The following is a 71,535-nucleotide window of genomic DNA, read 5'->3' as shown; positions in this document are numbered from 1 at the left end:
ATTTAGACTAGAGATGACAATTAAAATACGGCCTTCAGAAATACGGAGAAAGGAAAACATGAAAATCTTCAAGTTCTGCCATCATTAACAGTCATTGAAAATCATCTTCATGAGCATGCCTTCAAAATCGATTTTAGGGAAAATATTCTTAATTTCTCAGGACCACATTCTGCCATTTTGCAAATATTTTTATGAATGCATAATGGATAAAAAAATATTCCACTCATCACCACAGAATTGTCACCATTATTCTGGACTTGTCCCTGATATCCACGCCTTCCAAGATATTTAACTCTACAAGGAGCACAGTCTCCGGTACATATCAAGCTTATCATAGTAATAATCTTTTGAAAGCTTGAAAAGCATTAAACTACAAATATTCTTGAAATTAGTGTCGTTTGTTATGTAATCCATTCATGATTTCTTTATCCTTAGTCTTTGCTTTCGGTGAATTAATCAATTCAAATATCATGATTCAAAAACCAAATTGGTACATATCATTATAGAAATACAAGTTTCACGTTCATGTAATGCATTCACAATTGTGGCTTTATTATGATTAAAAAAAGTCTTCTTCTTCTTCTTGTGGAAAGCTATGGTGAATAGTTTCGTTAATATTGGGAATCAAAAAGTCAGAGCAGAATGAGAAACTACTTACTTCTGAATAAATGATTCTCCAAACTTCCTTTCTGCATGAACTCATAAACTAGAAGCCTGTTTTTACCATCTGAGCAATAACCAATAAGTTTGACCAAATTTTCATGGTGAAGTTGGCCTAGATAATTGACTTCTGCCTGCCCAAAAAAAAATGGCAAGTCAGTCAACACCTAGCAAGAGACAGTGAAATTAGCAAGTAGCTTGATTCAAAGGTCTTTGTTACATACAAGCCATTCCTTGTGGCCTTGGAAGCTTTCTGGCTTAAGTTTCTTAATGGCCACCATGATTCCACTCCCTGGTCTTGCAGGAGCAAATGAGTTCTCATTAATCCATCCCTTGTAAACATACCCAAAGCCCCCCTCCCCAATTAAATTTTCCATTCTGAAATTTTTTGTGGCTTCTTTAGATCATTGAAGCTGAAGGATTTGAGACTGGAAGAGATGGATCTGTTGATGGTTGGTTCTAAAGTTTGTAATGCAACTTTTCGTTCTGAAGAATTTGACTTCTTACTTATCTCACTTTGAGACTTCGCCTTTCCTGATAATAAATGAGAAACAGGTTAAAAGCAACCATGAGATTAATCTATCAAATCATAACCACTTCGCTGTGTCACTCCACAAAGTCAATAGTACCAAAATAGAGTGCAATCATATGTAATGATTCAGAGCCCCAATGTGATTCTGTCCTAGTCGATATCCAATATTTGCATGTTTGTGAGTATCTTGAATCATTGTGATTTCCTTGGCTTGTGATCATGGAAAATAAAAGAGCAGTTGAAGTTTGCATCATGATTTACTTGTTAAACTATAACTTCTGATGTTCTATGGCATAACGGATCTGGCTTGGTTGGTAGATTTATGCATGCGCTTATTTGAGTATGTATGCAAGGATCTTTGACCCAGACAACTCAAATGAGACGATAAAAAGCATTCAAAAAAATATAAGTTTAAGGTTTCCTCAGAAGAAAAGGTAGAAAAATTATTTTTGGGCAAAAAAAAAAAACAATTATGTGGACCAAAACAACCAAACTCCATGCAAAGCCAGGAAACCAAGGAAGATACATGTAAATACGCCTTCAGAGGAATGTGATCATCAAAATTCAAAGCAGCATCAGCAAAATAGAACAACAGAAGAAAAATAAATCAACGAAGGGCAAATAAGGCACCAAAAGAGGAAGATAATGCATTCAGAAATCATAACTAATGGCAGATACTGACCAGAAATGTTAGAGGAAGACACATGAACAACGGGTTTCCTACAGGAATTTCCCATAGCGAAGAAAAGATTCTCTCGTTAGACCAAAGCGTGAGTGAAGAAGGAAAGTTACAGAAGGAAGCGAGTAGGTTGTGGGGTTTTAAGGAGGACAAGGATGCTGAAGGAAGGGCCATTGATGTGGATTGCTATGAAACAGCAAAGGAAGAAGTAAAACAGCGTAGTCAATGGGGCAAATAAGCACAGGTTGAAACTTGAAGAGGGAAATTTCAAATTTACGGATTTTTTTAAAGAAAGATCATACCTTTCTTTTTCGGTCGGTCACTCCAAGACACCAGCCAAGGGCTAAACTTTATACACACAAAAACGAAAGAGGCTATGCATGGTCCTACCAGACTCGGTTTAATTTGTGGGTCATCCATTGACCCTGCTTCAGGCCGTTTCATATGATTATTCTATTTCGATTTTTGGAAGGGGCAAAGTCACAGAGAGAGAGATAGAGCTTTTATTTTTGGCAGATATTGGAAAGAGTCTACTCTACCTTGTTTAGTACTTTCTATTTAGATTTTATTCACCGACTCGCCATCAATAGGAGCAACAGGGTAGGCAAGCAAATATATTAGACTCCCTACATCATACCTTTAAGAATGATTCTTTATTCTTTATAAAATATAAGAAAAAGTATTTATTATTATTTTTTTATTTTATCTTTATTATTTATGACTCATGATATATTGTATATCTCTTTTTTCTTAGGATAAAGCTAGAAATTTTTTTTTATTTTAAGATACATCTAATTTTTTATTATAATAAAATAGTTAAAAGTGTCTTATAATAATAATCAATTACAACTCAAATATTTTACAATATAATTAAATATTACAATGTTTATAAACAACTTATAAGAGAAAAATGATAACTAAAAATAGCTACCGTTTTTCTTTGGGAGAATGCATAAAGGATAAGTAGAAGGAAAGGTTCCTTTCAAAGCACTAAATTTTCAGTGAGTAACAAGAGGAGTACATTCAACAACCATCACATTCCAAAAATATTTTCCATGCCATGGGCGTACCTCCTCTTTTCCTTATTGCATCACTTCTGATGAATTTTTTTTTCCCCCTAAATACAAAGAAAATTTAGGTAAGTCGAATCTCAAGAATTTATTAGGCTCAAGACATGCCTCTAAATTCAATGAAAATTTAATTTAGAAAATTTCGAGAGGTACTTATAAATAACTCATTAATAAAGCTTTTCATATCAACATCAAGATTTGATTTCATAAACTTTTAAGTTGTGAGATAAATTCTTATCAATTGGATCAAGCTTTGTTAATGTTTTATTGAAGTTATTCAAACCAAAAGAAAGTAAAGGCTTGCAAGTTTCAGAAATGCAGAAAGCTTGGTTTGGTTTCATCCAGATACAAAAAATCTAGAGTACGCGAACTTTCACTAGCTGCTTAAGACATTGAACTGCCGTAACTTTCCTAATATCATGGCAGTTTTAATATAAGGCTTTCATGGTTGAGAGGGAAGCTTTCCTTGGATCACTTCCTTAGCCTTTTTGACAGAAACTTGAGCTGAAGTGAAGAAAGAATTATCATACTTCCTTTTGGTTTTATGAGTCTAATTCCTAATTTTCTTTCGTTTGGGGGAGCTGGCAAAGAAATCGTTCTGAGTAAAAATGCTAATTATTATTTCTGTTTTATCCTAGTTGGAATTTTCCCTTAAGAACTCAGGCAGATCCCTTTTGCAAACTAATTTCATTATTTTACAATGTTTTTCAAGCTGAGAAATTTTCAAGATTGTGTTAATAACCTTCCTCTACATTATTGCTAGCATCTTTAGTTTTCTTAAATCCTTTTTGACACTTTTCTTCTTAGTTATTGTTAGAAAGATTTATGAGAAAATGATAATAAAATTTCTCTATTATATAAATGATAATTTAGTATATCAAAATATTATAATTCTACTAAAATTTTTAGATACTTTTAGTGAAAAGACTATTTTATCTTTATTAAAGATAACAAGTGCAATCACAACTTTTATTTAAAGAATAACAACTTTTGTTTTGTAAATCGTAAGAGTTGAACAAAAAATCATAACTTATCAAATGTAATTTATGTTATTGAAAAACAAGTCTCAATCATAACTTTTGCTTGAGAAATAATAACTTTTGTTCTGTGAATTGCAAAAGTTAAATAAAAAATCACAACTTATTAAGTGTAATTTCTGTTATTGAACATTAAGTTCTCAAAATAACAAACCCTAATCACAACTTTTGTTTAAAAATAATAATTTTTATTTAAAGAATTACAAAAATTAAACAAGAAATCACAAACTTATCAATGAGAGTAAAATTATCTTTTCAATTTAAAATTTATTAATACAAAGGTTTATAATAACTCCAATGTAATTATGATATTTTAAATGATTATATTGTCATTTATATAATTAAAAAAATAATCATTTTCGTAAAACTTATTCTATCACAATAGTTCCCATTTGATTTAGGAATCGTGCAAGGCCTTGTGGAATGCTTCAAATTTGGTTTACGCTGGGAAAAAAAGATTCTTTAGACATAGTGTTGACAAATGAATCTCCAAACCTTTGACTTTTTCTCAATCACAGACACAATAAGCATCCAATATTCCAATGTTACTTACAATCCCATGTCTTTTCTAAGAAGCATATTGTCCTAATTACTTATGTTAATAGCTCTTACCCCCTTTCCCTCCAATAATGCACCAAAACCCCTTTGAACAAGCATTTTAAAAGAGACAGTTAAAACACTATCATTACGCATCTACGAAAAAATTCTAAAGGCCTACAGGATCTCTTGACATACATAACTTATATCTTGGAATTCACAATTTTCAACGCTTCTCCATATGATTTCAAAATCTCACAAAATTGCTACAAGAATTCTTAAGGAAAGACCGAAGCTGTAACATTTTAAATTTTAATCTAGAGATGATGAAATAATTTTATATCATTTTTTAGGTACGGAAAGGAAATTAAGAGTATAGCAAATTACTAAGCGTTTATTGATGATTAGGAGTTTAGAAAATAAATAAAATAATTCTAAAAGGAGAATTTATCAAAATAAAATAAATAATAAAAATTTAATTTCAGGTGAAAAAATATAATAATAATGATAATAATAAGATATAAAAGAGAGAGCATGAATGAATAGATAATAAATAAATAAATAATACATATATGTACTTGTTTATGTATGACCATTTGTTTACGATGTGTAATACATGTTAGAAAAAAAATTTAAAAAAAAGATGGAAATCATTTTGGGTGTGGGCCCAAAGCCCACTCTTATTCCGATTTAATGTACCCCAACACACGCACACACAGCACACTGAGAGTAATTCAACGCGGCAGACACAAGAGGAGGTGTCAGTGCTAGCATCGCGTGCAAAGGCTATAAGTGATAGTCAGATATTTAAAGGGTGATTTTAAATTTTTTAAGGCTAGACTCTTATCGTGAGTTTTTATTGTTTGAATTTTTATTGTGTAATTTTTTATAAGCTCAAGAAAAATAGATAGCTTGAGATTTTTTTATATGTATGGCAATTATATCTGTTGTGGTAATTTATACAAACATGCTCCTATATATTTTATCTAATGAAATATGATACATATATATATATATATATAGACTCTATGGCAAACTGTTAAAAAACTGTAAATGATGTAATTGGAGAATTTATTGAGTTACTTTAATTTGGTCAACAATGCATGTGACTTATTGCCACCATGATTATGTTAGATACTATATTTCTTTTAAAACTTGTTTGTATGCATGTGATTGTTGCATATGTCATGTATTGGGGATGGGTTGAAGAGATGATAAGATGATGATGATGATGATGACATTAATGGGGATGTTAATTTATATATGATTGTGATCACATAATTTGCCTTCATTGCAATGGCGAAGCCAACACTTGAGGAGGACATATACACCCCATCAACTTAGAGGAAATTATAAATGAGTAGTAGATAATTTTACCTTCTCTAATCACAAAATTTTAAACCCCTTGAAATCTAGGTTTTTTTTTTGTAAATGTTTTAACTTAAATCCAATTATGAATTTACTAAGTCCATAACTCTAATATAATTTTTAGAAAAGAATATAGTTATTTATTTAATTTTTTGAAATCTCTGGTTAATTATTATATATTTTTATATATAAATAATATTATAAATTAGTGACTTATATGGAAGGAAATATTTTTAATAGCATATGATAATAAGTATGGAACAATCATAAAATATATGATTATTTTAAAAAAAATTAAATAATTCTTTTTAAATCATTATTTTTAAAATTAATTTGCACCCCCTGATACAAGATCCTGGCTCCGCCATTGCTTCATTACATGTACAGTGGTTGGCTTTCTTTTTTTTTTAATCTTTTCAAAGCCCCATTCCTTAATACTTACCTGGCCAAGTTTGTAAATGAGGGATGTGGGGCAGTAACACCTTCTAGTTGGCTTCTTTAAGGAGGGAAGCCATCGTTTGGGGCTTAAACTCTGTACCTTTGGCAAGGTATATCTCAAGCTTTGGATATGCTTTAGTTAGTCCAATGAGTGAGCAAAATCATGGGTGAGCATATGGCTTGAATCAACGGTATAAGGTGGGAACGAAATAATAAGGGGTTTTTTTGCATATGATCATATATTACATATAACTATTATGAATAATAGCCTATAAATTGTTGTGCCATAATTTAATAACAATGTTGAAATTATATGTATACATATAGTGTTAATTGTGTGTAGTTGTTAGTTGTACATATATGATAGAACTCTGGGTTATTGAGACATTAGTGCCCACCCCTCTTTAACATTTTAGGTAAGCTTAACAAAACAAAAGGGAAGAGTCTAAAAGCTTGGGACTTAACTTGAGCAAGCTTTAAATCACATTTCAATTTATAAAATAATCATTTACCAGTATAAAATTCATTTGTCATTTGGGTTGATTTTTTTTAAAAATATTTATTATTTATTGATGACTGACGAGGGTATTATTAGTTGAGATCTAAGGACATAGGAGTTGTACAATGAATCTATTTAGAATAAATATTTATATATAGAATTTTAAGTGTCAAGCCATTTATTGAAATAATATTTGAGTAATTATAATATAGAGTGTCATTTATGTTTTAATTATTAAGGAAAACTTTTATAACATTGATAACCCTTTTAATTAGTATATTCTTCTCTACCATGTTTAGGTTTTAAATATCTATTTATTAGATGAATTTTTATAACTATGGTAGCTCTCTAAAATATAAATTAACTCTTTTCCATCATGCACCTTTTTAAAATAAAGTTGAGAATTGAATTTAAATCTTTATATAGTGATAATTATTTTTATTTGTTTAAATCTTTTTATTATTATAATATTTGTTTTAGTTTTTAGTTAGTAAAAGTCAGAATGTTACAGAAGCTCCTTTATACAAAGCTTGAATAAGTAACTTAGGTGATAAATTAGACATCTATGCCCAACACAAAGCTAGCTTATGGATAACTTAGGACACGTATGTTTCAACTTATTTTATAAAAAAACATTTAATTTTTTTTAAAAAATTTTTGTAAGTTTTTATGATATTTGTTTAAATTTTTAAAAATAATTAAAATCTAAAAAAAATAAATTTTTGATTATTTTAAAAAAGTACGCTTCAAAAAATAATCTGATTCAATAGATGGAAGAAAATGTTTTGAAAAGATGAGATGTGCAAAAATATTATAAAATTTTAAAATAATTAAATGATAAATCATTTTTATAAAATAAAAATAAAAAAGATATCATAAAATTTAAAAATAATTAATAAATAATTACCTTTTTATTATTGTAATTAAATATAACATAATGTCTGCTTTTTATAAAATCTTAATCTCATTGTATAAAATATCTAAATTATTTAAAAATTATTTTTTTAATCTTAGACAAGCATGCCGTTTTTAAATTAACTTATACTAAAATAAATAGGGAAAAAATCTCGTTAGTCCAAAGTGCCGATTTGGTCAATACTATAATAGCCTTAGTTCAATTTAATTTGACCTTTTGGCTTCCTCTGGTGGGTTGCTTGTGTAATTTGGTTAAAGACCAATACCAGCTCCTTCAACTTTCTTGGACGGCAAGAAATTTTTTTTTTTCCTAATATGCCTATATCCTTTAAATTTATTACTCCCTCCATTTAAAAATATAAAATATTTTTAATTAAATCTCACTTCTAATAAAATAATTACCTACTTTTAAATTAATTTTATCTTTATATTTACTCTGATTAAACACCCTATAATAAATATAAAATCATTATCAATAAGAGCACTTTAAAAAAAGATAATGATTGCACTTCAAAAGAATAAAAATATATTATATTTTTTAATATCTAATTTATTAAAAAATGCCTTACATTTTTTATCGGGGAGAGTATATTATTATGCATAATTTCTCTTTCAAGACATTTTTTTAAATAATGAAAACCATAGAGACTTACACGAAGCAAAGTTATATATATATATATATATATATATATTTTTCTTTATTTATTCTACTTTTCATCATTTGAAAAGAAAGATTCCATTATAACTAAACCTTATCTTTATCCGTTGGGCTTACGAAATTAAGGATTAACCCAAGTGATCAATCACAGGTCAAAAAAAAAAAAAAAGGTAATCCCGTGTTGACTTGTTAAATCAGCTGAGAAATTTGACTCAATAAACATGTTGAGAGAAAAAAAAAACATGTTGAGAAAGATTTTCTGTTTTTCACTTACAACAGAAAGTCCCACGAAATTAACGGAGAATTTGCTTGTAAGAAAATTAGTTTCATAAATTTAAAAGTCTACTATCAAGATAAATGTTGAAAAATTATCTAGACATAGCTCGATATTTTAGGCATGATTTCTAATTTAGTTTCGTGTAATTTACGAAAGATATACAAACTTCAAACTTGTGCAAATGTTCTTTCGAAAAAATAAAAGCAAGCATTTAAATTTAATTTAATATAATTATTTGTCTGACTCAAATTTGAGCATTGTCATTCTTACATAACATTTCCAATTTTTCACCATAATTAATTTCTCTGTCCATGATACAGACAAATTCTAACATGTATCACACATATTAAAACAATCAAATCTTTTTTTTTTCTAAATCTTATGAAAAATTGAATGTTGTTTTTCAGTTTTTATCTTTATCCAGCAACTAGCATGCTTGGCTCACATAAACCAGCACATGAGAAAAAATCAGAATATGCTCTTTTTAATTCTATTTAGGAAAAAATTTATATTCTTGAAGTACTTATCTTCAATTAAATTGAATCTTTTATAGATTATTTATCATTATTATTAATATATTAAAATTCATTTGATTGATTAAAAGTATATTGAGTATGTAAGACTAAATATTTAAGTCTCACCATTATAATTTAGATAGAGAATACTATTTTTAATGATTTTTTACCATAATTTTACCTTTAATGACAAATACATTTTCGTACCTATATTTGTAAATTACATAAAATTTTTACAAATAATTACCATTATAATACTATATTACCGTAATATGCATAAAATTCAATAAACTGCTAAATAATAATAAAAAATTTATCATATATGGAGTAAATTTAAAGAAGACTTAATGTATATGTTGACAACCTTAATCTATCTTAATTTTTTGATAATAGATTAATGATTATATTTTTATAATTTTTTATGCTTCGGTTTTGTGTGAAGATTAATAATGAAAATTATCATGATTCAAACAAACAAAGAAAATATAATGAATATATGGATTAATGTGGAGTATTGTTTACAGCTAGCATGTTTATTTTTTCCAGCTAGCTTGCTTGTACTGCTCGATGGTATATGGAGTTTACAATGTCAAACATATAACTTATGATTTGGTTTGTCAAGACTTTTGACATCCACACACACACACAACTACATACAACTTATTGATCTAGTAAAATAGATAATAAATACTCTCTTCGTTTAAAAATATAAGATAATTTTTGAAAAGTTGAATATTCAAAATATAAGACATTTTTAATCTTTTGAGGTGTAATAATTATCTTTTTTTTCAAAAGCGTCCCTATTAATAATGACTTTATATTTATTGTAGGGTGTTTAATAGAGGTAAATATAAAAAATAAAGTTAGTTGAAAAGTAAGTAACTACTTTATTAAAAGGTAAGATTCGATTAAAAATATCTTATATTTTTTAACGGAGAGAGTAAAATAATTTCAATAATATTTCATGTTTTTCTAGTCTTAGATGTAGGAACTACATAATTATACATACAAATTAAGAAAACCATTTAAATTAATTATTTGTAAAAATTATGTGTTGCTCTTCCCAAAATACCCATAATTTTTTTCAATTTACATTAACATGCAATAATCAATATATAAAAAAATAATAAAACTTTGAGTCTTTAAAATTTTTTTATTATCGATTTGATTCCTTAAATTTAATTTTTTTAATATGATCATTTTTATTTTTTTAAATTATTATATTAATTTTTTAAATTTTAAAATATAAATCAACTTTTAAATTAATTTAATGCGTAAAGCATTATATTAATTGTTGACTTGACATCCACATGGCAAAAGGTAAAAGCATTGGCATCATGTGGCATTTGATGGCTTGTAACTGAGACCAGAAGTCCTTGATTGCGTTTAGCGTTGACGAGTTCAAACCGCCCTATGCCCTGTTTGGATGTCCTCGTAAAGTCAATGTTAGGTTAAAGATTATAGTTTTGAAAAACTTTATCAGAATACCCCAATTTTTTTTAAATTCCATTTAATTTTTAAAACTTTATTTGAGATAAGCTAAAATTTATTTCATTTTAAAAAAATCAATTAGAACCATTGTTGACTTGCCACTTTGAAAGTTGAATGATAAAATTACCCACTTAAAATTAATTCTAAAAAAATTATCCAAACATTTTCCATTTTAATAAAAATTTATTTTTGAAAATTTATCCAAAAATTATCACGTTTTGATAATCAATTTTTTTCATAATTAATTTTTTTAATTAAAATCCAAACACTTCTACTTGTCAATGTTTAACCTTTAGCCAAACTAGATCATTACTTCACACTTATATACGCATAGTTTAATCTTTGAAACAAGCATAAACTTTTATCTTTATTAACAAAATAGTACAACATAAACAAAGGCACAGACACTGGCTTAGAGTTGATTTGGCCGATATTAAAAAAACAAAGAGTCAGGAAAATAAATATATTCAAGTCTTCAAAAATTAAAAAATAGAATATTGCCGTAAAGAACTACTCTACGAGTTGAAGAGATCAAACAAGACTTGGGAATAATGGGCTGGTGTGACACCATCACAAACCATATAACAAACAAACTCAACGCGTCAAAATTATCAATTGCTTTTCTACCAAAAACTACTTCGGGCCTATCAGGCAACTTATTGTAAAAATAGTTTTCTATTCTTTAAAATAAAAAAATAAAAAAAAATATTTGGTGACATATTTTTTAAAAAATATTTTTAAAAATATAATATTATTTAAAAAAAAACTTTTAGAGTTTTCAATTATAATTTTAAAAAATAAAAAAAATTATTTTTTTATTTTTAAAATATATTTTATAAAATATTAGTTCTTAAAATAATAAAAGAAAAATAATTTTAAATAACTCTTTTTATATTTTGTATTGGGTCGGTCAACTCAACTGATGTCAGCATGTGTAGTGGAGTTGCATGGGATAGATTGTTGGTTTCAGCAATACATCAGAACCCAGAGGTTAACGCTGTCACTTTTTGGGTTGGATCTTTGCTGAAAACAAGGTTTCAAAGATATTGCAGTTGTAATGGATTGTGCCTCAAGCTATCAACCTCGTCACACGTGACAGGATAAAATAACACCCGTTTTAGGATATTATTTAAGAAAATCATAATTTATTGTTTAAGCATTGGTTTGTAAACATTAACTTTAGGCAATGAGAATTTGTTAGCATAGCTGATGCTCTAATTAGACATGCCCATTATGCGGGGATCACAGTAATGTCCTTAATTTATCTTTGCAAGTTCAAGGATTTAAAAGTTATTCTACCTAAAATTTCGAAGAGGAGTTATAAATTATTTGTAATAAAGTTATAAAATTTGGTATGTCAGTTATAAATTACTGGAGTGTTGTCCTAAAATAATTTAATAGCTTTGTAAGTTCAAGAATTTAAAAATTATTCCACCTAAAATTTTGAGAAGGAGTTGCAAATTATTTGTAATGAAGTTGCAAATTTGGTATGTCAGTTGCAAATTACTGGAGTCATGTCTTAAAATAATTTGGTAGCTTTGCAAGTTCAAGAATTTAATAGTTCTTCCATCCAAAATTTCGAGAAGGAGTTGCAAATTATTCATAATAAAGTTGTAAAATTTGATATGTCAGTTACAATTATTGGAGCTTTGTCCTAAAATAATTTGATAGCTTTGTAAGTTCAAGAATTTAAAAGTTATTCTACTTAAAATTTTGAGAAGGAGTTGCAAAGTACTTGTAATGAAGTTGCAAAATTTGGTATGTCAGTTGCAATTATTGGAGTTATGTCCTAAAATAATTTGATAGCTTTGCAAGTTTAAGAATTCAATAGTTCTTCTACCCAAAATTTTGATAAGGAGTTGCAAATTATTTGTATGAAAGTTGTAAAATCTGGTGTCTCAATTGTAAATTACTGGAGCGTTGTCCTACAATAATAACTCTAAGAATTCAATTATTTTTCCACCCAAAATTTTGAAAAGAAGTTACAAATTATTCATAAGAAAATTGTAAAATTTGCTGTCTCAGTTGTAAATTATTGGAGCATTGTCCTGAAATAATAAATTTTTAAGAATTTTATAGTTCTTCCATCCAAAATTTCAAAAAGAGTTGCAAATTATTCATAAGAAAGTTGTAGAATTTGGTGTCTGAAGTACAAATTACTAGAGCGTTGTTCTAAAACAATAACTTTCTTAAGAATTCAATAGTTCTTCCACCCAAAATTTTGACAAGCAATGGCAAATTTGTCTCGAGATAGTTGCAAAACTAGGTACCTAAGTTGCTTGACAACTTGATTGATTGGGTATAAGGTATAAGTTGAACATTACAAATACATTTTTATATTAGAAGTTGGGAATAAAATTATGAAAACAAATTACAGAGTTACAGAGTTGCAAACTTGATTAATTGGGTACAAATGTATAACTTCAAACTTAAAATCCATTTGAGCATATCCTCACTTGTACAAACTACATAGTCCCCTTTTAGTTAAGACACTCAAAGAAAAAAATTGAAGAAGAAGCAATTTTTGCATAATTAAAATGGTGAATGTTGATGAGGATCAGACTCTTCAGCTAGGCAAATGCATCATACCATCAAAGATTAATGACCAAAACAGATTACAGATTAATGGGCTAAGCAATTGATCACTTAGGGTAGAGAAGAGACGTCAAACAGGACTAAAATAGAGATGATAGATAGCTTACTGGACAGCCCCAGGGAAGAGATGACAGAGAGCTTTACTCACTTGCAATGAGATAGGGAAGAGACAACGAACAGGGTAGGGAAGAGACAACGGACAAGTACTTGTAGAGCAGGGTAGAGCAGAGAAGGAGCAATCTCAAATTTTCATCAGCCAAATAAGAGTGTTTTGATCATTTCTCATTATATTAAAATGCTACTCCAGGACCTAGAGACTTAACTGGTATTTCAGAATGTCTTGAGACTTACCTTGAATAAAATTGATCCTTTGAGACTTAATTGTTATTTTTCCTAATTGATTATGCCTCAAGCCATCAACGTCGTCACATGTGATAGGATAAAATGACACCCGTTTTAGGATATTATTTAAGAAAATCAAATTTATTGTTTAAGCATTGATTTGTAAACATTAACTTTAGGCAATGAGAATTTGTTAGCATAGCTGATGCTCTAATTAGACATGCCCATTATGCGGGGATCACAGTAATGTCCTTAATTTATCTTCGCCTTGGTTAGTAGAGATGGATGATAGGGAAAGATATATGCTCAATAGCAAAAACCTTATGTGATCTTTTTTTATTTTGTTATCATCTTTTATCCCAAAAAAAAAACTTTTACATTTTAGTTAAGTTCAGCTGAAAAAATTATCTTATAATTTAGACTGAAAAGAGTACATTTATTTATGCTAGTTCATTAAATTTGTAAAATAGACTGCATAACTATAAGTTAAAGGAATATTAATATATTACATATTTATTATTTTTAATTTATCATTGGCCCCCCCCAAAAGAAAAAAAAAAGAGAAAATTTAGCATGCTTAGATGAATAATGTAGATTTTATTTTTTTGCCAACAAAAAAGAATGATGTAGATTAGATCTAGCCTCACACAATTATGGAACACAAAATAAGGTTTGTATTATTCAAATTCACGTTATAAATATGATAGCTTACTACAAATTTCATAGATATATAAACATATATAGATAATGTAACATGTGATACTGAGGACATGGTCTTTGTTTTTTTTTTTTAGGCCAAAAATTCTTAGGTCATGGTCTATTGCGTGACATTTGAGACCATTATAAACCAAACACCTCAACACCAGTTAAAATGATGGATATAATAATAAGATTATCAAGATAATGTTTGAATTTGACTAAGTAAGATAGTCATATAAAAAAATAACAAGATTAGGTAATTTTTTTTTGGGTAAATTTTGGTGATTAATTGATCGCCCATGTTTTGCCCTATTTACAATTGTTCTTGGGGCTTTATTTTTCATTTGGGTCACACTTTCTTTTTTTTAAAAGTTCCGAATTAAAAGACTTGGATATTATGTAATGGCTTTAAGCCCACGTCTAGTTTAGGCCGAAAAAACTCAAGTCTACTTTATTGAGCCATCTCTGAATTAAAAAAAAAAAAAACTTGCTCCTTGATTTTATTTATATAAAATGAAACAAGTTTCAATTTGAAACATTTATTTGGAAATTATTAATTTTTTATAATAATATGAACATCAAAATAATAGTGAAGTCAGTGAACAGTCAAAAAGGAAAGATAACAGTTTTAGTTGCATATTTTCCCTTCGTACAATATATTGAGATTGAACAAATATTTGTTAATAATATCAAAATTTTGTTTGGGTGGAGGGGAGTGAAGGATAAGTTTGATTTAAAAAAAATAGATCATAGGGGTTAAACGATTTTAATTAATTTTTATTACTCTTTTAATTTACAAATTACTTTTATTAAAAAATTATAAACCCACTTATCTATTTTTAAAATTAAATGCATTCGAGTATCCTATATCCTCCATTTCCCTCCAATCAAATAGGAATGAAGCAACACTCTCAAACGATTTTTCTATTCTTTTTTAATTCTAATTTTTTATGCTAGGAACCTAGATAAAATATATTTCTATCATATATATATCCATTGATATTTTCTGGTTATTTGATCAAGGCTATTTGACTCGATACCAAACTAGGAAAAACGGCTAGTGAATCGGTTAAATCGATGATAATTTTTTTAATAAAAATTAATTAATCTTTTAAAGTTATAATTTATGTAATTTTGTACCTACTGAGCATTGGAAAATAAAAATAATGAATAAATAGGTAGAAAGAATAATAGATTCTAAAATTGTAAACAATAATATAAAAGTAGAGATAATCTGCATGCCCCAATTTAAAAATTGAAGTAAATCGTTTTGGTGTTGAAGTTAGTTAGAACATTGAATAACATTGCAATTGGTGTCCGTGTCATTTTTAAGGATGATGGGAAAGACAAAAAGAAAAAAGAATAAGAAATGAAATGGAAGAGTGGGCACAGATCCGTGCAAAAATGATTGAAGGCTTGTGGGGACTTGTTTGCATTATTCTTGTTTTTTCATGTCTCAACTTCTAGCATGGTCATCTCCCTTTGATCCAAATTCTCTCTCTAAAATACACACATACAATCCAAATCCAAACTCTACATGTAGTGGTGTGTGTGTATATATATATACAATATAATACACAATCACACACACAATATACACTCCTCCACTTTTATTTATAAAATAGGGAGAAATTTTTTTTCTCCCTATTTTAAAGCATTTCATTTATTTTTAGCATAATTTTTTCTTTTTCTTTTTTTTTTTTGTCTTTCATTAAATGCTTATGAGAAAAAAGTATGTTATTAATATATATATTAATATGGATAAAATTTAAAAAAAATATAATAATCAGTCTCTATAGTTTCATCAACTTTTATTTTGGTCCTTACAATTTTTTCAATCTTATAGTTTCAAAAAAATTTAGGGACTGTTTAAAATTATTTTTATTTTATTATCTTGAAACCTGGTGTTCTGTAGAACATGTTTTGAAAATAAAAAAATAATAATAATAAGTATTTTTCTCATTCTTTCTTATTTTCTAAAATAATAATCACAGAACACCTAAAAGTTGGTTTTATTTTTCTGTTCTCTAGAGCAATATTTTTTTTCTCTAAAACACTTTTTAAAAACACATTACCAAACAGATTTTTTTTGCTCTCTTGTTCTGGAGAATAGAAAACTATTTCTAGAACAGATTTTCAAACAGGCTCTTAGTAACCTTGTTTTTTAAATCCCTATAATCTTAGTTTTTTATTACTTTTAGTCTCTATGAGGCTGAAAATATTAAAAAAATTATAAAGATTAAAAATAAAACTTGATAAAATTACAGACACCAAATATTATTTTTTTCTTTAAAAAAGTTAATAAATTTTAAAGCTTTTTTAACTAATAAAAAATGATTTATTGATATAATGGTAACGTTTGTGTGTAGGTATATATTATAATGCCTGAATTCATTGTTTGGTGCTGACTCACATCTTTGTTCCGTAGATTTTGAACTTGTGGTGGCAATACAATCTTGGTATATAGATTTATATACTCTTTGGACAATTTTTAGATGATTTGAGATATTGACACCCTTCACTCATCCCAAATTGCCGAAACTGGTCCCTATTTTGAGAAGATTGACAAATAGTTATTTGTCCATTTTGAGGAATTGCAGGCATATGAATTTGGGGTCCTCTTGCTTAAAATCATGTCATGTATATGTACGCATTGTTTTCAGACTAGACCAATCTGGATGATCGGATTGATTAAATCGTCATCCAAAAAAAAAAATGATCTCTGATTCAATCATTTGGCCTGTTTTAACTGTTAACTTAGGTTGATCGTATTAACTCTGAGTAAAAACTCGAGCCTTGAAGTGGTTGAACTTTTTTGACCTATTTTTATTGAATTATTATGCTATCGATTAACCCATGAGACCCATAATTTATTGATATTTTCGGTTCATTATTCGATTGGGTTTCTAAAACATTACATATATGAGAAAATGATAATAAAATCCTTCAAATTATATAAATGATAATCTAATATCTCAAAATACTAAAATTCATTGAAGTTTGTAGGAAATTTTGTATCAATAAATTTTAAAGTAAAAAAATTATTTTATTTCTATTGAAAATAACAAGTCTCAATCTCAATTTTTATTTAAGAAATAACAATTTTTATTTTGTAAATAGTAAATATTGAATAAGAAATCATAATTTATCAAGTGTAATTTTTATATCAAAATAACAAGCCTAATTATAACTTTGCTTAAGAAATAATTTTTTATTTTGTAAATTGTAAAAGTTGAATGAAAAATTATATATTGTTAAGTAGAATTTCTGCTATTGAAAAACATATTCTCAAAATAACAAGACTTAATCATAATTTTTATTTAATGAATAATAATTTTTATTTAAAAATTGCAAGAATTGAACAAAAAAAATCATAACTTGTTAATAAGGGTAAAATAATTTTTTAATTTAAAATTTATTGAAACAAAAGTATTTAAAAATTTTAATAAAATTATGATATTTTGAGAAATTAAATTATTATTATATAATTTAAAAAATTTTATTACTCTCTCTGTTAAAAAATATAAGGTATTTTTTGAAGGGTTGAATATTAAAAATTGTAAGACATTTTTAGTTTTTTGAGGTGTAATTATTATCTTTTTTTAAAGTGTTCTTATTAATAAATAATTTATATTTATTGTAAGGTGTTTAATAAAAATAAATATATAAAAATAAAATTAATTTAAAAATAATAATTATTTTATTAAAATAACATTTAATTAAAAATATTTTACTTTTTTTAAACCGATGAATATTGTCCTTGTATGCAAAGCTTAATAAATTTATTAAAAAAAAACCCTCATTGTGGTACGGACGTACAGTCCACAATAAATTAAAGTTTGGGGGAGACAAATGTCAGGTCAAGCGACCCTTCAAGCAGCAACCAAAATCATCACCATCTCATAGATGTTAATGTTTTTTTAATGTAGGGCACAAAAAATCATGCAAAAAATATTCCCATCATGTCAGAAAAAATAATATTTCAGCATTTTAAGGATAATTTTATAAGAAGTATACTTCTTTTATTTTAAATTATAAAATATTTTTAAATAAAATTAAACATGTTAATAAATTTTATTAAATATATTTAATAATTTTATTTTTTTAAAATAACATATAAAATTTTAAAAATATCTATTATTTAATACTATTATATTAAAAAAAGATAAAAATTAATTATAAAAAAAGAGAAAAAGTTATATTAAAATAAATTTATTTAATAAAAACTTAATTTTTTTAAAATATTTTATATTTTAAAATATTAAATTTTTTTAAAAGTGTCTTATAATTTAAAATAAAAAAAATAATATTTAAATTTTTTTAGGCCTCATTTAGTATAATAGAAGAGTTTTTGATGAAATTAAAATTAAAATTTTAAAATTAGAATTGAAATTAAAATTAAAATATAATTAAATTTTAAAAGTTTGTTTAATATATTAAAAAAATAAATGAAATCTTCATACTAGTTTTGTTTGGTATGTAACACATTGGAATAAATTAAAATAAATATATATTAAAAGCTTGATTGAATTTTGATTTCCTCACATGTTTAGCATATAAATAAAATATTATATATATATAAGTAAAATAGTTTATAAAAGAAATATTATAAATATACAAATATATAATACTATATTATATATATATAGATGTATTATAATTTATATATAGACTTCTATGCCTACAATAAAACTAGAATAAAGAACATAAAAACAAAATAAAAGTGGCAAAAAAAAAAAAGCTAAAGGAAGAAACTTAGCTACCACTTTTTTTTTTTAGCTAAAGTTAGTCCTAGATTTGAAAGACCAGAAGCTTCTGACACACACAAAATTTATGCTTGACTCACGGGCCAAGGGTGTGAATTCAATTTTTTATGAGAATAAAATTGTCTTAAAAATAAAATTTTATGGAATTGGCCCAAATTGTATAGCTTTAAGCAAGAAATCCAATTCAGGGGTTTTTCATGAAATTAGGATTTTTGAGAGTTTTAATTCACATGTACCAAACATTACTTTATTTAGGACTCCCACCGTAATTTCATTTTTATGTTTAGGATTTAACTCTTTTAGCTTTCTAAAAACACACTCAAAAAATTATAGACAATCCAATCTCTCATAATTATAAGTCTCCATGTAAAAGTTAATGTTGATACTTAATAACCTCACATAATTTTATTTCTCATAATATAACCTTTTGTTTTATTGAAGTATTTTATTGGAGACAATTATGTTTAAAATATAGTTAGACATTCGATATAAACACATCTCCTAATAAGAATTTAGACATTGGTTGTCACGTTCTTATGGATTGAATCCTTATACAAGACCCAAAATTTGTTTAATATATTTGCCTATTTGGTTTTCCATAAAAAAAATTAATAATTTGTTACGTTATATATTTATTTTATATATCCTCTATTTTTTTTGGGTAACAATATATCCTTGTGTATTAAGATAGCTCCATACAATATTTCTTTATTTATTTTTATTTTCACTAAATATATTCATCATATTTATTAACTAAATATACTAATAATCAAATTCATAGGAACTACTGTTTCACTCACACATTATGTTGGTAGTAGCAATGCAGACCTTAGTTCCAGTCGTGTTTAAATAACACTATCATTAAAAGTTATTCTATCGCACCAGTTGCATGTGATAGCTCCTTAAAATTAAAAGAACCATCCTAGACTCCTACACAATAAACACGGGCACATAACATGAAAAAGAAACAACATAACACATGCACAGAGCAACACAAATGAAGCCATGTAGCATGAGAGAAGAAGAGAGAGCTCGAAAACTTAAAGGCCAGTGTGATTTGATCCTTCAGCATGCCAGCCTTACATAGGCTGCGAATCCAATAAAAACTTCAGCATTTAATACTTTATTTATCTTAAATTATAAGATATTTTTAAATAAAATCTCACATATTAATAAAATTATTAAAGAAATTTAACTATTTATTTTTTAAAATAAAAATATAAACTTTTAAAAATACTCATCATGCAATACATTAAAAAAAGAATGGACATAAATTAATTACTAAGAGAGAAAGAATAATATTAAAATAAGCATATTTAATAAAACTTTAATATTTTTAAAATGTTTTATATTTTAGGATGTGTGTCTAATAATTTAAAACGGAAGGAGTAAGACTAAATGAGAAATAATGTTCAGTCAATGCATAATAAAATCCCACCGTTTCTAAAATTTAATCAAACTTGAAATAGGAAAAGATAAGGAATTTTATGTAAGCATATTTAAACAATCTGGTTATATAATTTTGTAAAAATAATCTCAACCAAGGAGGAGATATTTTCTCAAATTACATAAATACCATTAAAACAATAAAGATAAAAGTGAAATATTATTCTATATATTTTTTTAAAACATTTTTATAATCTGGGCATTTCTTATTTTTAAAAAGCACTCTAACTTCTTTACTCATCCAGGGGGAAAAAAAGAATCCAACTTCTTTATAAACAGAAAAGAGTAGAATGAGAATTCAACTTGTGTTGCTGCTGCTGGTGGTGGTCAAAAAAAAAAAATAAAAATGTAATACTGCTGCTGACGCGGCCGTTCCCCCGAGCAGTAATAGATCTCACCAATCTCTCAGATCTTGATTTTGGTATGCTTCACTGTTACTTCCTGTCTCTTTGTTTTAGCCTCTCTCTTCACTCGGCTGCGTCATTTTCTGTGTTGTTTATTCAATGTCCTGCATTTCTGTTGACGTCTTCCTCTCAAATCCATGTCTTATATGCGTTGTGCGCGTTGCTTCACGTGTTTATTGTCTCGGCTATCAGATTCACCCTCTTCTTTAAGAAGAAGAACAGCGAGATGGTCAAATGGAGGAACCATAGAAGAATACCCACCACGCTTGATCAGGTTTCTCTATGTTTTTCAGCTTTCTCACTTATTTTTCTCTTGAATTAGATGAATGTTGAATGCTGTTTCGGCTGTTAAACTTTGAACAACTTTTCTGCGGAAGTAAGTTTGCGGGACTTAAAAATTAGGTTTGGATAAGATCGTATTTTGGGTGAAAATTTGTCTGGTTGTTGTGCAGTAATTGGTGGGGTTGTCTTAGAATTCGTAGAAACTTCTGGTATTTTGAGATCACAAGAATACTCCATTATCATTTATCTGTAAGCCGTCAATTCTTTCCTATCTCCATAATAAAGTTCAGGTATATCCACCTTCTCTCTCTCTCTCTTCAATCATCTGATTGCCTCTCTCTCTCTAACTTTCGGTATGTTCTCTCTCTCCACTCTTCTCTTTCTCCCCCTCTCTTCCATAACTATCCATCTATTCTACTCCACTATGATCGTGATCTGAGCTTTTTGTTATTTCATTCTGAGTGTCCTCTTGCGTCATAGTGGTTCTCTGAGGATTTTTCATTTCGATTTCAGGCCAATTTCCATACGGTTCTGAAATCCCCACTTCTGTTCCATGTGTTCTTTTTCAAGGAGATTTTCAGTTTTCTTTTTTGCTTTCTTCTCTACTTAAAGTTTGGAAATTATGTAGGACAAAACTTATATATGTTTATGAACGCCCGTTTCCTGATATTTTCTTCCAGTTGCATAACATTCCAAGAGCAGTTTGCGTTATTGCTGGACTAGGACTCGGACAAAAGTTCCAAACTATCATTCTACAGTTTTTTGTTTTTGGCCAAAAATATTCTACAGTGTTTGAAACTTTCATTTTTGGACATTTGGTTATTTAATTACAAATCTAGCCTCTAAAGACAACAATTTCTTTGAAGGGGACCGTGATAGCTTGCCTTTTGGATTCGTATTCAATATCCTATTTGAGGGCAATCATATACTGTAGATCATCTGATAGATTTCCAGGGTAATTTTCTTCCAACTCATAATTCTGATCTCTTCATTGAATATAATTGTGTCTGTTGCTTTATCATGTTCTTTTGGGTAGGTTTGAGTTTGCTTAGTTTAACTTCTCTTGTTTCCGGCGTTTGGTTTACAATTTAAATGAGAGGCTGTAATCAGGAGGCTTTTTATATGTGGAATCTGGATTTCTCTGGTGTTCTGTATTATGGTTGAATATGGATTGTCTCTGAAGGTTTATTGTATTGAACTGTCCCGGATTTCTTTGATGATATGACATAACTTCCGGGGATGGATATTGCAAATGACTTGTTGACTTTTTGCTTATGTACTTCTTGATCTTCAACGCTCATGTTCTCTTTGAAGCATAAGCTCCAGTAGCATTTCCTACACTCATTTTTATTTGTTGACTTTTGGCTTTTCTACTAAATTTTGACATTATCTTCAGGCAGATTCCTTGTCAGAGGGGAAAGAGTTGAACTTTATCAGAAAGTTAAGGAATCATTCAGAATGAGCCAGTCTAAAATCAAGCGTCGTATAGGTAAATATGAGGTGGGAACGACCATTGGTGAGGGAACATTTGCAAAAGTGAAATTTGCTAGGAACTCTGAGACTGGGGAGGCTGTGGCTATTAAAATTCTGGAGAAAGAGAAGGTTCTCAAGCACAAGATGGCTGAACAGGTATCATTTTGCACCATTACTCAGACTATCGTTTTCCTGTTATTTCATTCTATCTAAAGAATGTATCCAATTGTATTCCATAGTTCCTAAAATCTTCCCACATCTCTCAGAATATTGCTAAATTTAGGTTTTCTTGAAGCTAGTTTTTGGGTGGGAGTTGGAGGTTGCAAATTAAAGAGGCATCTTGTTCTTTGATATGACAAATTCCTATTTAGATTATAAATTCTGTAGTAAAGCCAAGCTCAACCCTTATATGATGAAGTCAATGCTCCTTATTTTTGTAATATGTGTTTTAACAGATCAGGCGGGAAATAGCAACAATGAAGTTAATCAAGCATCCAAATGTTGTTCAATTGTATGAGGTTTGTTTGTCTATCTGATTTTACCTATTCTTGCCTTTTCGTTTTGGGAAAAGATAAATCTGGACTAGAATCTTGCTTACAAGAAAGTCATTAACTATTTCATAGGACTGAATAAAGATTGTTGTTGCCTTCAGATGAGATTCCTTGTGGGCATTTTTAAATTTTCTGATGGTGCTGTTGCACCTAAAACATTAATTATAGTAGTCAAAGAAAATTATGATGAACCACTGGTAGTCTGACTCTGAAAATTTCACCTATTGTAATGCTTGATGCTAAATATCATGATTTTATTTTCAGGTAATGGGAAGCAGGACAAAAATATATATAGTTTTGGAGTTTGTTACTGGAGGGGAGCTCTTTGACAAAATTGTGAGCAAATGAACCTCTACTTGTCTTATTTTATTCAATAGTTTCTTCTCATTTTCAATAAGTTCAATAATTCTTTTGGGAAAAACGATAAAAGTCTATTTTCTAATAGAGCTAATAGAGATCTTGTTCTAAAGGTAAACAATGGGCGAATGAATGAAAAAGAAGCACGTAGTTATTTCCAGCAGCTTATAAATGCTGTTGATTATTGCCATAGCAGGGGTGTCTACCATAGAGACCTCAAGGCAAGATCTTTCACCCCTGCTTTCATTACATATTTGCAGATATCAGAACAGTTCATTTGATTTAAACTAAGGTGAAAGGGTCTCTGTTTAATTCTTGTTCATGAAATTTCTTCAGCCAGAGAATTTGCTGCTAGATGCTTCTGGCCAGCTTAAAGTTTCTGATTTTGGTTTGAGTGCACTATCACAAGAAGTCAAGGTAACCATGATTCATTCTTTTTGTTATTAAGTTGATCTTATTGCTTAAATCTAGTGCTAAACCAAAAACAAAATGTAATTAAGATCTGAAAGCAATGATGCCACAAAGGTGAGCAGGAGTAATTTTTGTAAAATGGTGGTGTTGGCAGGATGATGGACTGCTTCATACTACATGTGGAACTCCAAACTATGTTGCTCCTGAGGTGTGGACAAATGTCATATCTTGCTTCTTTCCTGTGCATTGCATTTTGGGTTTCATTTTATAGAACTTGAGCTTATAACAATTTGTTCTTGCAATGCAGGTCCTTGATGATAGAGGCTATGATGGAGCAACTGCGGACTTGTGGTCTTGTGGAGTGATTCTCTTTGTATTACTTGCAGGTTACTTGCCTTTCGATGACCCTAATCTTATGAACCTATATAAAAAAGTGAGCATTTTGAAAATTTTACTGCACAATTTCCTGTTCTTCTCAGTTTTCTGTTAATTACTTTGATTTTCATGGTCTGCAGATATCTGCTGCCGAATTTACTTGTCCCCCATGGATGTCCTTCAGTGCCAGGAAATTGATAACTCGAATTTTGGATCCTAACCCCATGACAGTAAGAAATAGCATTTGATAAGTATTCTGTCTTCATGCTGTGTCAACTTTTATGGTTAATGTCAAAGCAAAAGTGTAATTTTAATTATAAACTGCAAATTTGTAGAGTTGTTTTAGTCCCCAAATTTTTGTTGTGAATGAATTGTTTCCTAAAAATATCAAGCTCACTGTACAAGTCAGTCCTTCTGTCAAAATGTCTCATGCTTTCCTTGCAAATTTTACTGTTAATTAATCTAAAATATAAAGGTCTGTATGGCCTATTTGGTCAAAGTAAATTTAAGATACATTTATCATTCCCTGGTCTCATAGTATGATGAGATATTCAAGGTATAGATGATCAAATGTGTACAGCTACTGTGGGTTGGAAGGACTAATCTACAACAAAGTTTTAGGTATTTTCAGCAACAATATCATTTGCTGCTAAAAATATAGGGACTAAAGCTAAGATGGTCATAGATTCAGGGGACTAAATTGTTAGTTTACTCATGCATTCTATGACAAATTGGTTCACATTGGTCACCTTGCTGTGGCCTAAACCTTGACACCAACAGCATTGGCATCAGCTAGATTTTATGATTAAATAAACCTTTTTTTTTTTTTGAAAAATCAGATATTGGTCATTCACCCCAACAACATAAAGCATAAGGGAAATAAAAGTTAAAAGGCATAAACAAGAAAAAAACTGAAAACTGATCTGCTATCGTTGTTTCAGTACATGCAAGTTTTGGTTTCCATTTCTGATTTATCTTAATGATATGACAGCGTATCACTATATCTGAGATCTTGGATGATGAATGGTTTAAGAAAGATTACAAGCCTGCAGTTTTTGAGGAGACAGGGAAGACCAACCTTGATGACATTGAAGCTGTGTTTAGAGATTCTGAAGTACGTTGAGGATAATCTGTAATGACTATATTTGCTAGTGCTATAAACTTCTTCATATATAACAATTTTCACATATAAAACATTTTGCCCGTGCTTGCAGGAGCACCATGTGATGGAAAAGAAGGAAGAACAGCCAACAGCCATTAATGCATTTGAATTAATTTCTATGTCCAAAGGGCTAAACCTTGAGAACTTGTTTGATATAGAGCAGGTTTGCAACCTCACGTATTAATGCTTTTTCTTGTATTCTTATTTATTATGAATCTGTAGAATTATTGAATTAGTGTTATATGAAAGTATTTCCACATTCTATGAAACGAATGAAAGCAAACATGTTTGGCTCGCCGTATTGTCTGGTCCATGCAAGTCTTTAACCTTTTATCTCTTTTGTACGCGCATTTTTTGTAATATTCAAACACAGGAAAAGCTTGATAATACTGAACTATGTAAATTGAACATAAATTTCAGTTAACTTTTTTTAATTAAAAAAAAAAAACTGAACCTGATTGGCATATTACAAAGGGAAAAACTTATATATTTAACTTTATATATTTAATGTGCTTTTTTTTCAATTAAATCAAACTATGTGGATCTTTTATGTATTATTTATTCCATAACAAATTCTTTTTATTAATATTATTAATATCTTAAGATCCATTTGTTTTGTTTTGATTGGAGGAAAGTATATTAAGTATATTAGACGAAGTACCTGAGTGTTTCCCAATAACAAAACATGTTCAGCTGTAGCAGATAATTAGATTTCTTGCCTTAATACTGTTTGAGTTTTTACTACAATGTAATTGGCTACAGGCTTTGAAAAGAGAAACAAGGTTCACATCAAGATGCCCGGCGAAAGAGATAGTTAACAAGATTGAAGAAGCTGTAAAGCCTCTTGGTTTTGATGTCCAGAAGAAAAACTACAAGGTAAGTGAAAGGTGTGACACTGAGTATAAACTGGCACCGAAAGAACATAATCTAAAGTTTATTTTACTTTCCAAAAAAATTTATCAATCTTCAACTTTAGATGAGGCTCGAGAATGTGAAAGCAGGAAGGAAGGGAAACCTTAATATTGCCACTGAGGTAGGCGATACCACTTTCTGTTGCTCAGTGAAGTGTAAAATCATTTGTCAAGATATTCTATTGATAATTTGATATACTCTTGTTTTGAACAGATATTTCAAGTGGCACCTTCTCTTCACATGGTTGAGGTGAGGAAAGCAAAAGGTGATACATTGGAGTTTCACAAGGTATGTGTGTGTGTATTTTACTCATTCTTTTAAGGGCAAAGAGGCAAAAATATGCAAAAAGTCATTAGCCAGAAGCATTCGATGGCTTAAAGGGAGAAAAAGTTCACGAGTGCCCATGAAGTTATTTTTTTAATGCATTTGTGATCAAAACGTTAAATTTCATATCCATAATATAACAGCCAACATTGTTGACTTTTAATGGTTTGGTCACATATGCATTGACTAAATCAACTTCACAAGAACTAGTGTACTTTTCCTCACTTTAGGCTATTCGATGCTTTTGACTAACGACTTCTTGTGTATTTTTGCCTCTTTGCCTTTCTTTTATTTGTTGTACTTAGTTTCTGGTTGACAATCTTTACAGAGATATGTTCTATAAAACAATAATAAATGTTAAGCTGGCAAAAAAAAAAAAGATTTTCTTTTATATTTTATTATGCATATCAAGCTCCTTTTAATGCCAAGTTTTGTGTGTGTGGTCACCCTTCTCTAGAGGGATTCCTTAGCACCTGGTCTTTTGGATGGGTCTTTGGAACCACTCAGTAGGTCCCACCTGTACCCTAATTCTCATGCTAATGGACTTATGTTATGCCTTAACCCTAAATGTTCAAGTACCTACATTGCCATTTTTTGCACTAATAAGAAAACTCTAGTTTTTAGTTCAAGCTGCCTATTTTTATGATATAGAATTGAACAAGGGCCTGTTTCATTTCTGTTCTTATTTTTTGTTTTTAAAAACTGTTTTGTAATATAATTTTCATAATTGGTCCCTATAGAATTGAAAACATAACTTTAAGTTCATGTACTTTGCTTGCATTTTTCTATTGGTCCCTATATTTTTTTGGTGTTTTTGGTCTTTGTACTTTTATTTTTTAATATTTTAGGTCCTTCCAAGGTCCTATGTTTTGTTCATAAAAGGACTTAAAATAATAAAAAACAAAAGTATAGGGACCAGAAACACAAAAAAAAAGTACAGGGACTAATAACAAAATGCAAGCAAAATACAGGGATTTAAAGTTATATTTTTTTTTTAAACAAAACAAAATGAAAATCTGTTTGATTATATTAATTTAAAAGCAGTTGTAGAATTGATAAATAGCAGATAATGATGATTGCAGGCAGTTAATGGTAGTGATTTGTTATAGCAGTTAGTCAAATTAGCTATATTTTTCAATAACAAAATGTAGTGTGTTTTAAAATCAAGAAAAATAAAATGGAAATAACTTTAGGATATTTCCTTTTTCTGTTTTTAAAAACAAAAAACAGTTTTTGAAAACAGGCCCAAACTCCTCATTAAAAAAAACGCTTTCTCCTTCCTCTTTTTTGGGAAACTTTCTGCCTCTCTTCAGAATGCTGGTCGAGTCATAGCTTCTAGCCCATGTTTGTTTAACAATACCAGTAACAAAGAGTTAAAATGCCCATTCTACTATTTGAACTCAGTTGAAATAACTGTTCTGATTCACCTGGCATGCAGTTCTACAAAAATCTTTCAACAAGGCTTGATGATGTTGTTTGGAAAGCTGAGGACACTCAAGAAGCAAAGTAAATCTTCAGTATCGTTATTATCAAAAGCAATTTCTTGATGCCTCATGTCCTACTATTTACCAATATCTTCAGTCAATTCTCATCCTACGTCTTTCTACTCACATGTTTGTTTGTTTGGACATAGACCCGCGAAGTGCTTTCCTAGTAATTTATCGTAGGAAAGCATGCATAGTTTTATGTAACTTTTTGCTCATCAACAATCAAATTATGTTTGCCAAACGATAAAAGTGCTGCACTCCAAAAATTTATATATTTCTTCCATTTGTTAATTATATTTTTTTGGGATAAGGTGTATTTTTATTCTTAAACTTTTTTTCAAGGACTGTTAGTGAGACAAATTTCCCCATAAATCATTTTTTTGAGAGGCAAAAAATCCTTTTCATTAATCACCAATTAACTTTTCCATTTCCTCATACGCATTAATAGGCAAGACTTTGATTATATCTTTTAGTGTTAATTTATCATTGAACTCTTTTTCAAGAGTGTCGGACATTGTGAATTGTTAAAATGATATTTAATAAATGTTGTTGCAAAATTAAATATTTTAATTTTGAATAATTAAATATTTATTTATAAATATTCACCCAAAATTTATAAATTATTTTTAAATATTAACAGTTTAAATTAATTTTTAAAATTTTTTAAATGATTTGTAAATTGTGTGTGAAGATTTGTAAATAATAATAATATTCATAAATAAATTACAAGAAATGATCTTATAAAAAAAAATTAATATTGAGGAAGTCTCTTAAATTTTATAGGTCATTGATATTTAAAATTGAAATGTCACTTTCTCAACTTTTCAATTAAGCTAAAAACATATTAAGTATAATATATCTAGGATAATTTGTACTTATTTGGATGAATGTATTACTAACTCTAGAAGTTTATCCCCACCGTTTTTAACACAAAGTAGCACAATATTAAAATATCTAAATATTTTGGATGGTGTAATGTTTTAAAGAAGTATTGTTAATTAATCAAAAAAATTATAGAGAAGAACCTTAAAATTTTGAGGAATTCAATCAATATTAATTTTTTTATTAGGTCATTTTATGTAGTTCACTCCCTCCTTTAAAAAATGTAACTGATTTTTAATCAAGTATCACCTTCTAATAAAATAATTATTTACTTTTAAATTAACTCTATTTTTTTATAGTTATCCCTATTAAATATATTATAATAAATATAAAATCATTCATCAATAGGGGTATTTTGAAAAAAGTAATGATTACATTTCAAAAAACTAAATGTCTTATATTTTTTAACATTCAACTCTTTAAAAAATTTCATACATTTTTAGATGGAGAAAGTATTTGTAAATATTATTGTTCTTATTTACAAATTTTCACATAAAATTTATAAGTCATCTATAAATTTTTAAAAAAATTAGTTTGAGCTGTTAATATTTTAAAAAAATAATTTATAACTTTTGGATGAATATTTATAAATAATAATATTTAAATTACTAGATATTAAAATATTTAATATTTTAGTAATATTTATTATATTTTAATAAAAAAATAATCATTTGGTCTTTGTAATTTTAACTCAATTATAACTTAGTTCTTAAATTTTAACTAGTTATAATTTAATTTTTAAAATTTTAACTTAGTTGTAACTCAATTATTAAACTTTAATTGTTGTAATTTAATTCTTATAATTTTAATTATTTAAAATATTAGTTTTTATATCTTGAAAATGCAATTCTAAAAGTTAAAATTATGTTGACATTTTGAAATTAATTTTAACAGTTAAGAATTATTTTATATATAAAGATCACAAATGTTATTAAAATTAATTATGGATCATATATGTCCTGAGCGTCAAGAATTTAATCATTCGTGTGCCGGGCATTAGTTTCTCGTTAAGTGAGCCCAGAATTGAATTTTTTAATATTTTTTATTATAAAATATTATAGTGGTCTCATAATTTATTTTTTTAATATTTTTCACTCACTCTCCAATCTTCTTCTTCTTCTCTGTCTCTCTCCCCACCTCCCTCTCCTTCTCTCCTCTTTGGACACTTGCCGGTATGGCTTTCGGACTTCTTGCCACCTTGCCAGTCTCACTTCTGATCATTTCCCCACCTTGGCCATCCTCTTCATCAGCTTCCTCGAATGTTGTTCAGCACGCTATTTGCTCATTCACTGACTGGGGGAAAAGATCGAAGCCGCCATTGCCGACACAGAGGTCATCGTGAGGGTCACATTGTTGTCGAGGAACAAGGTTTCATGGGCACTGCTGCTCGAGTGCTACAAACAAAGATCATCGATCTTAGCCGCATTTACGTGGTTCTGCGCATGGGCTTGATGGTTCTGGACTCGACTTGATGCTGTGTTTCTAGTGAAGAAAGGAGAGACGATGTTAGTGTTTTGGCCATTTGCTATGTTTTTGGTGGAGTTCTTCTTGAGGTATGATAGTTTTATAGTGAAGCTCAGAAATTCTACTTTGCAAGGTCCAACAGTTACCATCAATTCAACATCCATGCGAACCTCCGTTTGGTCCTTCACGCTTCTTTTAATAGTTCGTCGTTAGTTCGTCATCAGACAGGCAACTCTAGCGGGTTGGAGATGATACAATCAGGTCATTGGCCACACGGTTGCCGCTCATTGGCTACTTACACCTCTGTCGATTTGTTGGAGCTGAGACCTGAGATCACGAACTGAGGCTAGCATGGAGATGATAATCATGGAGGAGACAGGAGGGGGCGGGGGACAGTGAGACAAGAAGAAAAGTGTGAGATGGAGAGGAGGGAGATGATAAAAAATATTAAAAAAATAATGTGATTCTCATAAATAATATTTTATAGTAAAAATGTTTGAAAAATTGAAAAGTAGCCCCACTTACGGAAAAATGAATGGAGAAAATAGTAGGGTGAAGAAATACAAAAAAAAAAAAAAAAATCTTTGACATTAAAGGATGCAAATCATCCACAATTAAATTTAAGAGCATTTATCATATTTTGTGTATAGTTTAAAAATAAAAATAATTTTTAATTTTAATTTTTTTACTAAAAATTTTAATTTGATAAAGATTATAAAGATTTAATCTTTTTAATTTTATTTTTTAAAATATAAAAATTAATATTTTAAATGGTTAAAATTATTAGGATTGAGTTACAGCGAATTAAAATTTAAGTACTAAATTACAATACAGTCAAAACTTTAATAATAAAATTATAATGAGTTAAAGTTTAAGAATTAATTTATAACTGAGTCAAAACTATGATAATCAAATGATTCATTTTTTTTAATTTTATTTTAATAAGATTTCAAGGTAACTAATGCTTTTAAAAAATAGTTCAAGGGCAAATTAGAAGCAAACATGGTCAGTGTCACTGCTTGTGAACCCCACATGTCATATTAGTAAAATTGATAAAGTTAACAAGGGCCTAATAGAAGTAATTTTTTACTCCTTAAAAAAATAATTTAAAAAAATTACCTCACTTATTAATATAAAGTGTCTATAATTTTTTTTAAGAATAAAAATGAATCTTAGCACTTTTTTTCTTTTCCATCATCTATGGGAATTGTGTTCCTCACATTCGAGATTGTCTCATGGAAACACTTGAGCTTTTATGATGAAAGAAAAGAGCAAAGGGTATTAACTGATCAATTGGTGAAATGAAGCCCTACCTCTCTCTATCTTACTCCCTTTATCCCTTTATCTTTATATATAAAATGGGCAAAATTAAAATGTTTTTGTATTTTTAATTAAATAATTAATTTTGTTTATTTATATGATTTGATTAAAAATATTTTATATATAAGGACATAGAGAGTAACACTTATTGTGTGTTTTAGTTATGACCTGTAACTTTTATATTTAAATGTTTTTTTTCCCTTAATATAAGGAGAATTTGAATTCTTGATATCTATACTCAACCCCCCTCCATCCTTGCCACTTAAGTTAGTCTCATTTGGCTATTTAAATGTGTTTTTAAAATAGAAATATGATAGTTATTTTTTTAATTTAAAAGTATTTTTAATTTTATTCTTTATCATTTTATGTACTAAATGGATATTATAAATAGAAACATGATAGCCTCATTTTAGTTATTCTGTCTTTTTTTAAGATAACAACAAATTTAAGAGAAATCTAAACTCTTAATCCCATATTGTTGCTGGAAGTGGGAAAAAGGGATCTAACTGGATTTTTTTTTTTTAAATAAAAGGGTTTTTGAAGTATGACCTTTCAAGGTTACACCGATCATAGCTCTGTAATTTTTTTAAAAATATTATTATAAAATATGATAGCTCAGCTTACATAAATTTTTAATGCTAATATCAATATCAATGTTGGATATAAAGTTTTAAGTCAATATTTTTATAAAAATAATATTCTCTCTGTTCAAAAATGTAAGGCATTTTTAATCGAAACTCATTCCCTAATAAAGTAGTTACTTACTTTTCAACTAACTATATCTTTTTATATTTATCCCTGTTAAATATCCTACAATAAATATAAAGTTATCATCAATAGGAGTATTTTTGAAAAAAATAATAATTAAATACTTTATATTTTTGAACGGAGGGAGTATGAAATTATAAAGTAATGGAGAAAAAAAAGTAAAATAAAGTTTAATTGCACGGTGTTTGCTGTATATATTATTCTGTCCTTAATAAAATATATACTTTTGAAGTAGTTTATCATAAAGCTTGCAAGACGGTAAAAATCCATATCCACACACACACACAAATATTTTCAGTAATAACACCGTGTAAATTCTAGTTTCTTCAAAAAATTATTCCCTCTCATCCCAAACATATAACCTTTTTAGTTGATTTAAAATATAGGACTTGTTTCATATCATGATGTTACATTTATAATGCATTGTCAAACTACCCTTATTTAATTTATCCAAAAATAATGCAGATGAGAAAGAATGAAAGTAGGAGAAAATTATCTCAAATAAAATGGTAGTTTTGAAAAGATTACTAATTAATTTTAATGTTTTAAATTTGTTATTCAAAAAATTTAATTTTTTAACTTAATATATGTGCTTTAGTGAGAAAGATAGAATGGCAGGAGCGCCTATTTATTTGATTTTCAATTCTTTTTAAAATTAATTTTATTAATAATTAACCAGTTTTATTGATCAATTATATCATATAAAATAATCAATCATATTTAAAATTGATTACAGTAATTAACTTTTCATATAATCAATTTTTTCTGACAGACCCTATATTGGCTTTCTTTTCTTTTGTTTTGTAAGAATTATGTAGGCTTTCTTAATTGGGGTATAATTTAGTTAAAGGGGACTGAGAATCCAATTTGGGGCCTTTCAAATGATTACTGTCTTTTGAGCCAACTTTAAAATGAAATTGATTTATGTAAATTCAAATTTAGCAATAAAGATATAGTTATTAAAAAATTAACTTACAATTCATATAAATTCATTACCCATGTGAAAATGTTGTTGATAGGTTGATTCATGGCAGTTCTTTAACTGAGCCATGCCTGTGAGCCCCATTACCTAGCTCATGAAAGACAAATGAAATTTTACCCCCCCCCCCCCCCCCCCCCCCAAAAAAAAGAAAAGAAATTGGAGGCAGTCTTTGCGCTTCGTCATCTCCCAAATCGTCGATGGCTCTTTCAGCAGCTACTTAGGGATCTGTTTCCTCCGTTCAGTCTCAGTCACAGTCACAGTCACAGTATGTCTCCCTCTGTCCCGCCCTTTCAATTTATGCACTGTCAGCATCAATTTATTCGGAATTCCGTGCTAACACTGACACTAGTGGTTTGAATTCTACTCCTTCGTCTACATGAATCCTCTGCTTAGGATTTTGTTTCAAAGAGAAGTATGGTTTTAGGAATCATAATCAGATGCTAGCTGGGTAAAAGTATGAACTTGTTTTTGTAAACATCAAACCGGAACCCTTTCTCTTGTTACGTGAGGATTTGGTTATAGATGGATAGCTAAAATGTCCAAATTGACATTCTTTTTGAACTACGGGGCTAGGATTCATCTTCTAAACGAAACTCATTGGTTTGAAGATCTCAGTACGTTCTATTTTTTAATTTCTCCTATGATATTCACGGGAAGGGAATGAAGGGGCTCCTTTTGTTCGTGCATCCACGGTCTTTTTTTTTTCCTCCCCCTTCCATCTAGGCTACTAAGACCAGTGCTTTTTGAGGAGTGGAGTGACACAGTTGTTTACACTTTTGCTGAATCTGTAAACATGCCATACTTTTTAAAGGGCTTGATTGGTCGCCTTGAAGAGAGAGGTGAGGTGGGCTGATCATTAATGGGGCGTCGACAAGTCGAGAGGGTTGAAAAAGAAATGAAAATTATAAAGAACCTGAACCTTCAAAAATCACTTAGGCCTTGTTTGGTATGCAGAATGAAATGGAATGGAATGAAAAAGGTGACTCTTTAAATGAGCAATGTTTTCTGTAACCATAAATAAACGATAGTAAGAAATATATAGTTATTGTTGAATGGTGTTAACATGGATATAACAGATATTGCTTGCCTCAAGTTTCATGCAATGAAATTCTTATTCATTTCCTTCAAGCTTACCAAATGGAGCCACAATTTGGAGTGGGTTGAAACAGAGGTGGCATGTGTTTTCACCCAAGCCATTGTCCCAGTCAAGCGTTAAGCTTTAGTTTATTGATTTCTCTTGGCATGTTCCACTCAATGTACTGTAATTTTATAATCAATTGACGATTAGAGCCAATAAAGTTGATCATATCAATACCTTTTTTTTTTTTTTTTCATTTTGGATTCTTTTTCATGTCATTTTTCCATCCATTATGCATTTAATGCTTCTAATACTTGTATGGTTATGATTTATAGCTCCACAAGGATGTTACAGCAGCCTCGCACATCCGTAAAGTGATTTGCTATTCAATTTTGAAAACTAGCTTCTACAGATAATAGGTGCAGAACTATATTATCTTAGGTTGCATCAAAGATGGTTGGGAACTATCCAGTCCATGTCTTAACATTGCCAGCTACTTTTCCTCCATCTTTGATGTCCCTACCTGGGAATTTTTCCAATGGAATCCCTTATCTTCCTTGTAGACCCCAAACAAGATTCAACAGAATAAAATCTATGTCAGCTGATGCGGGGCCTGGAGAAACATCATCTACTTCGGAAGCAACAAATCCTCTAGCTATCATTTTAGACCTTCCTCGTGCTGTTTGGAGACAAACACTACGTCCACTAGGCGATTTTGGGTTTGGTAGAAGGAGCATCTGGGAAGGAGGGGTTGGACTACTTTTAGTATCTGGTTCAGTTTTACTTGCTCTTAGTTTAGCCTGGTTGAGGGGTTTCCAAATACGATCCAAATTCAGAAAGTACACGGCTGTCTTTGAGTTTGCTCAGGCTTGTGGTATATGCACTGGAACACCTGTAAGGATCAGAGGGGCAACTGTTGGCAATGTCATTCGTGTTAATCCTTCCTTAAAATGTATTGAAGCAATTGCAGAGGTGAGTTTCAACGCTATAATCTTTTAAGTTTGTAACCTTGTTCCCACTCCCTTTGTTGACATGAAAATGTTGAAATTTTGTTTGGGTTTGGAAACATATGCTTCTGTGTAGATTGAAGATGATAAAACAATTATACCACGAAATTCGCTGGTTGAAGTTAACCAGTCGGGTCTTCTCATGGAAACTTTGATCGACATTACACCTCAAGATCCTATTCCAACACCATCAGTTGGACCTCTTGACCCAAAATGTTCCAAAGAAGGTCTCATTGTGTGTGATCGAGAAAGGATCAAGGGGTATGAGGGAGTTAGTTTGGATGCATTGGTTGGGGTATTCACCCGGCTCGGACGAGATGTAGAGGAAATTGGTATTGCCAATACTTATTCATTGGCTGAAAGAGTTTCTTCTGTTATTGAAGAAGCAAAGCCACTTCTTATAAAGGTGTGATGTAATCTTCTCATATTACTGTATCCATTAATTTTAATGCTCCAATTTCTTTGTTGTCTTTAACAGGACGGCCATTCCTCTTGGAATTTTCATTTTTATAGAGATCTGAATGATAGACTTGATGATGTTGCTCTTTTGCTGGACATACTTGTTCTTTTCCATGTTTCTTTTTTGCTTAACAGAAAGATTTGGAATTTGGATTCTTGAGATTCTTAGTACAAGCACATTTTCTTATTATTTGTTTATATGGCGACTCGAGACTCCTTCTAATGCAAAGCTATTTGTTTGTTTAATGGTACTTAATAGTAATAATGAAAATGATTTGCCTCAAACATTTCCAATAAGGTTTTATCACTAAATGTTTTTGTAATTTGTTTGGAGAGGGGATTCATTGCCCTCTGTTTCATACCTATTTGCATCATTCTCTCTTCTTGTTAATAAATTATTTTTTTCATGTATAAAAAAAAAATGTTTCACAGACAAATAATCATCCTGTTTTGGCTTTGCTGAAACGGATTGGCAAATTTGTAACCGGCTGTTTAGTCTTTGATGGGAGCTGCATTTAGCCACACCTTTAGGAGAGAATTCCCCCCGCCCCCAACAATTTTTTTTCTTTCTTTGTGGGTTGGAAGAGGGGAATTGTCCCTTGTGGATCTTGAGAGGGATTGGAGTGGTCGTTTCAGTTGAAGAGTCTGGTTCATTTTCCGTTGTTTTCTTTTTGCTTGGGCCTTTAGGGGTGATATTTTGTCTCGTGCTTGTCCTCTTTTGTTTTGTCCTCTTGCAAGCTTGACTTTTGCATGATGATAAATGACATATCAGCATCTGCCAATGTAAGTCTGTAGTCGTTAAGTTGTTATCCCCACTTTAAGTCTTACAAATATGTTATGTTGAACCAGAACAGGAAAATGCCTTAGAATTATTTTCTTGGAAGGGATGGCATGGGAATTTTTACGTTCTCCATATCTTTATGATAAAATATTCAACACCCCTATGTTTGCCGTAAAATGTCAAATTGTAGAAATGTGATTGGGCAATTAGGATCTCAATTGGATCTTGACATTCTTAGTTGTGAATGTGATCACATTCTGGACAGCTAACATTTCATGTTCATTATGTTTAGTTAAAATACTCAATTTTATCTTCTTGCTTCTGTGTAGACTTAATTTAATATATTTAATTATGGGGTATTCACTACAGCGTTCACAGTAGTTATTGTGGACAAATTAATAGTGTGAGTGAACTCTAGGGAGTTTTTTTATGCACTAACATTTCTGGTATCTTTGTACTTTCTCCTTGTTGTGACTAAATGTTGTTTCCTTTTGAAATAATTATATCACTCATTCTCATCCCATATATTTGGCTTTGATTTAGTGATTTCTCAGATCAAAGCCATGGCTGATGATGTGCAACCTTTGTTGGCTGAAGTTCATGAGACTGGTCTATTGAAGGAGGTTGAGAATTTGACCCAAAGCCTTACACAAGCCTCTGAAGATTTGAGGTTAACTATAGAAACCTCTCTGGCACTTTTTATCTCTGTTATATCGTTCCTGCATACGCATCCTTGTAGTACATTGTTACTAGTAGATAAGATGCCAGCTGTTATGTCAACATTATGTTCTTGAGAGAGATCCTGAATGAAGAGACTTGGGAAAAGGGGTGAGTGGCAAGGAGGCAGTTTATTGTGGTCCATCTAGGGCATGTATGAGAAAATAAGGTTTATTTGGGTTAGGCGTCTTCAGTGATTTTATGTAGGTGAGTGCACACTTGTGCGTAAGTATATGCTGTAAGAGTGGTTTATAGCATAGGATTTCTGATTTAAAATGAATGCTAATATTTTACTTGCCAAAAATGATGCTTTAGTATTTTTACCACTTATAACTTCTTTGTGTAAAATGTAAAAATGCATGACCTCAAACAAGTCTTCAATATATACTAGAAAAAAGGAGCAAAGGTTCATAAAAGTTTTAAAATGAGAAGGCTTGTGATTTTATATTATTTCATGTCACAAACACAGCCTCTTAGGGTTTTTTTTTTTTTTTTTTGTGCCAACCATCTGGTTTCTTTTCTCCCTTTTTTTTTTTTATAAACATAGGAAAACCATCTGGTTTCTAATTCCACTATCTATGGAAGGTGGCTCTCCACACAACCTTTTTTTTGTCCACGAGGAATGCATAGGCTTAGGCTTTACTTGAAGGTTATTGGGCCCCTTCTACTTACTCAATCGTCGTTCTACTGTTGGTCATCCTGTTAATTTATGTTCTGTTGAATATTTCAATTTCAGTATTAAGGATTTATTGAAATTAATAATAAAATATTGAAATTAATTATGATAAATATTCCATTTGAAATTACATATTAAACTGAAATTTAAATTTATAAATTATAAATCAATTTTAAAATAGTATAGAACACTCACTGCACTGGGTCTTCATCTATGTTGACCTGTGCGTACCTTGAGTAGTTGGTGAAAGCTGCACTTCATTTGGAAAATGGGGTACAAACTTGAATCACATTTCGAAGTCTCTGCTCTTGTGGGTTTCTGCTGGCAGCTCTAACTTAGGAATGCTGATTCTACCTACCTGGCTCACCGACCCCTGTGATCAGGATGCAAATGCACCATGCTCTGAAATGTGGCATCCAGCTCGTAGATCAAAGTTAGATGCATCTTATTTAGTTACTATGGTTGAGAATTGTGCACAATCAGGACTCTACACTAGCTGTATCAAGATTGAAATGTCCTTTTTTGTTTTTTGTTTTGTTTTTCAGTTTGAACATAAAGTGGATAAAGTGATGACCCTTAGATTAAGAATATAGTTTCGAGATATCCAAACTTGGTGTAATTACCCGTTATCTGTAGCCTATAGGTCTTCATTCTCTTACCATATTCTATTTTCATTAAGATCCATGATATTACAATGAAGAAAGTACATATGGTAATACAACATGAAGACACACTTCACCTATGTGCTGAATGATAAAATCATTTATCAGTCCCATGAGAACTCTAAGATAATTCTAAAATTTCATTTACTCTTACTTTTATCCTGGAAAATATATCATGACAACTAAGGTCATCCTATGTTTATACAGAAGGGTACATTCGTCCATCATGACCCCTGAGAACACTGAACTTATTCGCAAGTCTATTTACACTCTCATATTTACCCTGAAGAACATTGAGGCAAGGCTGTAAATTTGGAAATCTCAAGTAAATTTAATTAATTACAAATAATTTGGCTGATTCTGTTCTCATTTCTGTTGCATTGTTGCAGAATATTAGCTCTGATATATTGGGTTTCGCTGGTGATGAGGCTACAAGAAGGAATTTGAAATTACTTATCAAGTCTCTCAGCAGGTTATTGTAAGGTCCAAGTAAAATAAAATAGGTTATAACAGGTGATTACTTTCTTTGCAATGCATTTTATCAACCGCAACATTGGAGCATTTCAAAGTATCTTGTACTCCTTTCTGTAGCTGTTTCTATGGTGCTACTACCCAAGATTGTGACATAGAAGCACTTTTGATGATCTTCAAGAACAGCAGATTTTATTGATTGAGGCAGCCGAGTTGACGATATTTTCTCCATCTAGAATATATAAAAGGTGAATCTCAATGGCTTGTCATTCCCCAATTAAATCACTTAGTTGAGAGAGTTCGATGACAGGCGCTTGGCATCAAAGTGTTTCATGAATGCAATTGCAATCTTTGGGATCAAGAAATTGATCAGTGCATGATCATTTCCTTTTACTGTCTCATGTTAAGAAGATTTTTTGGAATTTAATGTTATGGAAGCATCTTCATCTTCATTTTTATAAAAATTATTTCAATCCCTGTTACGTAGGCAAGTGGCTACTTGTGCATTTCCTTCAAGCTAATATTTTTGGTGATACGCTCATGAATCTGAGGTGTACCGTCTCGTAATGTATGCATTCTTTAATCAATGTGTACGATTTTGGAATTTAGAACTTTTATTTAGTAATAAATGTTACAACTTATCATGAATAAATCATCACTTGTGAGTGGTCTGTTTCCTATGAGCATGTATTCAAAGAGGCAAACTCTAGCACCAACTGGTTAGCTAAAAAAAGCTCGTCAAATGAAGGATCACGTTCTATTTTTCGTCACATGAAATAAAGAGAATGAGCAAGTGCAAAAAGAAAAAATAACTAGCATATATTGTAATGTGTTTCATGTTTCTCATTTTGGAAGTATTACAGCTCTCAAATATCCACGTTCATTGTAGATTGGATTAGGCTTCTCTTATGTTCACTCCCAAAATTTGTTGCTAGCACGTTCTTCCAGATGTTACTACTTCAGAATGTTTTCTGACAGAATGAACTAGTTTATTTCTCAGGTGCCCAACTAATTTTCATAATACAAAAGATAAAAATCAAGACTAAGCTGAGCTTTTACTGTGCTCAAGCTCAACATTATTCGTTTAACCTCTCCTGACGAACACAATCAAATAAAACTAATTCTTGTGTCACAAGCATACTTTACAAGACCTAAAGGACCATCAAAGCACAAGAAGACTGCTGCAACATGAAGACATCTGGCTCAATAAAAGCATGGCATTGACAGGATTCATGCGTTGCAATGTCTTGAATCAACAAAATGTTTCAAGAGTTTTCTAGCAGACGATAGAGTTGGAACTCTTGCTGCTTAAAGTACCTTCGATCCTCATCGTCCACAAGAACAAGATTCAGAAAATATTTCACACTAAACTTGTTATTGATGTTGCGGTAGGTGGGTGTGAGCTCATACGGACTGAGGAACAACCTGATGGGAATTGATTCTCCTGTAAAAAGAATGATCTTCAGTAGCATTCCTTTAGAGAGATTAAAATGAGAAATAATTAGACAATAGGTTATATTAAAGATCAGGTGGCCCATGGTACAAACAAACATGCACACAACATATCTTATCGGTATTACAGCTAGCAGTGTAAAAGAGCTGCTCAAATTTGGCTTGCTTTGTCGATTTATATAAATGCATACAAGATAATACACAACGAGTTATACGAGTTTTATGAGTTTTCATTATACTTGAGAAAAAAATTATGATTTACAATATCCATATCAATGTAAAATATAATATCTACAGCAAATCACATTCTTTGCAAATCTTGATTAGTGTAACTCATTATTCAAATTGTGTTGTAATATACATGACGCTCCACCTAGTTTATACAAAATATACATGATTATATATGTCATTTGAATGTTCATATTAATTTTAATTTTAAACAAGATAAGCATCAAATTTCAAGATTAGATTAAATGTTTCATGTTTTTGAGCTAAATCAAATTCTTAAACAAACCGAACTTGAACTTGAACTTCAAGATTAGGGCTCGGGAATTTAATCCTTGTCGTCCTATTTTCTTCAGAAAAGAAGGTCCAAGGTAAGGTAACAGGTGTGATCCTTGTCCATATATGAAAATCTCATGATATGTAGTGGTGGATATATATCAGATTCAACGTTCATGTTTTTCAAGACAAGATCATGCATATGAATACAATATGACTATTATTTTTATAAGGAAAAGGTTAGTGTATATATGCATACCTCGGACAGGCGCACCGTCCATCAGTTCATATTTTGCAAGGGTCTCAGTTTCCACGTAAGTGTTGGTCCCTGATCCAGTTGACTCTCTACGCCTTATCTCAAGCTCCATGTTTTTTATTTTGATTCTCACCAGGAGAAAATATATTTTGCCAATGATGACGTCCTTCAGATGGTACCTGTCAGTTTTTGAGTTACAAAAATGGGACTCACCTCTGACATTACATGAAAACATTGAAACTTGCTATTTATGAAGAGTTTATTAATACTTACTTGCTTTTACTGTATTCAAATTCTATGTGCAAGCAGTCTTCGATTCCTACTTCCATCTGAATGAGACATCAAAATGAAGAAAAATAAGGTCAATGTTAAGCAATAGCATCTTTCTCGTAGAGTTCTAGAGGATATCAAACATATTAACTTATGCTTTTGTAACATAGAAAAGCATAGGGCCACCGACAGCTGTGTCCACAAATTCCCTTTTAGGAAAGGTGAGGACTAAGAAAATGAAAATTGATCGAAGTGGATTTTTTTTTTCTTTTTTTATATAATAAAAGCATTAACAGATCATGCAAAGGGATGGGCATGTATTGGACAGTGGGACCTAAAAGATAAACCTGCTACTAATTCAAGAAATAATAAGACAAGCAAAATACATTCAGCCTAATTGAAAATGCCACTTCAAGCAGTTGCAGGACATGGGCAAAAAATCTTCCCAGTTCACTATTTTCTTTTTTTTCAGCCAGATTTCTAGTTCACTGTTAATTTTAAGCATAAGGAAAAATCTCAGTATTAATTGCCTATCAAAATTGGCTACTAAAGATATACATGAATAGATAATTTTATCATCCTAACCTTAATGCTATTATTGATTGCTGGAGGTGGACTATAGTTGCGAACCTGATGAAGAATGAAAGTAGAAAGTGGGTTACTTCATATACTTTTTCTGCAATAATCTGAAAACATACATATGAAAAAGAAATTTCAACAGTAATCACTCCAACAATAGAATATATAATCTTGTCATAGAAGGATGAAGCAAGATGCAAGATAATGAAGTTTAAAAATTAAAACCAAAAAAGATCCTCTGTTAACTACTCAATATCATTATACAAGGCCGATAAAGATGATGATGATATGGCAGAAAGTGCATGAATAATTAAATCATGTGAGCGAATTGTGGTATTAGGTAATCATATAGCTTAGATTTCAGGTCCATGCATTGCACAAAACTTAGGGAGCAATACACATTGTTATGGCTTGTAAGTAGTGAAATTTACTAGAAATTTTATTAATATATAAATATAGATGATTCAAACACCCAGTAATGAACAAAATATATCACTAATAAATACAAGCAAAGCAGTGAAATCCATAAGAATAAATGAGACAATTATATAGGAGGGACTATGCCAATCCTGATTATAAAACAAAATTCTTCAGTACATACAGACACAAAACTACTTACCACAAAATCCAGGTACTCCACAATGTTGCTGACAAAATTTCGACTAATTGTCACCTTCAAAACATACCTGCATGTTTTGCCCAAAAAAAAAAGCGGTTCATTTCTCTGGTTATCTTCATCTCTTCAACCTTTGATTTATTAAACTGTAATAACATTCAACACTGACAACAACTTGAAACCCCAACCCCTGAAGTATTGGAAACATTAAAATTGTCTCTTTTGTTTTTTTGGAAAGATACATGATTAGCTAATTATTTACAGAAAAAGTAAACGAAAGGCACTTAAGCAACACAGTAAATTTGCCAACAGGATTTCTTTGCCTAGAAAAGAGGTATGAGGAGCTCTTTTATCCATCCCACTTCTCATGCGGTTTTACTTTTGTAGGATCAGTGCTGTAGTTAAATAGTGCATACAAGATAACTAAAACAATTACAGAACTACCAAACATGATGCTGAACACAGTGATATTAAGTTGGATAAATTTTGATATATTCTGTTCAATAAAATTAATCATAGCAATTATGTGGGCATTCTCCAGTTTGTTTGTTTTTTTAATTAAAAGAGAATTATTGATGAGAAGAGAGAAAATTACAAAAAAGACAACAAATCTTCTCAACGCAAAAGAAAATTCTCCAGATTCTAAATCGAGAGTGCTCTATTCCTTTGGAGATCCACAAGGGACACCCCCTAGAAGACGTATTAGCCAAAAATACATAGGGGGCAAAAATAAAATCCTCTCTGAAAGATGTGGCAGAAGACATTTGATTAAACATGTGCCCATTTCACCAAAAAGAAAGAAAGAAAGAAAGAAAGAAGAACACACTTGCATTCTGCTCCAACCAAAGAAAGCACAAACCAACCAACAAAGACTGCATTGCATGCTTTGCTGGCAAAGAACTTTAAGCTCCTTATGACTCCCAAATGTGCAGCTGAATTCATTTCTTTCTTGTTTAAATAACAAACACACACAACAGAGAAACCTGCTGGTACACACTGAAAACATTCAAATGACATTTTTACCAATAAATATTGTTTCCAATCAATGAGCAAAAATCTAAAAGTCCAAACAAATTCAACCAAAAGGGAAAGGAAAAACAGATTTAGCTTGCAAGGACTAACGTAGTTAGATCAAATTGTTGATTTGATGGATAAGTTGAACCCAAAATTGATGAGCAAAGAATAAGGTGCTTTTATAAAATACAAAGTTGTAGCTGGTCATCCAAACTTCGGCTTAATTTATGATTTATGATAAACGTGACTATTCTATAAACATCCAGCTCAATCCCATCATAGTGTGGAATGTTTTATCTAATCATATAAGAACCATGCACGTATAAGAATATAAAGGAACAGTCAGAGCTTGATTAAAATTATTTTGTTTGCATTTAGTATCTTATAACTTCTGCAATAAGCCCATATCATACATCCATAAAAAATAAAATAGCCATCATGCACTTCCTCAGTTGGACACTATTGTTTTCTGACAATACAAAGTTACAGCACCATGAAGGAAATAAGGAGAAAATGAAATTTACAGAAATTCATGATTACCAAAGAAGTTGGATAAATATCGTACCTAAGCCTTATGTTGACTCCATTGTATGATTCATATGGCATCTCAACAGTAGAGAACTCAAAAGGATACGTTTTCCTTTCATATAAATCCCCAGGAACATCAAGCTCACGAACTGCAATTAAAGATTTTGTGGAATAATCATACCAATTGTAGACAGTGAAATGTAAAAAGGATAATGATGGTCCCCAGCAGATGGTTACAAGAGATATGAGAAGAAAAGAAATCAACATTTAATTTATGCAATTATACCATAAAGAGGGAAGAAGGAAAAGGTCTAAGCCATAGAAGCATCAACATACCAAGTGATGTAAAATCATAGAAGTTGCCTCTGTCAAAATACAGCTCTGAAAGTGAGAGAAAAGAAGCACCATATTAAATACACAGTATTAGAAAGTACTGAAGTAAAGCCTAAGTTATAGGCAGAGAATCGAGGAAGGATTCTAAAATGCATCCAAAAAAAAAAAAAATCCGGCATAGACAGATAATTTCAGAAATCAAAATTCTAGAATTAAACATTTTGAAAGTAATATTGTGTGTAGTTCAACCATGAAATGCAGCAAAGATTTCCTATAAATATATATATATATATATAAACAAAGGAAAATTAGTTGAAATGCAGTTACAGTAGTATTATCCATGGAAATACTTATTCAATGTACAGATTACTATCCTGAATCGGAGAAGTAAAAGGAAGCACACCTATTTGACCAAGGAGCTCAACTTTAATACCGTTATGTTCCACCTTCTTCCCATACAAAGGTTCTACGATAACCTGTAACCAAAGTCAAATCAACTGAGTTCCAATTGCCACAATCACCCAAATAAATTCCGCTGAGCACTGACTGAAAATGAGTGGAAGAAAGGCAAAATTGCTGAGAATGGCATGTAAGGTACCTCTCCAACTATGTTCTCCTGACTACGAAAGAGAGGAACCATGACTGATTGACCATTTTCCTTCTTTAGCGGAACCTTAAAAAACAGAATAGTGAGAAAAGTAAAATAAAATAAGAATTTCTTAAAACTTTTTAACAAAATTGAAAGATATATGATCTTTCCCTGCAGTTGGAAGCTAAAAGCACTTCTCGCTTAGTAAGTTAGTAGAAACAAGAAAAAAGATAGAAACAGGTAGAACAAAAAATATTTAAAAAAGGCAAAAGAATGAAAAAAAAAAAGAGCACACTAAAGATAAAGAAGTTAGAGGAGTTGAAGTCACTGATTTTGGCAAGCTATTCCAGCTTTCAAGCTATAAAATTTAGCCTGGGTCAAACATCTTATTCTGTCAATTAGGCAAGAGGCAATTTGACAGACAGCATTTAATATTATTTTCTAGTGATGTGTTGATCATATTAGGGTCTCTTATAGACACCCCCAAGGATTTAGAGGCACAGAGAACTTGAAGTTACATTATAGGACAGATAGGCTCAGCCTATGATGGCATGTCTCTGGAGATTTGCCCAAGAGCAAGGACTTAAATTATTCATTGCGTCCTGAAGACGATGTCAATGCATTTTTTTTTTTGGGTAGAGAATGACCAATAAATGAGTAACTTCCACTCCAAGAATTATTGTTAACTTGAGGCTTTTTACCTATTGATTTGAATGTCTAAAGAAACCTCAAAAATCACAAGGTTAGAGATTCATCTAGGCTAATTGGAAGTGACAGAAAATATCAATACCTGCTTGCGAGTTCCTCCATCAACCAATGAGATTGAGATTTTACACGGCGGTTTGAAAGCCCCAGCTAGGAAATTCTGATCAAACAAACATTCAAATCGATAGTATATCTAGATAAATAATAAAAATAAAACAACCCAATCACACTCACTTCCTTCCAGAACTCACCATTTCTTTCCGGTCAAGCTGTGTATCAACAGCACCTTGTCAAGCATGAAGCTTCAGAGAAGACAGACTCAAAAAATGAGGGGAAAAGCTCACTTTCTATCAATTCCAGTTTCCTATGACTGATCTCAGCCTAGTTTGATAAGAGAGATTCTAAATCGGTCACCTCGAGAAGAAAATCACATCCAAAAGGACACAGAAAATGCGGTAACGAGCCGTTCTGATTCGGTTGTAGATTAAATAAAACTGAAATGGAAATAATGTAAGAAATCAGATCACAAGACGCACCAGCCTCGACGCTCGAGTTTGAAGTTTCTTTTTTCTTCTCACCAAACTGTCAAACCTGAATGAACAGAGACTAGACGCGCGTTTCTTCTGGTTTGTTTTCTCTACTTTTTTCCCTTCGATGAAAATTTTAAAGGACAAATTAATTGCTATAAAATTAATTACTATAAAATTATATTAAAATTTTATATAAAAAAATAATTACTATAAATTTATTATAATTGATTTTTAATGTAATTTAATTTAATTATCAATAAATTTTATAGTAATTAATTTTTTTACATAAGATATATTTGTAATTCTTTCAAATTAAAAATTAACCTTTTTTCTCACAAGTTTTTTTGGGGAAAAAATCCTTTACCAAAGAAAATTGAAAAATTATTTATTTTTTGGTCTGTAAAAAACTATAATTGATTAAATATATATTCATACATAATAATAATATAAAAGTATCTAAGAAGTCACACTATTTAAATTACAAAATAATAATACAAGAATACAACCCATTTACATTTTATATGGATGCATAAGGACTGACGTTAGTATTATAAGATTATTACGTACATATTATAAACGTAATAAAAATGATATATAAGTAATTGAAATGAAAAATTATACATAGATTCATGACAAAAGAATTATAAATTCTAAATAAAAAAAATAATTTAGCATATGTGACTGTTGGTAGAGCTTTACTAGAAGAGTAGGGAAGAAAGTTGGCAATGGCAGAAATATTAATTTTTGGACCAATATTTAGTCCTGTGTTGATAGACCATTAACCCAGCATGCTTATAATGCTAAGAGCAAAGTGGCGAATTTTGTGAATGAATCTAGTGATTGGAACATCACTAGAATGAGTGAATGGTTGCCTAGTGATGTTCTACCATATTGCTCGCGCTTGTATCTCGAGAGCTTAGAGGGGAGAAGATAATTTTGTGTGGAAACTATCCTCTAATGGTAATTTTAATATTCATTCTGCATATCTTGCTTTAGACACATCATCTGTTGCTGAAGCAATTAGGGAGCAAAACTAGGTGTTGGGCAAGTCCTAAAAAGGTTAAAATTCATCCGTGGCTAGTGGCAAGAAATAAGTTACACATTTTAAAATTACGTGCTAATCATGAAATTCAAATGGAGGAGTAGTGCCCTTTAGGATGTATGCAAAAGGAGGACATGTTATACGTATTGAGAGATTGCTCACATGCAAAGAAAAGGTGAAAGAGTTTAGTCAGACCGGAGGAGTAGAACAGATTTAAAAACTAAAAAAAGTGAAGAATAAATTCTCTAAAACCTTAAATGCTCTCTCCGAAAGGAACCCACAAGATAAGTGTGAACACCATATTTTGTTCGAGCATCTTTTTTAATTTAATAATAAATAATCAAAAAATATAAAAAATATAAAAATGAAATTTAATCCTTTTTTAGAATTAGATTTTCAAAAATAATCTTGCTTAATTTTTTTTAAAAAAAGTCTCTCTCTAATTATCCCAACTATTCAAAAATATTGGGAATCAATTTTTTTTAAGACTCAACTATTTTTAAATTTCTCTCCTTAAATCTTTTGTTTTCCATTTATGTTTTAAAATTAGACTTTTCTTTCTCTTTCTCAATCCAATTAATAAAAAGGTATTAAAGAATGGCTAAAAAAAAAAAAGAAACAGATACATGCAGCATGAACACACGAAACACACGTACACACACACACTTTCGGCCATGCAGCAGAAAAAGAAGAAAATAGCAGAAACAGAGACACGAAACAGCAGTAAAGAAGCACGCATGAAGCACAGACCACAGAGAAAAGCACAGAAACGCAGAAGAAAATTCAGACCCATGCACACAGCAGAGCAGAGCGAGAAAGCATGTAAACTCTCACCTTACACGCAAGCTCTTCCTTGTTTCTACTTTAAAAGAGAGAAGGACTATTTCGGCTAAAAAAGGGGGAGGGATCGAGAAGGAGATGAGCTTTTTCCCGAAAAAAGAAGAGTGGGAGAGCAGGAGCAAGAGACCGAGAGAGATGAGTCTTCTTCTAAAAAAAACAAAGACTGACTAGACCTAGGAAGGAGACTGATCTGAAACTGAAAAAAAGAGCCAACAACGCGAGAGAGAGAGCCAGAAATGAGAAGCAGAGATGGTGAAGGCAAAAAACAGAGTAAAAACACGCCGGTAACGGGACTTTCAGCAAGATGAGAAAAGGAAGAGAAGAGAGAGACTGAGAGAGAGCAAAACAGAGCATAAGAGACACAGGAGAGAGAGGGAGAAAGAGACTGAGAAAGAGAGAGCACGAGACCGAGAGAGGAGGTGCAGAACGCAGCTAGACGAAAAATGAAGAAATAAAATAGATCATGAACAGACCAGAAAACTCAGAAGGAGGAGAGAAAAACCAAGGAAAGAAAGCAAAAAAAAAACAGAGCACACACATGAGGTTGGAGGGAGAGCAAGAGAGAGAGAGAGAGACGGAGAATGAAGAGGAAGCTACAATAAAGAGCTTCACGCTATTGGAAGGGGACTTCGTTGACATCACCACCATCTCCTTTCCTGCGGATTTCACTTGAATCTGTGAAGGTATTGCTTCTAAGAGTGCTTAGACTGAGTTAGTGACATTCAGCTATGGCTTCGTCCTCAAGTGAGATTCTACTATCTTCGAAGGTTTGGGCTAACTTGTTACTATTTCACTTTTACTTTAGTAATTGAATATGAAAATTAAAAGTGGCTTCGTGTTTCATGGTCTAATGAACTTTGGTTGATTATTCATGGTGGTTCAGATTAATGGTTTCTTAATGCCATTTTGTTTTAAAGTTTTTAAATAATACACTTCATGATTCTGGGTCACAAATTATTACTTTCAACTTTGCTGTCTCTACAATTATTAATTTGTTTTATGTCTTATTGATTGTGATGAAACAATTATTATAATTACAATGATAATTTTTGCTACCTATGGCTCTGGAGTTTCATTTCATTACAATCATAATTTCCATGGTGACTATTTGTGTTTATCATATTGTAGTGTTCTAATTTCTTCTTTTATATGCCCTGCATAATTTCTTCTTGCTTGTCATTTACTGTTAGGGTCACGGATGTTGTGATTCTTAATTTGTATATATTGCCCATTATTAAAATTAATTCTCTCTTTATACAAAATATTTAAGTCTCATGTGAGATTTCAAGAATCTTCGTAAAGACTTAAATTAATCACGTTATCAGGTAAGATAATAAATTCTCACAGATATCGTGATTCACAATTTTTTTGGTAAATAAATAAATAAATTTGTGAATAAAATAAAAAAAAATTTATACTTTTAATTAATAAATTAATGATTTAAATTATAATTATATTTACCCATTATATCTTTTGGTCATGTGAGATTTTTGAAACTCCGTAGACTTTTAAGATAATCATACTACCGCGTGAGTCAATAAGGCTTTGCAGGTATAACGATTAATATTTCTATATTAAAAAAATATGTGTCATATAATTACACATTAAAATATATTCAAAGTGAATATTATTTAATTCTTTTGTCGTGTGAGACTTTGAATCTCTGCAGATATTCAAGATAATCTCGTGTCGTGTAAATCAATAAGGTTTCACATATATGAAAATAAAACTTATATGTTAATATGGGTTCAAAGGGTCCATCATTAAATTTAACTCTCTTTTTATAACCCAGATTAATAATTTATTTAAGTCTCATATGAGATTTCAAGAATCTTCGTAGAGATTTAAATTAATCACATCATTATGGGGATAATAAGTCCTCGCAAATGTAGTAATTATCAATTTCTATAATAAATAAATGATTTTTGTAAATAATCATATAATATACAATTTAAAAATTAATTAACCAAATTAATGTGTTTAAGTTATAATCACATTTACCAATTATATCTTTTAGTTATGTGAGATTTTTGAATCTCCGTAGACTTCTAAAATAATCGTATTATCGTATGAGTCAATAAGACTCTGCAGATATAACGATTAATTTTTTAATATATAAATTATATAAAAGACGTATTTAAATTTAATTTTTTTATCGTGTGGGGTTTTAGAACCTCCGCAGATATTTAGGATAATCATATTACCATATAAGTTAATAAGACTTTGCAAGTATGTTAATTAAAATTCTTCAAAACATGTATCTACATGCTAAAAAAATTATTATTAACACTTAAAAATATACATAGTAATATAAATAAATAAATTAAATAGCCAAACTCTTTTATCGTGTGAGATTTCAGAATCTCCGCAGATATTTAGAGCAATTGCATTGCCGTATGAACCAATAAGGTTTTGCAGATACTGCAATTAAATCCTCAATCATAAAACATAAAAAAATAAAAATAATTTTAAACCCTTTCCTTTCTTTATTAAAAATTTAAAAATTGAGAAATAATTAAAATTAAATTACTTCTTGCAAAGTTGCAATTTAAAACACACATATCAAAATTTTAGAAATTGTTTTATTTGTAAACTGGTGAGTTATTTCTAATTAATTTCTCTTTAAAAATATTTTCACCAACAAACTTTTAAGTCTGAATTACGTAGACTTTGATCCCCACCACAGGGTACGTAGGCTTCAAAGTCAGATTCTGAGTCAAGTTCGTCCTCCCTCATAAATAAATAAATATTTGTCACTCAATTATCGTCATTTTTATATCAAATACATGAATATAAAAAAGATAATTAAAATAATTTTAAAACCATATTAGTAGAGCACAACAAACTTCAAGTAACAGTTCTGACGAACGGGTGTTGTGGGGTGCCTAACACCTTCTCCACACTCAACCGACTCCCGAACCCATTCTCTAATTTCGCAGACCAACTTTATCCTCCCATTAATCGGTTTTCCGGGATTTTCCTCAAAATCCTGGTGGCGACTCCTCATTCGATCCAATTCCCGCTGCGAAGGCCGGGACCTCCGCTCACGCGTCGTCCGCGTCGCATTTTTTCATGTGCGACAACAAGTACCATGAATATTCCTTTTGGGTATGTTTGTTGGGATATATGATTTCATAGATGTAAGTTGTTATTTTTTGTTGATGAAGGAGAAGTGATTCATTCAAATGTAGCTATCTTTCTAAGGGTTAAGGTTGGTTTGAATATTCTCAACTCCATTACAACCCTCGTTATTCCTACACAAAGCACACATCACTTTTGATTCCATCCTTTTAGTAATGAGGTTCATTTAAATATTGATGAATCTTATAAAGATGGTATCTTCAAATGTGGTGGAGTTACCAGGGATAATCACACTAACTAGGTTACAAGTTTTAGTTCAAATGTTGGTCATTTTCCCTTGCTATTGCTAAACTAATTGGAATTATTTAAAGTTTGAGCTATGTTATACCCTAGGTTTTCAAAATGTCAATGTATTTACTGATTACGAAAAGGTTATAAATTTTCTTATTAATATAGACTTAAATCAACACCCCTTCAAAGAGATTATTGAGCATATATGCAATTCTCAAACAGATATGAGTGTAAGACTTTGAATTTCATATATTGAGAGGCCAATTATTGTGCCTACAAGCTTGCTAAGCAAGCGGTTAATGCTTCAGAAAATTTTTTTGTTTGGGATCAACCACCATCCTTTGTAAGGCAATGGTGGATAATGAGACTGCTCGGACGACATATGTAAACTAGCTATCTACTGTTTCCTGTATGGACTATTGTATCCCGTATTTTTCAAAAATAAAAAAATAATATTTTTATTTAAAATCTATTTGTAATTCTTTATTTTTATCAAAATTATCTTTAACGGGAGGGCACTTGTAAAAAAACAAAAAAAAAAAAATTTCTTTCCGCACCTGGACACGATTAGTTTGGATCTGCACACGTACAAGGACGGACCAAATATGTTAAAATAAACGTTGGCTTTTTTTTTTTTTTGGTTGCCGACAGTAGCTAAAATTTTATTAAACAAATTTGAAGGAAAACATCATTTATTGAAACTAAAGTCAAACTATTTTTAAAAGTAAATGAGATGAATTAAAAATATAACTTAACCTACTAACCCCACACACGCATTTCCTCCAATCATAATTATAAGATAAAGAGATCAGAATTATTTTGTCCTATTTATATATCATCATTAAATTTTTATCATAAATTTTTCTTTTTATTTGCCATTAAGTATTGTGAGAGAAAATATATTATTAAAAAAATCTACATTTAGTAAGAATAAAGTTGAAAACTTATTAAATATTTATATAAATTAATAAATTTTAAAATTTTTCTTAAATTTTATAAATCATGTTAAGAGTAACTTATGGATCGACAATAAGAGAGTATAAACATACAAACAAACATACAAGTAGGTCAGCTTAACTTAAAGTTCCAAATGACATTCAAAGTATAATGGCCTAGCCTATTTAAAGAAGACTGGTTGTAGGATTGGCTTGAGTCTGATCTCTAAGCTAAATAGTTTAGGCCAAGCCAACCACAAATCAAGGCATGCCACATGCCACTTGATAAACTCTTAACCTATTTCCACCCCATACCCACATTTAAACATTACAAACAAGAGATGCAATCTTCATGATTTTCGCTCAATGCAATCCACCACCTGTGAAAATTCTGGAAGTAAAAAATTACTATAGCCCCTTCTTGCCACCATATATTTCCTTCAGGCATCGTGTAAAATATAAATTTGTTTTCCTCCGTTGAAAAAATCTGCATGATTGCAGTGAGAAGGAATTGGTATTTCATCAAAGCACTAAGTCAGGGTTCCATATACAACAAAGATCAAATGAGATTTTACAATTGGGAATACAATTTTCCAAAATCACTTTGAACCATCCACTTAGTGCTTAATTCTTCTTCCATAACAAATGATGGTATCAAGATTGGTACTTACTTTGTATACCTTCCCATTAAGACCCATCAGCACCATTTCTTATCTGCAAACTTGTTTCACTTCCTAGTCCTGGGTTTGAAAATGTTTTCCTTGTAGTATCTGAGTTCCTCAATGCTTTCTCTGACATCATCCATGGCCCTATGTTTGTTTTCCTTTGCAGGTGCTTTCTTCTGATCTGCATAAATGATATGCCTTTATAGGAAAGCTTAGAAGGAAGTATATCAAAATACCTAAAGAAATCCTGCAAATCCATAATTCCTCTACTTTGAGTTTCTTGCGATAAAAAACAGCCTTTTTAACTTCAGTGTTAAATTTAGGTTAAACAAAAATGACTTTAATTGCATGATAAACAAAAGGGAAAAAATAACCTTATTCATAACATGATTGATCCAGAACATAATGCAGTCACAAATACTGGAGCTGTATAACGATTATAATCAAACAATTTTAGCAAGAGAAGGAATTATAACTTTAAAAGTTTAACCCGCGTTACCAGCTCCCCTCCCCCCCCAAAAAAAATATTTACAGTAATAATAAAAATTCTCACCCTTTGGATACCAGCGAATGCAGAGTGCTTTAATACTACTAACATCAACAAGCACATGAGAAAAGAGAGCAGCTAATTCTGGCATATATTTCTGCATAAATGGATCAGGTTAAAGTTGACAAAACAGTAAAATATAAGAACAATAGGATAAAATGGAAGCTGACTAATAACTTTCTATTACAACAACATTACACCATTGTACTAAAGAATCATGACTTAGTAGGAGGCAAAAGTTCAATTAAGTTATTTCTTGTATGTCGAAATGTGTGTGAAAGTACTATATATGGCTGTATTAGAAAAATCCTTGGGATCATAGGACTGAAGCCAGAGATCCAAACACTCCACAACTCATTTCCCAGTAAAATGCATTATTTGTATCCACAGAATAATACTATAAATACTAATTATTATAATTGTAAATTACCCAAATACCATTAGTATATTTAAAAAATAACATCAACCAAAACAATCACCATCTACTATAAAAATGTCAGAAGCAAATACCTTTAGAAACTGAAGATCCACATATATCGAATTTCCTGCTAGATGAGGTGTATATGAACCAACATTTCTTTTTACAAATTCAATAACCTGCAATATTCCAAGATATCACAATTTTATAATAAAGTATAAACGGAAAGAGTGCAAAAGAAAATTGATTATCGCAATTGAAACAAGAACATCACAGAAATTTAAATGTCACATTCTAAAAAAATTAATTTGTAAGAAAGGATGTAACTTTTCAGATGCTTTTGATGCAACAAGTCTAGCACCAATATAAGAAACACAAGCAATAACCATGTAAGACTTGGCACTAATATCATTGGTTCAATATATGAGACTTTTAAATCCCAGCAAGTTTTATAAATGGCCAACTCAATGGACCACGGATGAATGCAGAATTTATTTTCACCGTAGATAAATTATCTCTTAATTTGAGCAAGAAATTGCAATTTGAAGTCCACAACGTGAGTTGAAACTTAACTTCTAAGTGCAGCTTCAATTAGTCTACATGAAGTTTTTAGGTCAAATCACAATGTGGACCTCACAAAGCACAACCATTTACACTGCGTGACCACCATTTTTTTTTTTTTTTTTAAGGAGAACTCCAACATTTTATTGATTACTTGGCATCCTCACAACTTGAGTTAAAATAATAGTATGAATTAATTATTAGCAAATAAAAGATCATTTTGCTCTTCAATTAGTAATATTAACTCCATGCTTTTTATGCAATACTATTCCATTTATATATAAAGAGGAAAGCTTCGCCAAAAAAATAAACAAAGAGAAAAGCGTATTCTCTCATGGTCATTGGCCATACATGGAAATATAATTTCCATTCAATATGACAAGTAAACAAGTTTTCATGGAAAGATGGCAAATTACAGGGAATGGCAACTACAAACCTGCTTTTCAGCTTCTCTTTCACTAATAGTACTTTTCAGGACCTTCTTAGTCAAACCTTAAGAAATATTAAAAACCATTAGCAAAACAAAAGCCCAAGAGAGAGAGAGAGAGAGAAGAAATAAATATTAAGGACCCAGATATTGCATGAAGAACTTACCACTGGCCGCATGATGACTTTGACACCATTCTCCCATCTTATCCAAACATTCCTTAGTTTGATGGATGACCAAATCAGGACCCTAAAATGGCAGATATTTACCACTCATGAATGTCACAACATGATCATTCGTCCTGGAATAAATCTTTACTTATACATGACAAATACACATGATTTAATCAAATGAGACGACCACCTTATGTCTCTCCAAGAAAGATTTACTAAAAGGAAAAGATTTCAGTCATTCCTCATAAGATGACATCAATGGATTCTATCAATTAGAGTACCATTAGGTCTAACAGCAGCTTTACCCTTTCAAAAGACGTTGAAGGCTAAGATTACAAGTTCAAACCTTGTTTGTAATTATAAGTTTTATTATAACAAATCAGAGATAATATGCAATCCCTTAAGTCATGAAATAAGCAACTTTTTCTTACAAAGATTTCCAGAAGATAGGAAAGTTGAAATCAAGATTAGTGGCTGGATCCAGAAGCAAGCAAGTTTTCGTGAAAAATGCAGTGGTCAAATAAGAAAAGTTTAAAAAAAAAAAAACAAAACAGCACAGACATACCATGTACAATCAAGTAACAAAAATACCTCTAATGTTTTGGTTAAATTCCCATCTGTTATTATACAAGCAATCTCCAGTATACGATCCACTTCAATATTCAAACCTATGTGGGTACAAAAGGATTAGAACACCAAAAGAGTTTGAGTATCACCAGGCTATATTCCAACTTAAGTTGAAGACAGATAATAATACAATTGGCAACTAAAGAATACTATGAAAAAATGACAAAGTTTCCTTGAAAATTATGCCAGAAAGGATAGGGTCACTGAATTTTGTTAATTTATTCTATAAGTATTACAAAAGAGAAGCATCATGCTCTCTTCAGTCTTCAGATATAAAAGCTTTATCATTTCACAGTGCTTGAGGTTTGTAAAATACACCAACTGAACAGAAAGAGATGAGTAGAAATTGGGAGGGGGGGTTACTAATGTAGATACAAGCATAGCTCTGTATGAATAACCCTTCCCACATGCTTACCAGTCATTTCCAAGTCAATCCAAACAAGAGGCAACTTGTATTCACTTGAAAGAGACACTATGCTTTGTTGGTTCTGTTTCTCATTTTTAACCAATGAACTGTCAGCAGAGCCATCAACTCTCTTATCACATCTACCTGCCTCACGAAAGTATATGTTAGTTAGTTGTGTGCCCGTTGCAAAGGGGTAAAAAAGAAGAAAAACCAATGCTTTTAAAACTAGATAGTAAACTAACAAAACGGCAAACTGCCAGCTGACCGTAGCAGTCTAGAAGACATCAGTAAGAGCAACAGTATAATAGAAGGAATTAGGAAATAGTCACTGAAAAACATTAGATGTCATAATAACTATTCGTTTCCCATAGTTAAACCAAGAGAGGATATCCAAGAATGATTGATGGATCAGTGGCTTTGCAAGATCTTGAATTGACCAGAGGCCTTGAAATTCTATAAATACGTCCTCTGAGGCCACAGTAAACACATGCAGTCCCTTCATCTCTTAATTTAGGTTCTTGAATTCTTCTTAGTAAACTTGTCTTCTTAAAAACAACCCGAAAAAAATAATAATAATAATAATAATAATAATAATCGTAGGCCTTAGGCTAATAATCAGTGACTATTTAATACGTTCTTAAACCACACACCAACCATCAGTTAATAATCAACACATGCAGTCCCACTGGCTAGCAATTCCCTAAACGGCTAACGTTTTCTTTTTTCTTTTTCTTTTACCATAATTATGAAGCTCAAGCTTCTCAAGCGCACGAATCATTGAATCTTTGAACGGCAACTAAATAATCACATAAACTAACGGGACCAAAATTATTTCAGTCAATAATAAGCCCAATTCTCTCAAGCCAAGTTGGCATTACCTAATGCATTTGGTAACTTGCTCAAAAACTAACACCGGCAATCTAAAATAACCCACTCTGTTTTCTATTCTTTTGAAAAGAATATATAATTGCTTCCAAATTTTCCATCAACTTCGTCAGAGTAAAATCATAAACAAAATATGTTGGGCTGTCTACATAATACTCGTACTTGAATCCTAACCCTAATAAGGAAACTACGAGGGGGAATTTGAAGAAAGAAGTGAAAAGGCAGTAGGGTATGCAAAATCAGTGAAAATTTTGCCAGGGGTGACACCTGAAGCGCTTGTGCTCCCAGTGGATACAGAAGCAACAGAGTTGACGGGAACTTTGCTGTCATCGGCGTCCAGTTCTAACACCGAAAATGCGTTTGCCAATGCCTCCATTATTGCCACAAACGTTGGCGTTAAACACACAGTCTGCTTTTGTAGTTTCTTCTGATTCTTTTTTCTTTTTTAATAGTTTCTTCTGATTCATGATTGTACAAAAACAAGTTCAACAAATCAAGGCATCCTAAGCGGGAGACGGATCGTGGATTTTTGAGGTCGGTATGTAACCCGACCCGCGAGGGTGTTTTTAGTCAACCTATCTCTTTTTTTTCTTGGAACCAAATGTGAATATCTACCAATCTAATTACTCCCCTTATGGCCACAATATAAGATATTAAGATGTTTTTTAAAGTGGAACAAAATATAAAACATTGAATAGGTTATATATATATATATATTTTTTTTTAAAATATACTATTAATTTATAATATTTCATTCAAGTAATAAAAACCCAACTCAGATTGATCAATCATATTAGTGAACCAATGAACTAGTTTTCTAACCAGTTGATCAAAAGTTTTGGATAGTTAAATTAGGTTAGATTTTCCCCCCTCCTTTTGTTAAATCTTGAATGACATCTTCTTGAGTTCAAGAAAACAAGAGTAGTATGCTAATTAAATATTCCATATACCTATATGCTTTGCTGAATTAACATCAAAACAATAGTAGTCAATTATACTTTAGTATCTCTATTTTGTTGGATTATATGTAATTAATATATGAATATTCCATATATTTTTGGATTAGTGCCATTTTTTATTCAAATATTATTTGTCAGGGTTATATATAAATATTTTTTATGGTTTAATTAAATTATTTTAATTATAGCTAGGTTGACTCCAATTCAATTATAGTTAAACTATTAATTTTTAAACCAATATCTATAATTAAATTATTAATTTTTAAACCAATACCTTGACAAACTCAATAATCAATCTGTTTTTCAATACATTATCAAAAGAGGTGAATAAAAAAGTTTGGTTATATTGAGGAAAACCTTTTGTTTTACGTAGTACTATGGATAGACTTTTTGCCCCCTGCAATAATACACTTCCATCCCATTTTTATTCAGACCGAGACGACCCCTTTTTACAGTAATTGATTAGGTGAGAGTCAACTTTTGAATGGAGTTCCTAATTAGCAAACGGACAACATTTGTTTTACTTGAAAATTTAAGAAAGTATTCATAACCTATAGCATTTATAAATTGTAAGGTACATACTTTTTGGCAATTAAATTCAATTGATATAGAATTGAATCACATATTCACATCTTGGCCATGTGTATGCACGTTTGTTTTTGAAATACATCTGTTTACCATTCGTTTTGGGACACTAAAATGAATACCCTAATGCGCTTCATAATCAAAGCTTTAGAGAATCTGCCTAAGACAGATAAAATTTATGGAAGACATTATTCCAAAAAAAAAAAACACACACACAGATATGTATGTATGTATGTATGTATGTATGTATGTATGTATGTATGTATCACACATACCATCATAAACTTCTCTCGTCAATTAGGCACTCAGGTTAAACATCCCTCAAGGGTCACAGCTGATTTGTTATTCTATCCCATCGTATTATTCACTTTCATCCATCCATCCATTTAATAATTAATATCTGACAAACACGGCACGTAAAAAACAAGTTCAACAATGTTTCCTATGCTACTTCATTAATATAAAGTTGTATAGGACAAAAATACAAGTGAACATGCAATATAATAACAGCACCAAGTAATCATTGTACAAAAAAAAAAAAAAAAGTCAAGAACTTACAGTCACAGAACCTTTCTCAAAACGCTGCCCACAAAGAGTACAAACAATATTTTAGTTCTCAAAATCCCAATATGGCAAAATGGCAGATACAGGTTGGGGCAGCAGAAAAGGTCACTCACTGGGTGATGATTCTTTAAGAAAAGAAAAGGTAACAACACACCAGTTTAAGGTATCTATTGCGGACGCTAAGAAGAACATATAAACACAAAATCTAAATTCAAAAGGAAAAGCATATGAATTAAAAAGAATTAACCCCGGAGAAGAGTCTCAATGGCCTCGAAGAGAAGCCCTGACATTTCAGGGCTGGGAGTCTTGGCTGCACATTTCACACCAGGGTTTCCGACTGCCGTGGTAAGTTCAATCAAGAATGGTATGCCTCTGGGGATTTTTGTTGAGAAGTAAAAGACATCCTGGTTTGCATTTTTGCGTTTTGCAATAAAGAACATGTTTGTTGCTGCCAGATGTTCCAGTGTTGCTTCTACACTGCCAATCACTAGGTTGGGGAAGTCCTTGGAAACCTCGTTTGAATCCGGAAGGGACCTCCATGTCTGCAGCAGATTTAGTGATCAGGTTTCTACTTCTACATTCAAGTCAATCACTGGAACAAATCATTTTGTAAAATTTCACTACAATTAGTCCGTTTTGCATTTGATGCAACTCATCTTTCTCCCTTCAACACTAAGGCAACGGTTGTCCTTGGACTTTGCCCAAATCTAAATCTGCTACTTGGGCGATCTTAAGGACAGTCCAACTAACCAGCTACTGAGCTAACATTTATGAGCATTTAATGGAATTTATCTGACTCGTAGTTAGGCTATATATTATTCCAAGGGAACCAATTGGAAACTAGACATGTTAGTTATATAGCTTAATTACATATCAAAGCACGTATATTGCATGGAACCAGAGGCTGACAGTGCGGCTTCCAATGATTTTTTTTTTTTTTTTTTGGTATAGGGAACCTGTTGTTGTCGTACAAGATGATATGTGTGTGTGTGTGTGTGTAAAGCATACCTCTAGAAAGGCAGCACGTTCCATTTTTCCATCCTCAGTAAAGAATGTGTGCAATGAGATTTTGTCATTAAAATACCACACAGGTTGTTGATTGTTTTTTACAGCAACCTGCAAAAGCGAGCTAGGAGGACCTTGGGACATATTCTGAAACATGACCATAGGCAACAGTGTCCTTGCAGATGTTCCAGGTTGCAACAATGGAACCTGATAGGAAAAAAGTCATCTGTTAGAACTTGTGCTTTGGTGAAAATCTATTGGAACTTGCTGCGATAGACACGTCCCATCCCCAGTTATAAGGCAACACCATAAAAATTAGAAACCTGAAGGGGTCCTGCAGCTGCAAGACCAAATGTGTTCTTGTTGAATTGTATCATAAATCCATCAAGAGGAATCTGAGAGTTGTTCTCAAACAGCAAGCTGTAAAAAACTTGCCCGTCCCTTTTTGTCAGCCGTGCACTGATTTGTAAACCTTGACCAGTTGAAGCAGGTAGTAAAACAGGCAATGGAGGCCTGCAACGAGGGCACAGGACCAAGTTAAGTTTGATTTTATAACAAGCAGACTAAGCAATGAAGGTTTAAGAAATTTATGGAGCATTGATATTTTGATGTCTTCTCTTTCCCATCTTCAAGAGTCATATTTTGATATTTAACACTTACCAAAGAGCTTTAAATAGCTAATAGATCACAATATCATGTCTTCTATTGATTGCAACAAAATTACCAGGACCTCTATAATCACATGAGAAGTGCATGCCATGATTCAAAATTGAAAAGCATACAGTGGACACCTGACTTCATAATGATTCAAACCATTCAACACAATGATCTCTTTTTTCTTACCCAGCAGGAGTAACTGGTTGATCAAGAGGAACGATGGAATTGTTATCCATGCCCATCAAATCACCAAGTAAATCTGGCACAGGTGCAGCTGCGGGAGAAGCTGCCACGGGTGCAGAGGACACAGGTGCTTGCCTGGCAGTAGGTGGTGAAACAGGGCCATCAGTATGATGTGACTCAGAATATCCTGCTTCACTCCCCTCAGGATAGTCTTCGTCTTCAGCTCTTTGAGCTGATGACACCCCACGGATTACAAATGCCTCCGGGGGCTTGTGATACACAGAAGACAATGTAGCAATGTTGGCCAGAAGCTCATCAAGAAGAGAAGAATCAAGCTGGTTTGAGTCATCAGTTATCACAGGCTTCTCAGCTAACACAACATCCTTAGCTGCCTGAGGAAGACAAGTCCATCGTCAATTGCAATTTTCAATACATTTAATCTGACTTGGATTTACACCCCTACTTTTTACCAAGTTAGACTGAGAACATTACTATTGTCAATTGTCAATTCTAGCTGCATACCAAGCACATTAAACAAAACTGAATGAAAAACGAATAAGTTCTCCACAAGGAGCCACCAGTCAACAAGTCGAATAGCTCTCCCACAACAAAACCCCAAGTGCTTAGATGTTTGGATGTAAATAGATCTTATTGGGAAAAAAAGTAATTTTGAGAAATTAAGATAATTTGATATAGTTTTGCACATAAAAAGATTATTTTTGAGAAGTTTGGGAATTCAAATATAGGGTGATCCTGTTTTTTGTGAGTGCAAACTTGGGCAATGCAGAACTCTTGTGATGCCTTAAGCCTTAGGAAATGTAAGTAAAGGTTTCCTCCGGGTTCAAAGAATTAACTAAGCAAGTAGGGAAATTTTCATCCAGTCAAACACAATTGTCTGGTGGTCAACCACACCAGAACATGAAGCCATCTAAGAAAGCGCATCTCAGTTCCAGTCAAGTGCAAGGGCCATGCATGCTGTAGGATTTGTAGCATGACGCCATCTAAGAGTGCATCTCAGTTCTAGTCAAGTACAAAGTCATGAATATTGTGGGATTAGTCTGATGTAAACAATTGAGTTCCTCTTTCATTGTCACATTTTGCCAGGTCCCCTTACCCGTTTCTATCAATTAGGAAGCATATTCAGCGAGCAGCACTTGATATTTTGTCATCTCATCAGTTCTCTAAATTTTGAAAAGAAGCATAACAACTAAGTGGATGCAGACAAGCAAAAATGCATGCAAGAGACTAAATTTCAAATTCAAGAAACTAAACCTCAGGATCAGTTGATAGGAGACGCCAATATATATATGCACGATCTCTCAAATCAGGATTATCCGTCTCCACAGTTGCATTGTTCAAGACAACCTGTGAAAGTTGGTATGGTAAGACTTGAAAAATGTACAGACAACATTTATACTGGGGAAAATAAAGAGCCTTTTATTTTATTTTATTTTTACTTTATTACCAGAAAGGCAACACTTTGATCTTAACTAAGATTAAAGACAAGTAATGATCGAATAACACATTTTTAGATTACATTCCTCCAGCAGTTGGTCCAGGTGAAATCTTAAAGATCTGGTCTTCATATGCCTGAATCTATTTAAAAAAAAATTGATAACTTATTCTAATAATAAATGAAGAATGCCATATTTTTCTTCAAGATCAGATTCTTATAGCAAATGTTCCAGATATACTATCAAAGAGGAACTTCTGAAATAGTGACAAGAACTCAAGATCTTCTTTCAGAAAATAATACAGCAACCAAAAGCATACAGGCACATATCTCTACACTGAAAATAGCCCATATCTGTGACAATAAGCCATGAAGATGCAACGAGAGGTGCAAAGTCATCAGTTTTAAGATGAAATGATTCAAAAACAGGGGAAAATTTTATGAACACATGCTATATATTAGGCAGTACCTGAATCATCTGCTGAGGACCCTCAGTTGGCTTCTTAAGGAAAAGTTTAACAGTAGCGGTCAGCAATTGTAATTGGACTTGTGCAGGCTCTTCTGGGAAACTCTCCAAAAAACTTTCAAGAAGCTCATCAGCGTTATCAATTCTTTCTGCATATTCACCAATTATCCAAATCATTGATGCCTGTCCACACGAGAAAGGGAATAAGAAGATAAACATGCACGATAATGCACCATAAAAAATGACAAAGAGATAGCAGGGAAGGTAGTACCTTGGCCTCTGGCTCATCCAAGGTATCCAAGCTCTCACAAAGTGTTGCAATAATGGACTCATATCTGAAAGGAAGAATAAAGATTGAAGTACAAAAGTAATCAGTAATCACTAACTTCACAATCTTTTGTTCTAGATAAATGCAGAAAAATGAAAATAGCATTACGTATTAGGGTATCTTCTAAAGATGTCTTTGATAACAATGATTGCCTCTTGAACCACATAATTTACTTTTATCTTGATCAACTCAAGCAAAACACTAATGCATCGTTCAGCTGCTCTCTCTAACTTGATGGCACAACGACCAATTGCTCGAACAGCCTTTCTAACAAAATCTACATCAACTTCTGTAGCATATTCCTTAAATTCCAATAAAACCTGCAGGCATTTCAAGTAAAAGAGTAAAACATATCAAAACTAGTCCTATGGTTGATATATTAGACAGTGTGAAGCAGCAAATTCAAAAGGCTTTGCATGGAGGGGGGAAAAAAAGTTCTACTGACTTAGATGGCTTATCAACATGGTAAAAGTGCAAATCTGCAACAAATGAATGAACTCGTATGCATATCTAATTCATGTGACATTATAAATCATTGCCACACCTACAGTACATAACATTTTGCAAAGCTTCACAAAGGAAATCAAGATTTACAGAAACTAGGGGGAAAAGGGGGGCAAATATGAACTGACAACACCATCATGAAAAGTTTACCTGATCTATATTTCGGTCTGAAGCAAGTTTTATCATAATTTCTAACTTCTCCATTTTCACATAGATTGGGTCATTGTACTTGCAGAAAAACACCTGCATGTAGAATAAAAACTTGATCATGAAGTATAAGGTTTCAAGGAATGACAAAGTGACAAGTCTAAAATATTGTGTTTAAATCACCTTTATTTCATGAGCCAGAATTGTTGGTCTTCTTTGTACTATGAGATTGATGTTTCGCAGGGCAACATATTGTATCTCAGGTTCAGCAGACAGTAGAGTCACAAGAGGAGGAGCCATCTTTTTGCAAAGATTCCGAACCACATCAGTACTGGAGATGAGCTCCATTTGTTGAAGGATCATCTGCAAAGTACTTAGCTATGCTTAGCAAACCATATAAAATGTAAACTCTGAGACAACAGCATTGACACAGCAACAAAATAACAAGTTACAGAAAATATAACCTTAACAGCCGATAATACAACTGCACAATTGGCGTGCTGCAGCCGTGGGGTAACCCGTTCTACTATGTTCTCTGCCTCACGTGCATCAGCTGCCTTGTATCGAGAAAGAGCATCCAATATGAAAACTTGACCCCACCTGGTATGTTAAGTAAAATCAAGTTGTGTTAGATAATTGACCAATATTTGGTCATTGTTGTTGTCATCGTAACACATCACCCATGGGGACAGGACCTGAATAGAAAATTGAAAAGAAAACAGCAAGCTCAAGTGACTCAAAAACACAACAAAGTTGTTTAAATGGTTTATTCCATAAGAAAGTAGGAACCTGACAATGCAAATATAAAGACCTATTAATTCTGAACATGTAACTCCATAAGAGGTTTACTATAATCAAGTACAGTATGGAAAATGTACAAATGTATAATTAAAGTAGCATGATGGTAGTGATTCAATTGTACTGTTCCACTACGAACCCAAAATACTGAGAAATTGCATCAAGATTCAAGGCATCAAGTGCGTTTATTTTCAATATGAAAAAAACTACAAGATCAGAACTTACTCAGTACATTCATTTAAAGCAGTGAGGAGCTTGGAGAGTGTGTGACTAGTAATTTCAAAGATGGGTCTACTACTATTTTCCTGTATTTCAGCAAGTGCTGCAACAGCATTGGCTACGACCATTGGATTATTATCAGATATCAAATCCTTCAAGGACTCCAAGAAACCTCGATCCTCGACTAACTCAGCATTTATGTCATAAAGTTTGGCAACACAAATAGCTGCTGTCTTACGGACATAGGGATCATCATCCTGTTAGATTATAATATCAAAGTATGGGGTTACAAAGGGAAAATACAAATAAACTGGCATTTGTTATCAACAATGTAAGAAAATGTGAAAACAGAAACGTGAAAAAGTATGCAGTGCTGCATAGTTACTTTTAGGCATCTTTGAAGGGGATCACACAGATACTCAGTAATTTTATCAACACGTATGCATCCCATTGTCCGCACAGCCAGAGCCCGAATTAGAGGATTTGGATCTTGTGAATCCTGTGAAGCATTGGTCAATAAAATTAAAAAAAGATATAAGTTCACAGCTACAGAATAATCTCTAACTGGGGGATGGGTGCAGAAATTCAATTCAAGAACTATAACTTGCGTCAAATTAAAATTTAGAGTAAATAAAGCAGGCTAAACTTGATTCAACTCACAGAAGTCACTATCTCAAAAATCAAAAGGGCATCTTCTACTTATATACTAGAATTCCCCACCACCTTTCCTCTTCCTTTTCTCCAAGAATGGTGGCAGTGCGTCTGGAAGCACTCAAAAAAAGAGAAAAAAAAAAAGAGGCCCTTGTCTAAGCGATGCAAGGAACTAAAATTGTGTGTGTGTGTGTGAGAGAGAGAGAGAGAGAGAGAGAATAAGGGAAAAAATATATAGTGAAGGATGGCTTAAAAGTTCTATTGCATAACCAAAAAAAAGAATGATTGAAAAAAGAATGAACAACACAGGTTTTGCCTAAGTGGCGAAGAAAAGGTTCTGACTAAAGGAAATTTGAATGAGTCCTCAATAGGCAATGACCGCTTTTGGCACATTACCTTGAAGCCTTTGCTACAGATTGCTATTATAATGAATGGTGAACACCATATGGAAGCACAACATTCTGGGGGGAACGGGATAAATTACAGTATAATTGTAGAATCAATATAAGCATGCTTAGCCTTTAAACTCAGGAACCAAAGTTGAATGCAAAGCTCACAAAGGAAGTAATTGAACCTAAGCATAACATCAAAATCGACAGTTAACAGTCATGAGGAACAATAAAGGAAACCTTGCTCATGCCAGGTTTTACCTTCACAAATGTATTCACTGCAAGTATTGCTAGGTCAGGTTGACTTTTTGCATAATTTATCAGATATAAGTAGACCAGCTTTTTTAACTCCAAATTTTCTGTTTGCATGCAATTAACCACATCAGTAAACAATGATGAAACATCCTTCCCAACAGTCATAGCAGCAATCACTTTTTTCACTGCATCTTTCCTTTTATCCTGCAAAACACGTAAGAAATGTTAAGGCTCACCTGCTTTCCACTGTACAATTTCAACTAGCAATAAGCGGGGGCGGCATAGCATATTATAAAGGCAACTAAGAGAAGACCAATAAAACATAAATCCCAGAGCTCGCATTTGAGTCCTAAAATTTAACTACCATTAACAAGGGCTGGTCATATGAACTCTCCCAGGAACCCAGGCAAATGTAACAGTGCGTTACGTTGGTGGGTAAGAACGCATTACAACGATAGTTGGCAGTTGAAGGCTATATCAAGACTTATATCTCAATCAATATTAATCTAAATCGGAATATTAATTACATAATTATTTACCAATCGACCATGCCCACGATATTTAGAACACAGAATCGAGCTTGTCCAACTTGAACGTGCAATTTACTTCAAATCCAACTTATTCTCAACCAAAAAACAAAACACTCAGTAAAACACCGAAAGAAACCCAAATAGTATCGTTGAGAGATCAAAGAAAAACAACCAGATTATTCATGAAACACAAAGTATCACGATAATACCAAGTATTGCAACGTGGATCCAGAAATAACAGGACTCGATATAACAGAACAACAACCCAGAACTGAAAAACCCAAGGGATCTGCGACTTGTGAACAAGGAATTGGATGTGGACATAATGGATCGGAAAAATCATAGAAATGAGGAAAATGCAGAGAGGAACCTTGTACTGGGAATTGAGCTCCTCTTTGAGCTCAGGAATTTCACCCTTCTTGGTGGTGGAGAAGTACTTGGAATCGTTCCTACTCATCTCGCTGAATTTTTCGTGTCAAGCCACCCTCTTTTTCGTCTTCTTCCTCTTCCCTGCGAAATCAGTGACGAGAACGGAAAATGTGAAAGACGCTGGAGACAGGAATCGATTTTAGCTATGACCAAGAGAAGCAGCCACCAAACGCTGTCGTTTAATTCGTGTGTGAACTTACCTTACCGGAGGTCTCTTGTTAAACCAAAGTCAATTGTAATGAGGATAAAAAAAAATTAAGTTAGATTTTTCAAAAATAACCATATATTCCTTTCATTCAAAATATAAGATATTTTTTAAAAAATTAAATATTTAAAAATATAAAAAATTTTTAAAATTTCAAGGTATAGCTAATATACTTATTTAAAAAGTAGACATAAAAAATAAATCACTTTATATTTATTTTAAAGTAAAACACTCTGTTAAATAAAGGTGAATATAGAAAGATAATATTAGTTTGAAGACAATCAACTTCTTTATTAAAATAAAATTTAATTAAAAATGCTTTATATCTTTTAACGAAAAGAGTATATGAAGATCTTATCGCAAGCTGAAACTATTTGAATAACAATAAGCACACACTTTAAATTAAAATTGTGAATTCAAATATGTGGAGATTTTATTAATTTCTAGAACTAAAATAATAAAGGGAAAATTACATCCAATGATTCCTAAAAAAAATTTTACAAACATGAATCAATATAGAATGAGTTGTTGTTAAAATAGAAACATGACCTATTTTTTCTTCAATAAGATTTGTTAGTCCTTGTTTGTAACTAATTTTCTTGAAGGGTCATTGAATATAATTCTCCCAATAATATAATATACAATAGAGCAGAGTTCAATAGATTTTCTCTCAAAAAATTATAATATATATATATATATATGGGTGGATTTAAATTCTTTGAAGTTGAAATTTGTGAATTTGTGAGAAGTTTTTCATTTTTAGTATCTTTTTCTCATTTAATTATGTTTATAAAGGGTTAATGAGCAATAGAACTTTAAACTTTTGCTAGAAAATTGTCCTTGATCCTGAACTCTTAAAATATACAAAATAAATCCTAAACTTTTAAATTTGTAGCAAAATAAACCCTGACTGTCAACTTTTTAATGTCATTACTGTTCATACGGCTATTGTATGTTCAAGATTTATTTTCCTACAAATTTAACTTTGACTATTACAGTACTCACGTGAACAGTAACGACGCTAAAAAAGTTAACGATTAGGGTTTATTTTGTTATGAATTTAAAAATTTTGTATTTATTTTACATATTTTAAGAGTTCAGAGTTCAGGACGATTTTCAAGCCAGAGTCCTATTTGCTCATTAACCCTTTTATAAAATATAAAATATTCTCTTTCTTCATTAAAAATGCAAATTTCACCTAATTTTACAAATTTCAACTTCAGATGACTTAAATTTAAAAAAATCACTATGAAGTCTCACATACCCATTTTAATATCCAAAAGTCCCATCATATCCATAAATATCTATTAGGTCCATAGAGACTCAAGGGTGATTAAGATTGAAGTTAACATGACCAACTTGCTCTTCTAGAATTAAGTTGATTTAAAACTGAACTTACAATGACCAAGCACACATTCCTCTCTTGTTCCTTGTCTATGGATTCACGTAATGAATCTAATTATAGTGAAAAAATATAAATAATAAAGAAAAACAAGGACCGATAGCACTCTAATTGGGTTTGCTAACTTAGTCTATTGCATTAAGCAGCAGACATGGAAACACAAAACGATTGAAGAGACAAAGAATCAAAAAAGAATGAAGATGTAGACTCATATGGCAAACAACTAAATTTACTCCTCTTCTCATCGTACAGTTATTATTGACAGAAGACTTGGGTTTAATGACGCATTTTTAGGTAATTTGTCCATTTGAGTCATGTAAAATGCTTAATAGATAGTTATTTCCTTCCCCACTTCATTGCCCAGAAGAGCACCAATAGAATCATTGGTTTAAAGTGGGCTTCTAAACTAGTTAAAAGAGGGAACAATTCTAGATGGTGTAGCTCATAAAAATAAAGGAAAAAATGACATACCCATTTGAATGAATCATTTATACATATACACAAGAGCCTCTTGCTACAAAATGATACAGACCATTCTAATGTAAATCTAGTCGTCAATATGCTATGAAACATTATCGTTACCAATTTCTATATTATCAATATGTGTTGCCTTGTTGTCAATATCAACGTCACTTACTTATTCACTATGGAATGAAATTCTTATATTGATAACTTTTTTCACTTATTACTATTTGATGGCTCGCTTATTAGTAGTCTCTACCTTTTGATCAATAGGAGTTTAAATTGTCAATACAATATCTTATAACTTGTTCCGTTTTAATTGAAAGTATTGCATCTAATAAATTCTCACTTGTCACTAGAAGCTACCTTACTTGTCAATAGTCTTTATCTTATGATCAATGGCCATTGTCAAATTATTAATAGAGTATCTTATAACTTATTTAGATTTAAATGAAAGTATTGTACTTAATAAATTCTCACTTGTCACGGGCTAATGCCTCATTTGTCAATAGCCTTTGCCTTGTGGTCAATGACTATTATCAAGTTGTCAATCCAACATATTATCAGTAGATTTTGAGTTGTTAGAAGCCATTAATGGGTAGTTAAGCTTAAGGAAGTTAAAGGGAATTAATGAACCCATTAGTTATGAGTAAATCCAATGACAGTTAGTTTTAGGAAATCAAAGTGTGGAACTAGAATGTTGAAAGTGTGATTGTGATAGTATTAATGATGGTTAATGGTCTTGATTGTAGATTAGCTACCTTAGGTATCAATTAAGCTTAGAAATAGCTCGAGAAGTAAGTTTTGATTGAGGGGTAATATTTAACCTAAGGTAACTTGAGAAAATTTACTTTATGTGCATTGTTTGTTCAATAATCATAGAGTTTTGTGACCACATTTTGAATATGTGAAATATTTTTATATCTCCTATAATTTGGTTTATATTTTAGAAAATTATTAATACAAGTGTGGCTTGGAAAAATGGTTGTGAAATATGAGTTTGAATATTCTATGATTAAAAGAGATTTTGATAATAAAAGTTATTGTCATAAAAGCAGTGATCTGACGGTGTGGTATTTAAATAAGAAAGTTATATTGTTTCTTGAATATGATGAGATAGCATGTGATTATGTGATGATTTATTGAATGAGAATGAGTTGTAATAAATGTGATGAGACTAATAATGTTGAAATGGCATCTAAGTATGTAAAGTATGTAAACATTGTATGATCATGATTGGCAAGAGTTCACCTTAAGAGAAGAGTAGTTATAAATTCATGTGATATGGCCACCACTTAGTAATCAATGGCTAGCCACTCATCTCAATGTTTATCAAGGGACTCTAACCTAACTTGTTTTACTTGTTATTTGAGAAAACTTGTTTAAAGTTGACGATATCCTAGGGATTCATTCATAAATAGGAAAAACTATAACATCCTAAAAATTTAACCCTAATTAACAAGCCTAATTATAGTAATTAAGTGAGTTAATGTGGTGTGTGGCCAGAAAGGTTTAATGAGTGTATTTAGTAGTGATTTCAGCTC

General features: G+C 31.2%; 5 protein-coding genes and 1 pseudogene across 17 annotated transcripts; 2 read left to right on the top strand and 4 right to left on the bottom strand.

The window, feature by feature from the left end:
• The window catches only part of LOC129301715 (probable serine/threonine-protein kinase PBL2), a 4,342-nt pseudogene extending 2,098 nt beyond the window's left edge, over positions 1-2,244 (bottom strand).
• Positions 2,245-20,932: 18,688 nt separating this feature from the next.
• On the top strand, positions 20,933-28,545 carry LOC129303143 (CBL-interacting protein kinase 32-like). 7 transcript variants are annotated; one of them, XM_054942238.1, is made up of 16 exons: positions 20,933-21,202; positions 22,077-22,165; positions 22,611-22,839; positions 23,139-23,201; positions 23,499-23,570; positions 23,705-23,812; positions 23,928-24,008; positions 24,157-24,210; positions 24,310-24,435; positions 24,518-24,607; positions 25,369-25,491; positions 25,592-25,702; positions 26,302-26,415; positions 26,516-26,572; positions 26,665-26,739; positions 28,214-28,545. In XM_054942238.1, the coding sequence occupies exons 1-16, from the start codon at positions 20,948-20,950 to the stop codon at positions 28,283-28,285; spliced, it is 1,719 nt and encodes a 572-aa protein (XP_054798213.1). In that variant the 5' UTR covers positions 20,933-20,947; the 3' UTR covers positions 28,286-28,545. The 7 variants fall into 7 exon arrangements, with proteins under 7 accessions (XP_054798213.1, XP_054798220.1, XP_054798214.1 ...); XM_054942241.1 differs by having other exon boundaries at positions 21,152-21,202; positions 22,607-22,839; XM_054942242.1 differs by lacking the exon at positions 20,933-21,202 and adding an exon at positions 21,444-21,500 and having other exon boundaries at positions 22,607-22,839.
• A 5,275-nt stretch (positions 28,546-33,820) lies between these two features.
• LOC129303708 (protein TRIGALACTOSYLDIACYLGLYCEROL 2, chloroplastic-like) lies at positions 33,821-40,020 on the top strand. Of its 3 annotated transcripts, XM_054943188.1 has the most exons (7): positions 33,821-33,943; positions 35,092-35,728; positions 35,840-36,169; positions 37,558-37,673; positions 39,266-39,356; positions 39,448-39,571; positions 39,650-40,020. In XM_054943188.1, the coding sequence occupies exons 2-6, from the start codon at positions 35,210-35,212 to the stop codon at positions 39,538-39,540; spliced, it is 1,149 nt and encodes a 382-aa protein (XP_054799163.1). In that variant the 5' UTR covers positions 33,821-33,943; positions 35,092-35,209; the 3' UTR covers positions 39,541-39,571; positions 39,650-40,020. The 3 variants fall into 3 exon arrangements, 2 of the variants coding, with proteins under 2 accessions (XP_054799163.1, XP_054799162.1); XM_054943187.1 differs by having other exon boundaries at positions 39,448-40,020; XR_008591527.1 differs by lacking the exons at positions 39,448-39,571; positions 39,650-40,020 and having other exon boundaries at positions 37,547-37,673; positions 39,266-39,301.
• Positions 40,021-40,330: 310 nt separating this feature from the next.
• On the bottom strand, positions 40,331-46,995 carry LOC129299194 (vacuolar protein sorting-associated protein 26A-like). Of its 2 annotated transcripts, XM_054937663.1 has the most exons (12): positions 46,909-46,995; positions 46,624-46,753; positions 46,458-46,532; positions 45,677-45,751; positions 45,482-45,554; positions 45,082-45,126; positions 44,783-44,894; positions 43,207-43,273; positions 42,594-42,638; positions 42,012-42,067; positions 41,742-41,917; positions 40,331-40,973 (listed from the first exon to the last, which is right to left on the bottom strand). In XM_054937663.1, the coding sequence occupies exons 2-12, from the start codon at positions 46,624-46,626 to the stop codon at positions 40,795-40,797; spliced, it is 906 nt and encodes a 301-aa protein (XP_054793638.1). In that variant the 5' UTR covers positions 46,627-46,753; positions 46,909-46,995; the 3' UTR covers positions 40,331-40,794. The 2 variants fall into 2 exon arrangements, with proteins under 2 accessions (XP_054793638.1, XP_054793632.1); XM_054937657.1 differs by having other exon boundaries at positions 46,624-46,978.
• A 6,215-nt stretch (positions 46,996-53,210) lies between these two features.
• Positions 53,211-58,261, bottom strand: LOC129302057 (oligoribonuclease). 4 transcript variants are annotated; one of them, XR_008591153.1, is made up of 9 exons: positions 58,068-58,259; positions 56,925-57,059; positions 56,474-56,550; positions 55,877-55,958; positions 55,719-55,774; positions 54,814-54,900; positions 54,310-54,400; positions 53,763-53,937; positions 53,211-53,578 (listed from the first exon to the last, which is right to left on the bottom strand). XR_008591153.1 is itself a non-coding variant. In XM_054940723.1 (9 exons), exons 1-8 carry the CDS (start codon positions 58,174-58,176, stop codon positions 53,819-53,821), a joined length of 756 nt encoding a protein of 251 aa, XP_054796698.1. In that variant the 5' UTR covers positions 58,177-58,259; the 3' UTR covers positions 53,211-53,578; positions 53,772-53,818. The 4 variants fall into 4 exon arrangements, 2 of the variants coding, with proteins under 2 accessions (XP_054796698.1, XP_054796699.1); XR_008591154.1 differs by having other exon boundaries at positions 53,211-53,482; XM_054940723.1 differs by having other exon boundaries at positions 53,772-53,937.
• Positions 58,262-59,838: 1,577 nt separating this feature from the next.
• Positions 59,839-68,039, bottom strand: LOC129303175 (beta-adaptin-like protein B). Its single transcript, XM_054942289.1, has 15 exons — positions 67,864-68,039; positions 66,970-67,167; positions 66,054-66,167; positions 65,675-65,925; positions 65,116-65,251; positions 64,835-65,014; positions 64,655-64,747; positions 64,109-64,320; positions 63,944-64,007; positions 63,676-63,855; positions 63,026-63,118; positions 61,757-62,145; positions 61,237-61,426; positions 60,917-61,120; positions 59,839-60,450 (listed from the first exon to the last, which is right to left on the bottom strand). The coding sequence occupies exons 1-15, from the start codon at positions 67,948-67,950 to the stop codon at positions 60,151-60,153; spliced, it is 2,691 nt and encodes an 896-aa protein (XP_054798264.1). The 5' UTR covers positions 67,951-68,039; the 3' UTR covers positions 59,839-60,150.
• Positions 68,040-71,535: the final 3,496 nt, after the last annotated feature.

Source organism: Prosopis cineraria, unplaced genomic scaffold (genome assembly GCF_029017545.1).
Source record: "Prosopis cineraria cultivar Desert tree isolate PC_DT_omini unplaced genomic scaffold, ASM2901754v1 PC2, whole genome shotgun sequence".
In the NCBI taxonomy this organism is placed as follows: Eukaryota; Viridiplantae; Streptophyta; class Magnoliopsida; order Fabales; family Fabaceae; genus Prosopis; species Prosopis cineraria.
The sequence above is the reverse complement of the archived record's forward strand: the minus strand, read 5'-3'. Positions and strand labels throughout refer to the sequence as shown.

Coding starts and splice junctions, on each gene's coding strand:
- LOC129299194 (XM_054937663.1), bottom strand. Junction 42,068..42,593: donor CAATCAATAATAGCATTAAG/GTTAGGATGATA, acceptor TGTCTCATTCAG/ATGGAAGTAGGAATCGAAGA. Junction 41,918..42,011: donor TTTGAATACAGTAAAAGCAA/GTAAGTATTAAT, acceptor AAAAACTGACAG/GTACCATCTGAAGGACGTCA.
- LOC129303708 (XM_054943188.1), top strand. CDS start 35,210: ATGGTTGGGAACTATCCAGTCCATGTCTTAACATTGCCAGCTACTTTT. Junction 35,729..35,839: donor GTATTGAAGCAATTGCAGAG/GTGAGTTTCAAC, acceptor GCTTCTGTGTAG/ATTGAAGATGATAAAACAAT. Junction 37,674..39,265: donor CAAGCCTCTGAAGATTTGAG/GTTAACTATAGA, acceptor ATGTTTATACAG/AAGGGTACATTCGTCCATCA.
- LOC129303175 (XM_054942289.1), bottom strand. CDS start 67,950: ATGAGTAGGAACGATTCCAAGTACTTCTCCACCACCAAGAAGGGTGAA. Junction 64,321..64,654: donor CAGACCGAAATATAGATCAG/GTAAACTTTTCA, acceptor AAATGCCTGCAG/GTTTTATTGGAATTTAAGGA. Junction 61,121..61,236: donor CAGCTGCAGGACCCCTTCAG/GTTTCTAATTTT, acceptor TTTTCCTATCAG/GTTCCATTGTTGCAACCTGG.
- LOC129303143 (XM_054942238.1), top strand. CDS start 20,948: ATGCTTCACTGTTACTTCCTGTCTCTTTGTTTTAGCCTCTCTCTTCAC. Junction 21,203..22,076: donor TACCCACCACGCTTGATCAG/GTTTCTCTATGT, acceptor ATTTCTTTGAAG/GGGACCGTGATAGCTTGCCT. Junction 23,202..23,498: donor ATGTTGTTCAATTGTATGAG/GTTTGTTTGTCT, acceptor TTTTATTTTCAG/GTAATGGGAAGCAGGACAAA.
- LOC129302057 (XM_054940723.1), bottom strand. CDS start 58,176: ATGGAGGCATTGGCAAACGCATTTTCGGTGTTAGAACTGGACGCCGAT. Junction 55,775..55,876: donor AAGTCATCATGCGGCCAGTG/GTAAGTTCTTCA, acceptor ATATTTCTTAAG/GTTTGACTAAGAAGGTCCTG. Junction 54,401..54,813: donor TGGATCTTCAGTTTCTAAAG/GTATTTGCTTCT, acceptor CCATTTATGCAG/AAATATATGCCAGAATTAGC.